General features: G+C 39.9%; 2 protein-coding genes and 3 long non-coding RNA genes across 5 annotated transcripts; 4 read left to right on the top strand and 1 right to left on the bottom strand.

Moving 5' to 3' along the window:
- The first annotated feature begins 2,958 nt into the window (after positions 1 to 2,958).
- On the top strand, positions 2,959 to 3,640 carry LOC119883517. Its single transcript, XR_005440674.1, has 4 exons — positions 2,959 to 3,174; positions 3,259 to 3,309; positions 3,403 to 3,486; positions 3,590 to 3,640. It is a non-coding gene; the product is annotated as an uncharacterized LOC119883517 (long non-coding RNA).
- A 64-nt stretch (positions 3,641 to 3,704) lies between these two features.
- On the top strand, positions 3,705 to 6,187 carry LOC119883509. Its single transcript, XR_005440670.1, has 3 exons — positions 3,705 to 3,988; positions 4,442 to 4,576; positions 5,958 to 6,187. It is a non-coding gene; the product is annotated as an uncharacterized LOC119883509 (long non-coding RNA).
- Positions 6,188 to 24,693: 18,506 nt separating this feature from the next.
- LOC119883514 (vegetative cell wall protein gp1-like) lies at positions 24,694 to 33,044 on the top strand. Its single transcript, XM_038694201.1, has 2 exons — positions 24,694 to 24,969; positions 30,803 to 33,044. The coding sequence occupies exons 1-2, from the start codon at positions 24,730 to 24,732 to the stop codon at positions 31,310 to 31,312; spliced, it is 750 nt and encodes a 249-aa protein (XP_038550129.1). The 5' UTR covers positions 24,694 to 24,729; the 3' UTR covers positions 31,313 to 33,044.
- A 2,472-nt stretch (positions 33,045 to 35,516) lies between these two features.
- Positions 35,517 to 38,838, top strand: si:ch211-229d2.5. The gene is made up of 4 exons (XM_038694202.1): positions 35,517 to 35,935; positions 36,112 to 36,265; positions 36,342 to 36,457; positions 38,021 to 38,838. Exons 2-4 carry the CDS (start codon positions 36,147 to 36,149, stop codon positions 38,134 to 38,136), a joined length of 351 nt encoding a protein of 116 aa, XP_038550130.1. The 5' UTR covers positions 35,517 to 35,935; positions 36,112 to 36,146; the 3' UTR covers positions 38,137 to 38,838.
- Positions 38,839 to 55,634: 16,796 nt separating this feature from the next.
- Positions 55,635 to 57,313, bottom strand: LOC119883164. The gene is made up of 2 exons (XR_005440597.1): positions 56,878 to 57,313; positions 55,635 to 56,005 (listed from the first exon to the last, which is right to left on the bottom strand). It is a non-coding gene; the product is annotated as an uncharacterized LOC119883164 (long non-coding RNA).
- Between the last annotated feature and the right edge of the window lie 401 nt (positions 57,314 to 57,714).

Below are 57,714 nucleotides of genomic sequence, written 5' to 3'. Positions count from 1 at the left end.
TCAGGTTGCACTTCCCCATAGCTGAAGATAAATCCGTTTTATATCTGTGGTACAATCCGAAAGATTTGCAGCAATAACACGAAAGCTGCCTGTTGGTCTTTGTAGTCGTAATACAGCAAATTATATTTGGACCAGCGATAGAAAGAACTACCACCACCACGGAGGAAAAACCATTCCGAGCACTGCGGGGCCATTTCAATGAGCATTAGAGGTAGCATTACAGGCGCTGGGAAATAAATACCCGTTAAAATTATTTAAGACCTAGAACACAAACTTTTCAATGTAAGACTTTAGGCCTGGAGGTGGGGCTACGTACAGAGGCCCTGCTGGAGGCACTCTCCTCCTGTTGTTGGGCGGAGCCGCTCCTTCCCGGGAGCGAGGCTGGAGGCCGGAGCCTTACGGCAGGACTTGGGAGGTTAGGTCTAGGAGTCTTTGTACTCCTGCAGGAGGAGGAAGTGACATCAGCCGCCACAGTGATATCACCGTCATTGTGTGCGCGCATCTCATCTTGTGGACCTCGTCACAGCTGCTGAACGTGCTGCAGAGCCTGAAGGATTGGGGTCTGAGTGTCATATCTCCTGAAGCGATCAATAAGCCTGTGGTTACTGACAGCTGTTCTTGGTGTTGCTCAGGCTCAGCCTAGGTTGTCCATGAGCTCCAGGATCTGTTCCAGGGTTACTGCTGTAACTGAGAACTGAGGAGGACACACAACCGCTGTTCATCAGGTACCCAGACAGAGTCTTCACCTCTGTGCTATCTGTCCTCATTCATTTGTCTTCACCTCTGTCCTCATCAATCTGTCCTCATCGTCCATCTCGGTCTGTTCTCACCTCTGTCTCAGTCTGTCCGTCCTCACCTCTCTTGCGGCGCTGGTTGTTCTTGATCAGCTGGGCCTTGATTTTCCAGCGTGTTGTCGTGATTGGGTCTCAGGTGGTGGTGAACTGGTGACAGGGACAACTCAGCACTCTCGTCACCATCTTCTCACTAGCCTGGGAAACAGACGTTAACGGGACCCAGGAGTCTCTAAGACGATGTCCAGGTGTGTTCCTGTCATACCTCTCGCAGAGCAGCAGCAGCAGACAGGACATGGCCTCCGGGTGTTCTAGGAACACAAAGACAAGAGTCGAGGACTGATCAGACTGAAGTCAAGGACCCTTTCCTGGACACCACTCACCTTATTTAAGGTGCTGCGGATGGGATGATGGTCTCCAGGGGGACGCTGTGAGCCAGAACAGCTGCCGGTTGTTTTACTGCTCGAAGCTCTCCCAGTCTAGAGACTAAACTGTGGAAAAAAAAAAGAAGACACAGGACAGGTGGACACATGAAGAAGACGCGGATGTTGAGCCACAAAGTCCTTTCTGAACATCCCAGGCTCCCCATCATCATGTGACACATCACCTCCTTCAGCTGCAACACCGAGAGACCTGCTTACTGAACACAACCTGTATCAGAACCAGAGTCAAGGTCCTGCAGAGGTGAGTCCTGATCAGCTGTACCTGTGTGAGAGCAGGCGGTGATGGTGGGATGAGGTTTCATGGAGTGATGCATCACAAGGACGGCCGTTTTTAACGATACCACTATCGATACATTATTTGGTGACGGTTATTGGAAAGACCGACCCACGGAGAGAGAGAAGTATCCAATACATTCCATCAAACTCATTTTTGACAGCTATTTCCGGTCCCCCCACCCCACCGGATGTCTGTATGTAACTGATAAGAGGGGGGCATCCGGTCCCGCCCCAACCGGAAATATGGCTGTATGTAACTGATAAGAGGGGGTTCATCCTGTCCCACCCCAGCCGGAAATATGTCTGTATGTAACTGTAAGAGGGGGTGCATCCTGTCCCGCCCCAACCGGAAATATGTCTGTATGTAACTGATAAGAGGGTTGCGTACATCCTTCCATTGTGTGTTTTTCATTGATTTAAAGACTTTATTAAGTAATACAACTTGAATGAATTAACTAGGAGGTGTTTGTGACAATAAATTTATCATTAAAAAAGTATAGCAGTGAGTTATAAGTAAAAGGAGGAATCTCCGGGGCCAGCAAAGGATCAGTAGGAGGTTTCTTTGGAATCAAGTCAGTCTTTATTATTAAACAAGTGAAGAATAAATTGAAATAATGACAGCAAAGCAGTAAAATGGTATAACGGTGAGTAAAAATTACCTTCAACAGCATGCAGCAAAATAAGAGTGAGTTCCAAAATTAAACTTTGTAAAATCTTTGCTAAAGCTTTGTGTGACAAACTTACCATCATTTAAGAACTAAAGAATAAGATGAAATAATTACAGTAAAATAGTATAACAGTGAGTTAAAATTAAACAGCATTTTTTAATTACCTTCAAAATCTTTGCTAAAGCTTTGTGTGACAAACTTACCATCAGTAAACAAGTGAAGAATAAATTGAAATAATGACAGTAAAGCAGTAAAATGGTATAACGGTGAGTAAAAATTAAACAGCATTACAAATTACCTTCAACAGCATGCAGCAAAATAAGAGAGTGTTCCAAATTACTTTGCTATTGCTTTGTCTTACAAACTTGCCATCATTATCACTCCAAAGCTGTAGCCTAGTCTTAAACTTGTGAGTCTTAAAACTTTAATCCTTCTAGAGTCTGTGTCTCCTCTTCTCTGTCCTCTCTCATTCTGGTGTAGCATAGGGTGGGGTGAATTGAGGAATGTGCTCCACCCCCGCACCTCCCTCTGTTTTCTCAACGAGTCGTGTTGGGGAGTCCTGGAACACCTCCCTCTGTTTTCTCAACGAGTCGTGTTGGGGAGTCTGGAACACCTCCCTCTGTTTTCTCAATGAGGCGTGTTGTGTGTTTAGCTGCCATCCTCAGGTAATCTTGTAGACCAGTTATTAACTTTGGTTATCTATAACCCAGACTCCGGATGTTAAAAAACGGTCTGGTTTTATCAGACAGAGTTCGTGAGTTCGTTTTTGAAACAGGAAGCTATTTTTATCAGCCGGAGACAAGAGTTTGGAACTAAATAATAATCTGGTTGTACCAGAAGTAACGGCCCCAACCCCTCATCAGTTATCTCCCACATGCAGAGCAGCACTCGTGTGTTTTTTTTGTTTTCTTACTTCTATAAGTACCCTACCAGAAATCCAGAGGTCTTCACACTAGTGACTTGAAACCAGAGCGATGACCCTTCAAAGAGAACACGGTACGCATTCAGCCTTTCCTCCAACTAAGAAATAGCAAAAATCGACACTTTGTATTTTCATTCCTGCGTGTTTTCAATTAACAGTTTTTGACTTGATCGACAATGGGCTTCATTCAACCGAATATCAACTTGAAGGTAAGAGGGCCTTCTATGTACTAGAGTGAAATAGAAATGTTCTAAATTTAAAGTGTACTATCCTGATGTGTATTTTGTATATTGTTTTTACAGATTTGTACTCAGGCGAGGAAATAGGTTCTACAAGGGAGAATGGCATTCCATCAGCGCAGGTTGTAGATCTCACAGGAGAAGTCGGTAAGTAAGGTTACCTTAACTTTTAATCAGTGTGTAGGTTTTATTTATTTATTTACAAACTTTTAAGATGTGGTAACAGTACTTTTCTTTCATTACACCACAGATGGTGCGAGCGATTGTGAACGGTACTTTATGCAGGGTCTCTCCCCTACCATTACGAGGAGAACGGTCCGGTTCCGGAATCGGATCAGCCCTCGGCTTCGGTACCGCAAGTACATAACACCGGGCTCCCCGGAACACGTTGAGCCGGATTTGTCCCCGGAATCACCCGTCGATGATGTAGAGCGCTCCAGTCAGGCCGCAGATGGGAGGTCACGTAACGGATCACCGGTAGAAGCGCGGGGACTGATAGCGGAGGAAATCATTCATCCGGACCCAGCAGAACCGTGTACGCCGCTGAATCAGACTGAGCCTATACCGAACAACGGACCTCGGAAAAGGGAACACCGTAGAAGGCTCATTTCAACCAGCAGCAGCAGCAGGAGCAGTAGTAGGAGCAGCAGTAAGTAAATTGTTATAACGCTCTAAAACCATTAACCTAGCAAATATGCAGTCATAAAAAAAGTATAGCCTATATACACAGTTTCCCGTGATACCATGTTGCTGATTATTAGGCTATACAATTAATGAGTTAAAAGTATTCCACACTATTTTCTCAAATACAACAGCATGTCAAATGTTCTATGCAGAAAGTAGTCTTATGAGTTAACCTGACTCTAAAAGCTATTTTGCTTCTTTTTCATAAAGTAGGCTATTACTGTGGTGTTTGTTCGTTTGTTTTGCACTTCTACAGTGTTTTGGTACTGATGTCTGACATTCAGGGTATTTAGTTAAAAAACTAGTTTGCTTGTTTGCTATAAAGTATTAATGTAGTGATTTGTAGGGGTGATGCCTGACTTTCTGTATTAAAATACACAAAAGAGGTTAAAGTGTCTTTGTTTTTGTGTCCCTCCAGCAAACAGACCCCGACGATCCGTGAGAGGCTGTCAGAATTGCTGTCGGACTGCCCATGAACAACTAGTTCTAATGAGTAATGCTTTCCGACTAATGGGTGAAATGCTGGCTGTCTACAGTGATCATAATTAGTAAGGTGATTTATCTGAATTTGTTTTAAATGATTTTTTTTTGTTTGTTTCATTTGGTAATTGTTTTTATTGTTGATTTTCACTTGCAATAGTTAGATAAACGTGTTTATCCTGTTTTTTATAGTGTCTGTTTTAAGGTTTAAGTGTGTTTTGATTTTATGATAATGGATGAAAACAAACCGTTAGGGCTTAGGCAGAGTTTATCAGACGAGGTAGATCGACATTATCAGAATGAGTCAAACTTTCAAAATGGTATAACTGAAAATAGTGTAATTGAAAACGAGACCTCCTCCAGTCAGTTCTTAGATCCGTTACACGCTATAAATCAAGCTCTCGTTGATCTGGAACGCTTAGAAAATGAAATACCAACTGCTTTATTAGATGAAATCAACCAAATGAATGAACCCTTTCACCAAAACAACATCCCCTCTTTACCCGAACCCGAGCATATTCCTGTCTTAAACTCATCTGTGTCTCCAGACCTGTTGATTCAAATACAAAATGCTCTCTCCGAGCTTGAAAATAATGCAATCCCTGCCTTAAACCCCTCTACATCCTCGACCTATCAGACCCCCATTAACTCCCCCTCATGGAGCAGGTAGCCAACACTCCTCCCTTGCAACAGCAAGGGGGCAGCGTGTCTCAAAATAATGACCCTGTGGCACCTCAAGCAAGAGTCATATCACGACATAGATTCTGTAATTATGAAATACGTCAGGTGTTGCGCTTTCCTTCTCCAACCAATTCAGAGGGTGTTGTGGATTATGCTCAGTTTTACAATGGTACACTGGAGCAGGTAGATGCGATTTTACAACAAGCCTTGTCACACAGGAGACCCCAAGATGTGGTGCAGTTGGAGCTAAGAGGTGAAAATCTCCGTAATAATGTATCAGTTATCTTACAGGATGGTGATGTTGACAATTTAGCGGGTTTTGAAAGACTTTTGCTTCGCATAGTACAATCCAATTGGACCATTATGACAGATGGTGATCTAGAACTGGTTCTCCAAGTGATCACCTGCCCTACAGGCGCGGGTAAAAGAGCAATGGTGGATAAAATGTTACAAGCGAAATCTTAAAAAAAAAACAACGCTTTCTGTACATTGTAGAAAACGAGGGGAATCACTTGTGTTTCGCCGTCTGTCTGGCTCATCTTCTACATCCCCTCCTCAACGATAGACAGGCTCTTGAATGCGGCAGAGAGATTCAAAACAAAGTGGGAATGGATGAACAGACACCTGTAGCCTTAAGCGACATCACGCGATTTGAACGTGCTTTGGACTGCAAAATTGTAGTGTTTTATAGAGGAGACGACGATAGGGCCCTCTGTAAATTCATGACCAAAAGCCCAAGACAGAGTAAAACCCTATTTTTGTTTCTCTTTCAGAACCACTACTATGGTATAAAAAATCTAAAGGCCTTTCTGGGTTCCCCATATCTGTGTGAGTACTGTTACACAGGGTACAACGGTGTGCTGAGTCACCGATGCCCTGCTCATTGTTCCGTTTGCTTTGACCCTACCTGTAATCAGAAGGGGTTCCAGCCTATTGTGTGTAAAGAGTGTAACAGGACATGTCGTTCAGAATTCTGTCTGACAAAGCACAAAGAGCCTACAGAGAGGCCCAGACCAAAAAATTAGCCAGCACGTGCTCGTTGTACAAAAAATGTAACAAATGTGCACAGCTTTACTACTCAGCGATGAGTGGTGAAGGTAAACCACACACATGTCCTGCGGTGAAGTGTAAAATCTGTGGTGAGAAGTTGACCTCTGACGTTACAGATAAGAGGGAGATGCACCAATGCTACATCCAGACACTACCACCTGAAACAAAACACACAGAAAAATTGGTGTTTTATGATTTTGAAACATACGTCAATGAAAATGGCGTTCACATACCCTTTTTGGTGTGTACAAAAACGTTAGATGGCAAAACATGGAGCTCTCAAGGCAGAAATTGTGCCAACGAGTTTCTCACGCATTTCAGACGCCCTCTGTACAAAAATGCTGTGTTTATTGCTCACAATGCTCGAGGTTTTGACTCCTACCTACTCCTCAACGCCATGCTTGAACAAGCATTAAAACCCTCTTTGATTTTGCAAGGTTCAAAAGTCATCTGTATGACAGATCCTGATTTTAATCAAAAATACATTGACTCACTGTCCTTTCTTTCCATGCGTTTAGCCGATATGCCAAAAGCTCTCGGTTTTGATGACAGAATTAAAGGCTATTTTCCCCATAATTTTAGCTCACCTGCCCATTTGACCTACACAGGTCCCTACCCGGAGCCAAAAATGTACGGTACAGAACGCATGACTACGGTACAGCTGAAAGACTTTAACACCTGGTACGAGACGGCGCGCGCGGTACATTTGATTTCATGAGAGAGGCCCGCCTCTATTGTGAAAACGATGTTGAGATTCTCGCAGAGGGATGCAAGCTGTTCAGAAAACAGTATATTGATGAAACAGCGGTTGACCCTTTTAGCCGCGCGACTATAGCATCTGCATGCATGAAAGTGTTTGTGACCAACTTCCTTCCTCCTAAAAGTTTGGCCATCCCCGATCCCAATAACTACACACGCCAGTTCAAAACGTATTCGAACGCAGGCATACAGTGGCTGCATTGGGTGGCTAGCACCGAAAACATCTTCATTCAACATGCTTTAAATGAGGGGGAAAAACAACTAGGAAAATACTTTGTAGATGGTTTTGCAGAGATCCAAGGTGTGAAATATGTATGGGAGTTTCTGGGATGTTTTTTCCATGGCTGTCCGAGTTGTTTCAAAGCTCATGAGACCAATCCTTTGACCGGCTACCCTTTTGAGGAGATGCATGCGAGGAGCGAGGAGAAATTACGTGAGTTACAGGCCATCCACAATGCTAAAGTGATTGTCATGAGAGAGCACACATGGACCGAGATGAAAAAATCACATCAGGGGTTAAAAGATTTTCTCAAACAGTATAAAGCTCCTCAACCTCTCTCACCCCGCGAAGCTTTGTATGGGGGTCGAACCTGTGCAGTAAAGTTGAGACACACTGCGGGTGCTAATGAAACGGTAGACTACTTTGATGTGACATCGCTGTATCCCTATGTCAACTGTAACTTTCCCTATCCTTTGGGGCACCCAAAATAATCTACAAAGATTTCAAAGAACCCCAAAGCTACTTTGGAATAATCAGAGCCAAAATCTGTCCACCACAGGGTTTATTTTTTCCTGTTTTGCCTATAGAACTGCAGCTGGTAAACTTGTCTTCACACTCTGCCGAACGTGCGCTGAACTTAATTTTCAGGAGGGTCCATGTCAACACAGTGATGAGGACAGAGCGATGACAGGGGTCTGGGTCACTCCTGAATTTAACAAGGCCTTGGAGATGGGGTATCGGGTAGCTGAGATCACAGAGGTATGGCAATTTGATAGACAGAGCGACTCGATTTTTGTTCAGTACATGCACACTTTTCTGAAGGGTAAACAGGAAGCTTCAGGTTACCCCCCTGAAGCCAAAGATCAGGCAGCCCGAGAAAAGTACATCAAAGACTATCAGACCAATCAGGGTGTTTTGCTGGATGCGTCTAAAATTCATCCGAATCCTGCAAAAAGACAAGTCTCCAAATTATGTCTCAACACATTCTGGGGGAAATTTGCACAACGCTCGAATCAGACACAGACTAAACTAATCACTGACCCTGAAGAGTTTTTTAACTTTATGTTTTCTGGAAAATATAAAGTTAAATACTTTTCCTTTGTCAACGACAAAACAGCATTGTTGCAGTGGAGTTATGGTGAGCAATGTATTGCCCCTCCAAACAAGGTAGACAACGTCTTTATAGCTGCTTTCACCACAGCTTATGGGCGTCTAAAGTTGTACAGTTATTTGGAGCAGCTGCAGGAGAGGGTCTTGTATTATGATACAGACAGTATTATCTATGTCACAAAAGAGGGGGAGAGACGGCTTGACCTGGGTAATTACATGGGAGATTTGACTGATGAGTTAGATGGTGATAGCATAAAAGAATTCGCGGCCGCGGGTCCTAAAAGTTATGCGTACCAGACTCGTAACAACAAAGTAGTACTTCGTGTAAAGGGTATCACTCAAACGCATGATTGTTGTGAACAAGTTAACTTTAACAGTGTCAAACAGTTGGTGGAGAATTATGTGCTAAACTCTGATGATGGGGGTGTAATTGAAACACCTCAGCACAATATTGTACGAGATAAAAGGGGGTTTTTCCTTAGAAACTCATCATTCCAGAAAAAGTTTAGAGTGGTGTATGACAAGAGACGGTTACTGAGCCAAGGTCAAACCCTGCCTTTTGGCTATTGAAGAAAAAAATGTTTTCATCCAATGAAATTGAGTTTGACCCTAGACTAAGAACACCTTTCTCCTGTCAAATTGTGGGGCCAAGCGGGTCCGGTAAAACTTATTTTGTAAAGTCTGTGTTGGAATCCTGTAATCATGTCATCGACAACATGCCTAGTAATATTGTTTGGATTTTTACTTCTTATCAACCGATGTACACTGAACTGCAGCAGAAGAATAAAAAGATCAAATTTGTTGAAGGATTGCCTGATTCTTTTGACGATGAAATTCTATTCCCACCTGATCAAGATCATCTTATAATTTTGGATGATGTCATTTTCCAGGCCTCTGATCACCCTGAAGTTGTGAAAATTTTCACACAGTACAGGCACCACAAAAAAATGAGTGTCATCATGTTGACTCAAAATGTATTTCACCGTGGAAAGCACAGTAGGACAATTAGTTTAAATAGTAACTATTTGGTTTTGTTTAAAAACCCTCGAGATAGATTACAGATGAGTATATTAGCTCAACAAATATTTCCTGGACGAAAAGCCTTTTTCTTAGAAAGTTTTGAAGATGCTACCAAAGATCCTCACGGGTATTTAATCTTGGACCTCACACCTAGTTGCCCAGAAACTTACAGACTAAGATCAGGAGTGCTACCCCACCAGTGGCCCGTTGTCTATCTTCCCAAATCAAAGTCCTGAGCCAACATGTCAGCACGTTTAAAAAGGAATGCGCCTTTACTGAGGGCTTTATGTCACGCCACGCCTCAAAAGCGTAAAGATATTCTCAACAATTGCTCATCGGACTTTCTTCAGTCTTTGTGTGAACTCTCTTTGAATCTTTTAAAAGGAAACATTCCTATGACCTCAGCTCAATATAACAAACTCAAAAAACAAAAGAAAATTATAAGGTTGCTGGCTAATAAAAAAACAAGTCTTAAAACCAAACATAAGGCTCTGACAAAACAGTCTGGAGGCTTTCTGTTACCTCTTCTTTCAACAATCCTTCCTGTCATTTTGGGAGGGCTAATTAATAGATAAATCATGAGTCAGAAAATGTTTTTGGTGACGCCTCAGCAACTAAACCGGCTGAATCATTCTGTACCATCTGCATCCAACGCTGAAATAATGAGACATACGGTAGAAAATGATTTGGATGAAAAAATGAGGGCAATACTAAACGAGGATGGTATGAACGCTTATGAAAAAATTAAGAAATACAATGCCCTGCTGCAAAGATACCTAGCTCTGGTCAAACAAGGAGAGAAGGAAGAACGCCACATTACTCTGACAGTAGCTAAAGATTCTGAGGCACTGAAGCAGCGCGTAGAAGGAGGAGAAGAAGAAGAAGAAGAAGAAGAAGACAAGAAACTGGATGAAACAGCAAGGGAGGTTGTACAAAACTTGCCGGCTCGCTATCGTAACAATGCACAGTACATCATAAAGAAATTAACCAAGAGCCGAGGTGGGTGGACTCCCAGGGGAGAGTTTGTGTATAACGGAGATGTTGTGAAAGGTTCACACCTGCTTGACTTGTTTAAAAGTCTGACCGTCTCCCTTAAAAAATCCCAGCCTCCTAAGGGATGGACAGGTTTTTTGAATACTTTGTCAGAACTCAACATCCCTTTATCAATGATGAGCAACCCTCAAGCTCGAGAGCAATATAGGCAACTTCAAACGGTAGGACCCCGGGAAGATGAGGAGGAGGTGATGTCCCTGCCGATAAAGAGGGGAAGAAGGAAAAAGCAGACACCCCGTGCCCCTCGCAGGGATGGAGAGGATGATGAGACACAGCCCTTACTATTTAAGAAGGGAAGAAAACACAGACGAGCATCTTTAACCCCCCAGTGGGAAGAGGTGGACGCCTCGCCACCCTCAAGAAGAGAAAAAAGAAAGAAACTCACCCCCCTTGCTCCACGATGGCTTAATTTTAACCCATAATAAAAACAATTCAAGCTAAAGTTATTTGTCTCAAGATTCATCTTTATTTATAACTTATAACAGTCTTTGAACATTTGTAAAGAACAAACTGTGTGGTGAAAAGATGCGGCTCTTTGTTGCCTCATACAACGTTGATATTTTTTCACAAAATTGGATACCATAGAATCATTTCTTGTAAAATCATCATGATACAAAGACAGCACATTCTCAAAAGATAGACCGCAGGCTCGATGACACAAATAGAACACACAATGCTGACCACATGTGGTAGACAGTGTATGCTGAAACTGATGTGTATGATATGAAATGGTTTCACAGCGTTTTTTAAAAATTCCAAGATACTTTTGGGGTAATGTGAAAACTCTGGTGAGAATCCAAAAGAATCAAAAAAGCTAGCTTTCTGACCTTCCTCAAGAGTGAGCGCCAGCCAGTGCTCCCCAGGCTCGTGTGCAGGGTGGGTGTTAACTATCATAAGCAGGTAGTCTAAAGGACTGTCTCAGTAAAGGTAACTGATCCGAAGCCCACACGCCACAAAAGGAATCTCCAAGTAAATGTCGCAATATTCCTTCCAATTCATGGTTGTTCATATTGCTTTAGTAATAGTCCACCAACACTTGTCGTTTTGAATTTATTTCCAGAATAGATTCGTAACACGCGTAAACAATGAGAGTTGTGGTATGAGGTAAGGGCACTCGGAATCTCATTTCAAGTCTTAAACTCCCGTTGGAAATGGTTGACAAAGCGTCGCTGTCTTCACTGGCATTGAGGTTGAAAACAAACAAAGAGTAACCTTGCTGAAATTCTTCCCGGTTGATGCTCAGAGGTAAATCTTTTAGATGTCTCCCTGTGGCGGTAAACATATTATAAAATTCTCGGACAGACAACCCGTGGTTAAATTGAGGCTGGAAAGCTTTGGCTGGGACTTGTCTCCCGTCCTGACACAATGCCATGTATTCTACATCATTGTGTATAAAATTGAAAGGTGACAGGTCTCTCTTTCCTGTGAAGGCTTCGTGGTTTACCATGGCAATAACTAGATATTTAGGTAACGTTCCTAGGAAGAGATTTTCTTGGTTGCATATCCGTGAATTCGCGGGTATAGAATAGGTTTTGACATTCACACGGGATAAGGGGTAGAGGGCGTTCCCCTCATTAAGGCCGATGCATGACCTATCGCACTGCTGGGGATACAGTGACTTTCTTAACAAACAGAGAAGCCCCCAGTATTTTTAATCTGTAAGTACTGGCTGCCCCAGCCATGAGAGAAAAGGCATCGCTAGCCCTGGTTAGCTTAATTCTTAAATCCACAGAGTTCAGGAGAAGCCTCTCGCTGAAAAAAATGTCACTATGAAGAGGGCCCAACAGGTGTACCTCCTTCGATTCTTCACTGAATTGAGCTCTCTGTACTAATCCTTTGTTTGGCCCATCATCTATCACCACTGAGTCCATAGACCCCGCTGTGTCTTTGTAAAATAATCCGGCGGTGAACTGGCTTTTTAGAGTATCTTCAGAATAGTTGAGCAGGGTTTCGATCATTGCTCTGTAGGGGTGTGTAGCGCTGGACTGTGAAATCAGTCTATCTCCCAAAATAACGTCGCATTGGCTGAAGATTGTATTTAGGGGATAATTGATGAGACCCACAGAGGCATCATCAGCCAGGTCTGATCCATCCGCATTCGTAATTTTCAAACGCAGGTGTAACAGGGTGTCGTTCAAATCCAAATATTTTTCCCCGTCACCGGGGATAAAGAATTCAACGGGACCTCCATCAGTAATGGCTGACAGAGGCATGACTTCTGTGTAAATCTTTTCATCGATAGAGAGCTGTGTCATAGGAGCTGAAAATAAATCCAATTCCCCCATAGTGCATTCGGCCGATTTGTGATGTAAAAGAGCCATCTTTTCTAAAATATATCAGAGGCCCTTCTGCTAGTGTGCTTCCTCTTGGTCTTACTTTTTTCAACTGATCTTTTTCTTTTTATATGCCCTGCTTTTACACGCCGCCCTGGCGGTCTCTTCCTTGCTCTTCGAGCCAACACCATCATGCTGCCTGACCCTTCTTGAACACCTTGGGCCGAGCGATCACCTAATTTACCAACGGCGTGGGTTATCACCTCTGAGGCTATGTTTTTAGCGGCTGATTTAAGATGAGGCTTAGCAATGGCAAAACCTCTTTTCATCAGCGGTGCAACAAAACGAAATAATTTTGAGAATATAGACCCTATGCCTCTCCCGTACATCACGGGAGCCCCGCTAAAACCAGGGAGAGCACCCCCTACTTGATTTTCATAATAGCTCACAAAACGGTGAGGATCGCGGGTATGATGTATCATTTTGTCACAGAAGTTGCAAAGTTTTTTGAAGGTCTAAAATGGAGTTTCACAATAGTCTTTCCAAAAGTAAACTTCACCGGTGTATTTTGATCCGTTTTAATCTCTATGTGAATGTTTTCAATGTGATTCTTGATCACTGGAAGGTAGCAGGGGGGATTAAAATATTGTGTGATGACGTCCCCGTATGTTCCTTGTATATCGATCGTTCTCAAGAGCGGAGCGTATGTATCGCCAACCAGCTGATGTCGAACCAGATCACTGTAGACATATAGATGGGACATACCAGCTTTTATATCTGCTGGGTAGGGTGCCATCCTCTGATTGAACTGTAACCATTTCCCCGGTTCAAACCCCAACATGTAAGCAACAGGAGGATAAAAACGGAGGTGAAATTGCCCCCCTGCCTGAAATTCAAATCTCTTTTGAATGGTACTAAAGACAAAATAAATATCGGAGCCAATTTTTCTAAGAAATGCATGCAGCTCGAGCCTGAGCTGCTCTATGTTGTGATAATATCCTCCCCTAAACCTCTGACGGTGGACCTCACTGTCTGACTCTCCTTCTGAGGGTTTATTCCTCCAATCAAAGTAGGCATCCCCATTAGATATGTTAAACCAGGTATGCGGATATGAAATCTCTGTCAAGGCCACTTGCCACCGTCCCTCTAAATTAAGATGCTGCGCTAAATCTACATGGTAGCTAGAGCTCGTATTATTTTTAAATACTTCGAGACTGGCGTTGGAAGGTAAAGTCACGTAAAACCCCTCTCCGGAGGCTTGATCCATGTTGTAATGACTACAAATCAAATGTATCTGTTTTTTATATATTTTTAGGTCTCTTGCTTTGACCCAGCTGTTAAACTTCTCAGGCCAGTTTTTCCAGCGCACCAGCATTTCTTTTCTCCCCTGATACTACGTTCCTCTAAGATTTCTGCAACCGGAAATGCTTTGTCCTTAGAAATCAAAACTTTCTGCAATTCCGCTTCATAGAATGTACCCTGTATAGGCTCTCCGTCATAATCATTCAGTTTATAAACGGGGGGTTGACGAGGAATGCATTCTGTCACTGTAAAAAGTTCATCTGTATAACTCTGTTGATATTTTTTATCAAACACTCCTCTCAGTTTTGATATTCTTACCAAATCCCCTACATTAAATTTCATCTTTAAATCATTTTTGCGCCTAATAGGAAATGTACCGTACAGGTTTTCAAACACTTGAGAGGTATTTTCTGACGTGACCTGCATAGGCGTCATTTTTATACTTTTATGAAGCTATTATTGTAGCTTTCAAGCAATTTCTGTAAGACATCCAAGTATCTACGGGTGTTTGTAGCTGTAAAAAACCTCCACATTCGCGTTTTTAGCGTACGGTTAAACCTTTCAACCACTGACGCTTTTAAGTCACTGGCCGTTGCAAAATGATTAATACCTTGTTTTGTCATTAATCTTTCAAAAGTCTTGTTAAAGAATTCTTTACCCGCATCCGTTTGTAACTTTTCAGGGTTCCGGCTGTCTTTTAAAATAGACTCAAATGCCTTAGAGACCTCCACCCCTGTTTTTTTCTTCAAGGGTCTAGCATATGCCCGTTTGGAAAAAACATCAATTACTGTTAATAAATAATTAAAGCCATCATTGTGTTCAGCCAAAGCCTGCATATCGCAAAGATCCGCCTGAAACTGATTTAGGGGTCGTGGTACAAAAACTCTATTTCTTACAAAATGTATCCTGGCAGGTTTATGCAAAGTATATGAATCCTGCTCAGATAAAAAATCTTTGACGCATTCTACATTTACTTTTTTTCCCATTTCATCCTGTAACGCTCTATGGAGTCTGTCTACTCCGCCAAAACTAGCCGGATGTGATGGATTATAATACACTTTTTTCATAATTCGTTTTTCAGACATGTTTCCTGCTGCTCTCTTTGAGGGTATTTGAAAACAACAACGGGATACAAGAGTCTTTATGATTTTTTTTATTATTAGTTTTCACAAACATCATCCTCTAACACAGTCAATGTTAATTTCAATACACTCCCTCCTACAATATGGTAAATATATATGCAATCTTATCACTTCAGTCAAGGTAATTTTTATTTATTTTTAAATTTTTTTTTTACACAATAACTCACAAAATCAACAATATGTAACATATTTTCTACAATAATCACCCATTATCAATTAATTTTTCCCTTCCAAAAGTCCGCAACTTCATTCATCTCCTTGATCTTGGCCTCATCTTCTCCGATCAACATGTCGTACAATTTGTCAATTTTCTCACCGATGCGTCGTGTCATTTTGAGGTTGTGAAGAAAGGCCTCGGTAGCACCATGGACCCTGTATACAGACACTTGGATGTTTCGCGCATGAAGCGCCCGTTGAATGGTAGCAATGAAACGATCCGTCCAGAGCCGCTTTAACACCTCATCATAATGCCGCCTGAGGAAGTAGTCAGGCATGTCAAACAGACACTCGTGTTGCATCTGGCTCGGGTGGCCGTTATACAACCGTTACAAATAGAACTTCTATATCTAAATAGAACTTTCTTCAGCAGTCGAAGCACCACAGTTTTCACTGTGTTCACAAACACGGCGGAGAGCACCCCGTCAGGCTCATCTGTTCTTTTGGGAGAGTCTGGTGGTGAGACGCTCGGAACCGACGATGTTGAAGAAGGAGAAGAAGGCCAGAAGGGTGATGGAGGTGGTGAAAGAGGGGAGATGCAACCAGAGTCCGTGTCTAGCATGAAAGGGGTCCCTGGCAGCCCTGCTAGTGGTGGTGGTGAAGCAGAGGGCTGGAAGTGGCGCTGCGCCTGCTGTGTTGCTGCTGCTGATGCAGGATTAGTATCGAGGCTCTCATGCTCTCGATCCGTACACCACCAAGTAGGCATATTGCTCATGCTAAAATGGGTCATCACCAGATGTGTTGTAGAAGGGGTAGCTGTCCTCTGACCCTGGATGTGGTAGAAGAGGTAGAGAGTTGCTTTTTCTATGAGTCTGCTGGCTCGAAGACATGGTATTTCAGATTTAGGCCTCCTTTAAATTGTGTTTCTTAGGGGCAGGCTTAGGGGGCGTTGTTGGAGGAGGAGTCTTCTGTGAACGTTAGAGTCTTTTTCATTTGCAGAATCTCCCAGGAGGTCTGACTTTTTTTGAAGAGATCTTTTAGCTTTTCTGCTTTTTCAAACATCATTTCCATCCAAACCTCGACAGGTATCCTTAATGAAGTCTGAAACACGCCACATTCAGTATTGAAATACTGCAAGACAAATTCATCCAAGGCTTCATCTCCTTCACTCTTCTGATGGCTTGCACGGTAGAACCATCTACCAGAAGCTGAGCTTTTTGTCTCCCAAACACTACAGGAAACAATTTTTTTAGGAACAAACACGGGTGGAACTTCCTGCTTGATTCTCACAGTTGTTTGAGTCTCCTTGTCTTTTGTAGCAGGTTCCTCGGACGTCGCGGCTTTCAGATTGTTTAAAACCAACAGAGTCAGCACAGCCCAGTCCGTTGATGTGAGCGTTGCTTTTGCTGTGAGGGGTCCAAATGTTTCACCTTTCTCCAACTGGTAAAAACAAAGTTCGTTTACATCATAATTGAATGCATACCCCCAGACACGTCCTGAATCTAAATTCCATTCCTCATGAAGTGTATCGGGTGGCGGCGTCTGGATCCGACTCAAGTACAACACTCGTTTCTTCGGGGCTCCTCCTGGGGTTGAGTTTTGATAACTCGTTACAGGTGTCTGGCTGATCATCTTCGAATTGACTGCTCTCTTGCTCATGTTTAGGTTGTTTTGGAATAGTTTCGTTATATGATTCTGAATGACTAAATGGACTCCTTTTATTTTCACAGACTCCCATCATTGGCCTATGGTAACCCCTCCTAGTCTCTTGTCATTGGCTCATGGAAACTCTAGGCTACAGCTTTGGAGTGATAATGATGGCAAGTTTGTAAGACAAAGCAATAGCAAAGTAATTTGGAACACTCTCTTATTTTGCATGCTGTTGAAGGTAATTTGTAATGCTGTTTAATTTTTACTCACCGTTATACCATTTTACTGCTTTACTGTCATTATTTCAATTTATTCTTCACTTGTTTACTGATGGTAAGTTTGTCACACAAAGCTTTAGCAAAGATTTTGAAGGTAATTAAAAAATGCTGTTTAATTTTAACTCACTGTTATACTATTTTACTGTAATTATTTCATCTTATTCTTTAGTTCTTAAATGATGGTAAGTTTGTCACACAAAGCTTTAGCAAAGATTTTACAAAGTTTAATTTTGGAACTCACTCTTATTTTGCTGCATGCTGTTGAAGGTAATTTTTACTCACCGTTATACCATTTTACTGCTTTGCTGTCATTATTTCAATTTATTCTTCACTTGTTTAATAATAAAGACTGACTTGATTCCAAAGAAACCTCCTACTGATCCTTTGCTGGCCCCGGAGATTCCTCCTTTTACTTATAACTCACTGCTATACTTTTTTAATGATAAATTTATTGTCACAAACACCTCCTAGTTAATTCATTCAAGTTGTATTACTTAATAAAGTCTTTAAATCAATGAAAAACACACAATGGAAGGATGTACGCAACCCTCTTATCAGTTACATACAGACATATTTCCGGTTGGGGCGGGACAGGATGCACCCCTCTTACCAGTTACATACAGACATATTTCCGGCGGGGGGGACAGGATGAACCCCCTCTTATCAGTTACATACAGCCATATTTCCGGTTGGGGCGGGACCGGATGCCCCCCTCTTATCAGTTACATACAGACATCCGGTGGGGTGGGGGGACCGGAAATAGCTGTCAAAAATGAGTTTGATGGAATGTATTGGATATTCTCTCTAACGGGCATGAGGTAGGACTGCACGGCATGAGGAAAAATATTCAATGTGCGATAACATTGTTATATAGAGATGATATATGACTTCCAATAAATAAACATGTTGAAGTGTCCATAGTAACTGCGGGTTGTTTTAAATTATTATAGGGATTAGACTTTAATATTTTAAATACAACTAAAAATGTAATTTTCCAGTAAAGAAATATGCAATTCCACATAATTTTGGAACATTATTACCACATCTGTGAAACAACAATTAGAGTAAGATGTTAATGGAACTACACCCAAAACCTACACTTGCTAAATAAGTCTACATACAGTAATGAGCATTGGATAAGAACATGCCTTTGGTGAGACCTGCATTCGATTTCAATTTGACACATGCATCAATGTGTCCCTGAGCAGACACCTAACTTATAGTTGTTCCAGAGGCGTGCCTCCTTTAGCATATTAGCAATTGTAAGTTACTTTGGATAAGAGTATGAGTTAATGACTAAATGTATTTAGTATACAAGTGGAATACACTCCACCGGATTCATTTTACTGGCCCCACCTCCATTTCAGCGCTAAGGCCTGCTGACTTTGCTTGGTGTGTATAAGGCAAATGCTGCAGCATTACATTAAACTAACTTACACCAAAACTCGAGAAGCAGAGATAAAAGAACCAGTAAAGTTGCAGCTTATCAATAACAGTTACCAACATTACAATCTTTAATAATTTAGCCCTGGGGCTCATTTAATACCAATCCCTAAACATAAGTTTGTCAATACCACCACCTATAGCAATGTTTCTTTAACTTAACATTACTGAGACAAGACTGTCAATTTTACATTTACTCATTTGGCAGACGCTTTTATCCAAAACAACTTAATGTTAGCTTCTCAATTAATGGCACATTTAAGCTAGCCATCAACTCGGTCACTTTAGCCCTTCGGGAATTCTGTTTAAAGATAAAAACCAGCCAGCTGGAGTTTATGGTGAACATCAATATCAAGTTATTCTACAACACTGTTTCTGTTAAAATACAAAACAGTGGATTAATAAGCAGGAGAGACTTACCACAGTCCAAATAAATGACGGGACATTCCATATGCGACGTCGACTCTCGTTTTACTTTCACAAAGCGCGTGTTGCCGCTTATATATAGATATATGACAATCCACGTGACCGATGACGTCAGAACTTTCCACGTCATTAAATCTTGGCGCCAACTGATGCTGAAATATGAAGGGGGCGTGGCGTGAGCGAGGGTGCGACCATAGGGCGCGACTGGAGGACCTTGACGTCACCATTGGATCTAGGCTGAATTCAGCGACAAAATGTAGCAGAACATATATTTTAAAGGGAAACGGTAGTTCCTTGTACACACAGTTGTGTATGCAAGCACGCTGATTTTTACTGCATTTTTAACCGCAGCTGTGTTAACAAATGTGTTGCTGCTGATTCGGTAACACCTCTGACATGCCCACCAAACGGGAAGCCCGTTGCCCAATGTTGATTGAAAAACTGTTAATTATACTAATTACAAAGTTAGAGAGAACCCAGCTTTCTTTGCAGTGCTCTGAAAATGTTTTTTTCTGTTCTGTGACTTATTTTATAACCATACACTGGGATAACCGGAGGCAGTATGTGCAGGCAGTTTGCCGCATTCCTGTTATGCTAACGTTAACTAATGTAACATATCACCAGTGGCTGAAACCTTTCCAGACAGTCGTCAACACACAAAAGTTCTGTTTTCAGGCGCAGTAATGTTAACAGAAAGGCTAACGTTAATGTTACTTGAAGTTAGCTTGCTAACACAATGAGGTAGCGTTCATGTTCACTTTGCACTGAAATGCTGTAACTTATTCTTACTTTAGTCCTGAAACGTTACTGTGGAGACAGTCAAGCTCTGCCTTCATATAAGTTAACAAGCGGTTTCTGAACGCAGTGTTTGTAGTAAGATGTATGGTCCTTAAAAAAGTAAAAGTAAAAAATATTCATAATGTGGAACATAGAGCCCAGTTTCACTGATATAGTTTAAATATGATATGAAACACCTCCAGTTGGGAGATTTTCAAGTCAGATCAGTGGAACTGTGTAATTATTAAGTAATGATAATAATAATAATCTTTATTGTAGAGCACTTTTCAAAAACAAGTTACAAAGTGCTTTAACAAGTGTAAAGACAATAATACCCAAGAGACAATAATACAAAACAATACAAGATGAAAGCAAGAAAACATTGAAAAGACTGAAATACAGATAAATATAAAATTAGTAAAATACAATAAAAATAAAAGGGATAAAATAAAATCAAATAAGATCGGGAAAGGCTCTCCTATAAAAGTATGTTTTAAGAAGGGACTTAAAAGAGTTCACTGACTCAGCCGACCTGATTTCCTCGGGCAGGCTGTTCCAGAGCCTCGGGGCCCTGACAGCAAACGCTTTAGTCCCCTTTAGTCCCCTTTAGTTTTCAGTCGAGACTTGGAACAGATAGCAGACCTCTGCCCGAGGATCTCAAGGTACGTGCTGGTGTGTATGGGACTAAAAGGTCAGAAATATAACAAGGCGATGCGAGAGGCCATGAAGAGCTTTAAAAGTGATCAATAGAATTTTAAAGTCAATTCTAAAACATACTGGGAGCCAGTGTAATGAAGCTAAAATAGGAGTATGTGGTCATATTTCTTTGTTCTGGTTAAAAGCCTGGCAGCTGAGTTCTGGACAGTCTGGAGTCGCAATAGATTTTGGGTTAAACAGGTGAAAAGGCTGTTGCAATACAGGCATGATGAGATGAAGGCGTGTAAAATGGTCTCGGTGTCTTTAAAAGTTAACATAAATCAAATTTTGCTATATTTCTAAGTTGATAAAAACATGATTGAACAAGCTTTGTGGGTGCTGCCGAAATTTAAATTACTATCAAACCAAACACCAAGGTTCTTTGCCACAGGCTTAATGTGATTTACTAGGGAACCAGCAGATGGCAGTATTTGATTTGCCATCTGCTGGGACCCGATGACCAGGATTTCTGTTTTGTCTGAGTTCAGCTGGAGGAAATTATTTGACATCCATTTTTTAACTTCACAAAGGCAGTTTGTTAAGTGAACTCAGCATTCCAGGGTCTGTGGATCTGACGGGCAAGTACATTGTGTGTCATCATCAGCATAAATATGAAAAGAAATGCCATGTTTATGGAGAATATGTCCAAGGGGAAGCAGATACAAGGAAAACAAAATGGGTCCTAAGACCGACCCCGAGGCACACCATATTTAACTGGACGACAAGGAGACATAGTTGTACAGACCGCAAAACTCCTATTGACAGGTAGGATGAAACCATCTAGGTCAAAAGCTGCGCTAAGGTCCAGGAGTACCAGGACTGAGACATACCTTCATCAGCAGACATTAAAAGGTCACTGGTGACTTTAAGCAGGGCAGTCTCAGTGCTGTGGGTACTTCCTGAACCAGACTGAAACTTTTCAAATATTTTGTTATTTCCAGCACAGTGAGCAGCTGTTTGGACACAATTCTTTCTAGAATTTGCAAAAGGCAGTTTTGAAATTGGTCTAAACTTATGTGGGGGAGGGATCTAAACCAGGTTTCTTTAAAGGGGTTCACGCAGCGTTTTAAAATAATCAGGGACACAACCAGTAGATAGGGAGCTGTTGAAAACAGAGATCAATGGGGCCCAAACAGAATCTATTACTTTCAGTAAAAACTTTGTAGGTATTACATCAAGGGCTGGAGGACACTCTCATTTGTGATACTGTTTTTAAAAGCTCAGACAAGTCGATGTGATAAAACTCATTAAAACTCTCTTGTTGCTGGTGAGAAACCTCTGAGTAAGAGGCCGCGGGGGTAATAGAGGCTCTGATTGACACCACCTTATTGGTAAAATAAGATAAAAACAATTCACAGTCATCATTACTTCCAGCTGAGGCACAAGGAGGGGTTGGGTTTACCAGCTGATCCACAGTCTTAAACAGAAACCTGGGATGTGTTTATGTAGTAAATGAGTTCAGAAAAAATAGTGTGTTCTCGCATCCTTAACCAAGTTATTGTATTAATTGATAAATCCTTCAGACTGAGGTGGACTTGGAGACTGGATTTTTTCCATCTGCGCTCTGCTTTCCTGCATTCCCTTTTTAGGCTGCGAATGCTGTCATTTATCCAGGGTTGCTTACTAGCTTTAGACGTAGGCCTAACCTTTAGAGGAGCAGTAATTTAGTGACGACAAGCAGAATGATTGATGTGATCGACCAGATTGTTGGTTTGGAATCAGACAGGTGTGGCTTTGGCTCTAAAAGAATGCGCAAAACTTTGAAACACTTTGTTCATTAAAGAAGCGGAACACACGGAGCTTGGTGAGGCGGCATGAGTAACAGGCGAATCACAGCTAAAAACAATACATCTGTGGTCAGACTGGTCATGTCCACTATTAACAGAGGAAATGCTGACACCCAGGGTAAAAAACCAAGTCCAGTGTATGACCACGGTTATGTGTTTGCCCTTGACATGTTGTTTGAAGTTAAAAGAAGTGGTTATATTTAAAAAGTCAGTTGCATTAACATTGGGGGGTCATCAACATGAATATAAAATCGCCCCAAAGAACAATTCTGTCATAAACAATTCTATTATAAGTTAGTATGATAAGATTTAATATGTTATAATTAAACTTATATCTGTTGTAATCTGTCCTATCAAGTGTACTGAGTGCTGTTTCCCGAGCTTCAAAGACATTTTGGTAGGATGTATCCTGAAATAGTGTTGATGCATGGCTGAATGTTTCATTTATATTACATCACATATAATATTCAATTTATCACTGAACATATCATTTTATGATGGGAGGATTTATTGCAGAAATGTTGGCTAGACTCCATTAAATTAGCTAGATGTACCAAATAAACTGGTAACTAAGTCTTAAAGACTAAATATCACAACATACTCTGCCATATCACATGTTTGTGAGACGTGTTTACATGGCTTTATTTTGTAAACTAATAAAAAGTTGGTGTTCATATATGTGTGCCCATTAAGGACTGTAGAGAGTGCTGCTGAAGGAATGTCATCATGCTATAATTACCTGACTTGCGAAAGCAGCTCTGATATTGGTGAGTCAGATAAATTATAAAATATTGTATTTTTTAAGAAAATCAGCATTTGAAAATGTTCTTGTTGACTGGGCTCATGGGAAATCTTTATATTGTTTGTTATATTTGCTCTCGCAGGATCAAACAGAGTATTGAGTGGCACTACAGCTATCCAAGGTGTGTTATGCATTAGCATATTTCTGCATCAAACTGTTGATGCTTGTGCGAATCTCCACATCCCAAAATTGAAAACTGAATACCAACCCAATGAAGGAATAGTCAAATATTTGGGTCCAGCCCTACTGCACTGGCTTCCAAATCTCTTCTATTGTCATGTTTAAGGTTATAGTTAGCTTCTATTTCTCACCCATTGTTTGAGTCACTGTGTGTTTAAATTTGACCTGTCTTTTAGTAGTTGCAGCTGGATGGATTTGTTGTTATTGCTATCAATATTATTATTATTTTAGAATTACATTGGTAGAACTGTTACACTTTATGGCTTGATGTGCTGTAAAATATTTGTATAATAAGGGACACGTGAGATGCCATCCGACCCTCCGTGGCCTCCCAGTGAACCTGCTATCGGATGACTGACGTCTTCAAAACCTGCAATGTAAGTACTCAGTGTACTCACAGAAATGTCAATATCAACGACAAGTAATATGAAATGTAAATGTAATGAAATGTACTATGGAAAACCAACATGAATACCTCATCCAGCAACGGACAGGTTTAAAGAGATGAAAGGATAGGTTTGTGTTTTTTTGTAGTCTCAAAACAATGCTAAAATATGATATGTACAGTGAAAAGGTTATTGTTGGCTATGAGCATCCCCCTTCATAGGCATGGCCAAATTGTTAAAAATTAGGGACAAATCCACTCTTTTCCTTTCATGAAAAAATGTTTCCCAAACCTCCCAAGACCTGGGCTTTGATTCTGTGTGTATTTATATAATAGCATTGTGAACAGGGCATACTTTTAGGGAAAAATTAGTATGTGCACCCAATGTGTAACAAAGAAGAAACCGACATCAGAACATGTCTGGCGAGCGACCCTAGAAGGCACAGGCATGTGCCCACTACTGAGGACAAATTACGACTAAGTTGAGCAGAATCGAGTATATGGTGCATGGACACAGGATTTTAGGAGGCTAAGTTTAGTTGAAGCTAAATAAGGCTTAAGCAGTCTAGTTAAAAAATTAAATGGATATTGTTGTTAGGTCATTGTGTTGGTTTACTGTTGGAAGGAAGTATCCCACTGCTGCAGCTCAGCAAATAAACACAGAAAGACTAACTTCTAAAAAATACTTACGATATTTTTTGTGGCTTGTCTAAGTCAGACTGCTGAAGTATCTTAACTGTTTCTAATAAACTTTAGAATTTTGTCCTCTTACAGTTGAATCAGATTAAGAAAGCGTTATAGAGTCAGTATAGACAGAAGGAATCATAACAGCCACCAGTAACTCTTCTGGTGCATGCTCATCTCTAACCGATGAGCATGCAGTGCTAACTTTCTTTTATAATAGCAGGACACTTTACCCCTAGTTGCTCTAGGGGCGTACGACCTCTGACATATATAGCTATAGCTAACTCATGTACAAACTCCTGAAAGCACTTTTGAACTGGCCAATCAGGCCAGCTGTGACGAGGTCCACAAGATGAGGTATGCACGCACTCACACACACACACTGACGGGTGACATCATTGCGGCGGCTGATAATATCACTTCCTCCTCCTGCAGGTTCAGCGACCTGTTCGCCCGGGTCGAGGAGTACGAGGATTCCCAGACCAAGCCTCCCAAGTCCCACCGTAAGGCTCCGGCCTCCTCGCCTCGCTCCCGGAAAGGAGCGGTTCTGCCCAACAACAACGAGGAGGAGAGCGCCTCCAGCAGCGTCTCAGTACGTAGCCCCACCTCCACCTGCTCCTCTGTGTGAGGACAACCTGAATCTGCGTCTTGTTCTTTGATTGGTCCATTTCAAATCCACAACGGAAAATTTCATATTTAATGTGTCTGATTTGTGAAACCAGAAAGCAGCTTTGTGTCTTCACCAAGCAGGAACCTCCAGGTTTGAAAAAGGGAAGCCTCAAACCTGCATTCTCTCTAACAGCGAGCACTGGGGCGACTCCACTGGATCGAATAGAAGTGTATGAGAAAATGTGGCTACTTCTCAGCTGATTTATTACCTCAGTAAACACTTTCCTAATAAATTTAGTCTTCTTCAACACAGCATCAGCATCATTTAGTAAATTATGGTCCCATTTAGAGGAAAATAGACCAGAAAGCAGGTGAGGCTTTAGGTCATTACTTTCTATAAATGTAACTAAAAGACGTTCTGTTAGCTTCCTGCTCAGCTTCCAGTCTGAAGGGGAGATGTTTGTTAACCTGCTTCACTTCTCCAGCCGTTTGGGAACAACAGACTTTTTTTGGTCTGGAGAAGCTTAAGCATTTATTACCTGACACACCGACACCGTACTTTTACTGCCAGAATATTTTTCTCCTCTGAGATTCACTGTCACTTTCTGTCACTCGGACAATCAAACACACAGAGACCTCCAGATTAAAGGAGCTACTCTGATAACAGCACCTCAGGTAGACGTCCTGCAGGGTTTCCACGGGGTCTTACATTGAAAAGTTTGTGTTCTAGGTTTTAAATAATTTTAAACGGGTATTTATTTTCCAGCGTCCATGTAACGCCACCTGTAATGCTCATTGAAATGGCCCCGCAGCGCTCAAGAATGTTTTTTCCTCCCATGGTGGTGTAGTTCTTTCTGTCGCTGGTCCAAATATAATTTGCTGTATTACGACTACAAAGACCAGCAGGCAGCTTTCGTGTTATTGCTGCAAATCTTTCGGATTGTACCACAGATATAAAACGGATTTATTTCTTCAGCTATGGGGAAGTGCAAACTGATCGGTTCTTGGATGGAAAAACAGATCTTAGGGCTTAAAGCCAGTTTCTAGCAAAGTATTAGAAGCCTACTGTTGCTGCTTAATGAATGAGCGCCACTATTAAAATTTCACACGATCATTAATGATTAGCAGTTAGCTACGGTAACACTCAACGCATGGCTGCCTCCTTCTCCTCATTCTTCAAATGACGAGCGAATGTAAAAGAGAGAGTGGCAGAAAGTGACGGTGAAAGTTAGCGGAGGATAAGATCAGTGTTAATAGTGTGGTTAAATTAAAAAGAGAGGACGGTGTTTACTACGGAGAAGCTGACGTTAGTAACATTAAAGCAAATTAGGGATGCAAACTAACGTTAGTCCTTTTAAACTAATGAGGAGATTATTCTTTTGTAATAATTTTGTAATAATACAGAAGGGAGGTGGTTCTCATGTTGCCTATTATTTGTTAATTTCTACAAATGTATAAAGCAGTAAATTAAGAAACAAAAGGCAAACATGAGCTGTCCTATCTGTAATGATTCTGAGGTCATGTGTTTTCCTGCCATTATAACAGCTTGTTGCTGCGCAATGAATGTAAAATCATTGTGGAGAGCATCAAAACTAACCAAATGAATTTTTCCAGATCTAATGGTTATAATTCAACCCCAGTAGACTTATTTTAGCAAGTCTAGCTTTTGGGGTGTAGTTTATTCCAAATCTGGTCTACAGTAGATTGTCCTACTTATTCACAGATGTGATAATAACAATGTTCCAAAATTATGTGGAATTGCATATTTCTTTATTGGAAAACATAATTTTCTTGGGGGAGGACCCCCAATCCCCCTCACAAAAATACCATCTTAGTTTTTACATTATACCGCCCTGTGAAAGCATGTTTTGATCTCCATGGACATTATTTCTATTTTTACTTGTAAATGTACCTGCTTTGCACCTGTCTTGACTTCTCCCTGCACTCACTCACACACACACCTTTACCTCTGGTCTCTCACTGCCAACACACCGGCTTTCCCTGCTTCTCTCTGTATCCCTGTCTGCTCCCCTGAGTTCATACATTAGCAGTAGGTTATGTTTTATAAAATCACAGAAAAGACACAGAACTCTTTTATTTATTTTTTTCCTCCCCCACCGCTGATCCATTTTTCACGTCAGCAGGTCCACCACATGCCAGCTTGTTAATTACTTAGCTTATCAATGTCATCGTCCATCCCGGTGTTTCATTGTTGACATTGTCCGATGCAAATTTTGTAGACATCACTCAACCCTAATTTGAATACATTGATTTACTCTGCAAGTTATTTTGTGACTGCATTTCCTTTGTGCGTTTCTTTTTTTTAAGTCGTGATATAGGTCTTAATTTCATTCATAATGGTCTTTAAAAAGTCTTAAGAAGTCTTAAATTTCACCAGGTGAAACCTGCAGAAACCCTGATATTTTTCCATTACCTCGTCTACCTGACTTAACAATTTGCATAGTGTGGGACTAAGTATTTTAAACAATCTTTATTAGCTATCTTTATTTGCTTATGATTCCATAAAACTCCACCTTCAAAGCTTCCTTTTATATTATTTAAGAAAAAGTGCTGCTGATGGAATAAAATTATGCAGTCGCTTTTTCCACATAAGACAGTAAAATAAGTAGTAAAAGGACATTTTATTTAGCTCAAGATTCAAGTTATTATCACTTAAAACCAAAAAAATCTCATTAAGAATCTGGAAATAGAGAATGAAAACAAATTGATTTTCAAAATTGTTGCTGGTTAATTATCTGATCACGCCTTCAGTTACTTTGTCTATTCAGCTTTATGCAAGATGTGTCTGTTAAATGTAGAAATGACGGGAAGATGTTGTGAGAAGATTATACAACTAAAGAGAACTTGAATTGTAATAATGGAGTTGTATTTTTATTTTGGAGGACTACTATCTGAAAATGGGCATTTTGTAAATTTTAAGTTTACTAGTAGTAATTTTGTTGAGTGAGTTTCCATTAGTATTTGAGTCAAGCATAATAAATTTTTTGAGGACATTTCCCTCAGAGTATAAGCTGTGCACAATTACATTTATTGAGTAAAGAATAAGTGGAATTTAATTTTAATAAGCATCAGTGAATCAATGTAATTTAGTATGCCTTAAATGAAAGGTTTATTATTATTACCACTAAAAAAGTTTGAGGTAAACAGTTTGCACAAATATTTTGAGTATTCTGAACTTATTCGGGTTTACAGTGTTATAAAGGAATGTTTCAACTGTGAAGGAATAATTACTATGACACAGGATTCCTCGGGTCATTATAGGGTCAATTGCTGAGCTAAAGTAAGCCAAAGGTGACAACCAGGTACTATCCAAAAAAGAGAAGGTCAGACTTTGTTTCTCCTCTTTGCCTCCTTGTCAACTGATTAATGCTGCTTTCTTGATAATGATGCACTGTTATTCATTTGTTAGGTAACCCATGGCCGATATTATCTATATTTTCATAAGTTTTTTTAAGTTTCATTACAGACAGACTCCATCCACACTAAAACAAATATGATCTCCATCCACACCAGCATTTTAGCTGTGTATCAGAGTTGATCTCCGTCTATATTAAAATGACTGAAAACGCACATGTAGTGGTCGTTCACGTACACTGGGCATGCACATGCCGGTGTAAACATGAAGCAGATGGTCTATTCCGTAGTTACAGAAGATTTGGCAAAAGAATAAAGTAATGGAGACTAAGAATCACACCAGATTTTATTTTGCATGGACGAATAACGAGCTGAAACGGTTACTGAATGTAACATAGGAGTTTAAAGCGACGCAAAATAGACTGGGAGTTGTTGCAAAGTAAACAACGGCATGCACAGTACAAGTGTAGGATATGTGTGTTATTTGCATGGTACAAAATATTTTAATAAAAATACCAAATCAAAAACTTGGCAGTAGCGTCAGCTGTTTCTGCTTTGACTTATAAGACCCAATCACAGAGCCAAACGTGAGTGTCTGCGTCATCGTTTTAAATGTACTCTGTTTTTGCCCGTGTGCACTAAAACTACCCAGTTTTAAAACGAAAAACGGGGTCAACAGCGTTTATAAACTTCTCCGTTTTAGATCTTCATTTTCGCCGTTTTAGTCTTGACGGGAGGTTCAAACATAGCAAAAGGTCTCTGTTTTGACGCACGATGTGTCTTGATTTGAACCAATAACTAATGCTCTTCACACACATAGATGTGAACGATGAACTTATCTGGACACATTTTTGTAGGTGTAAGAAGGATAAATATCCCAGATACGAAGTATTCTTCAGATTTGATGTTGGCATTCCATGTGTTCACACATTGTATACTGGCACTGTATCTCCTCGCCCGCTCAGTAAACCATCCAAGTCTTCATCAGTCTCCAAAACATTTTCATTTCACCTGAACCTGGCTCAGTGTATGGTTCGTTCTTTGATTATTTCGTTTCAAAACTAAATCAGAAAAAACAAAAAACTCTTTTTTGGTTTTTCCATTTTAAAACCAAAATGCTCCAGGGGCGTGCAATCTCTGACCATCTGTTTTGTTTTTCTGTTTTAAACAAAGGAGCTGTGTGAAACAAAAAGTCAATATTACATATTTAAGCTATTTATTTTATTTTAGAGACTATAGTCTAAGGCTGTTTCTTTTCAAGTCGCATCTCCTATCAACTATGGCAAATATGATTGTAGAAGTGAGCACTATAGGCCTATTATAGCCACATACGAAAAACTAAATGAGAATATACTTGTTTTGCAAGATTGCGTCAAGCTGGAGGAGCCGCTCAAAATTCTCCAATTTCTAGATTAAGTACGTCAGCATCAAGGAAGCATTTTGTTTTGGGCTGATCTGACGCAGCTGGTAACCTCTACGATCTAATCCTTAATCACTTTCTAACCATCTCCAATGGTTAGCTTAGCATAAAGACTGAAAACATAAGGAAGCAGCTGGCCTTGCTTTGTCCAAACTGTCAAAATCTGCTTAAGCTCACTAATCAACATGTTACATGATGTGTTTAATTTGTACAAAAACCAAAGTGAAAAAACAAGCACTTATGTTTGTGGTATTAGAGCTTTGAAGATCTGAATACCCTGACATACGATTTTAAGCTCAGGAACAAGCAAGTATAAGTAGACCTTTAGTTGAGATTGTTTGGTCAGCTGCTGTTTCCAAGGTCAAGAATATGAACTGCCCAGTTCCCATATTAAGATCAGAGCTAGATTCAAAAGTGGCAGAATTTTTTTAATCAACACATTAGGCTATACATTTGTTTGATATATTGTTGCCACTGAACACAAAGCATCATCAAATGTGCTGATTTTGAATTTTCTCAGATAAACAGAAGGATTAGTTGTTACTTTATGGGTTGAGAAAATTCGCCTAGCTCTGAATCTAAATACACTTTTTACAAACCCGGAGGATTGTCTGAAAAAATGCACATTCACAAAGCGCTCATAAAAACTTGACGTTCTGTTGTGGTGGCAGCCCGGCTGATGCTGAGTGTCCTGTTTATTTCTCCTTTTTTCTTGTGATTCTGTTTCCCCTTGTGTTTTGGCCTGCCTCTCTGTGTCTCCCTCTCTCTCTCGCTGCTCCTGAGCCCAGCTGACGATCCACACCTGCACCTCGTCAGCCACCTCCTCTGCCTGCCACACCTGCCCGCAATCAACTCCATCCCTGCCAGTATTTCAACCACATTTATTTAATCCACACAATCTCTGCTTGATCGTCGTTGCACCTGACCTGGTGCCACTACTTGCCTCAAGCCTTTTTTGCTACATTTCTGTTCCCTGTTCTGTTTTCCCTGCTACTAACCCTGTCTGTCTGCCTTTCCCCAGGTCCACTCACCTCCGTCAAGTCAGCAGCTTCCACGGTACTCTCTCAGCTCCCCCTCGTGCCTCTCAGTCAGCCTGCCACCACACTCCTCCACCAACCACCTGGTCAGTTCTCCTGTGCCTCCTCGGCCCCCGGTGCCTTCCAGTTCCCTCGCCCCAGCCTTCTGGGTCCCACCTGCTCCTCGGCTCCCTTGCCTCAGACTCTTCTGCCCTACTTGCTCCTCGGTCCCCTGTGCCTGTATTCCCCCGGCATCCACCTCTCCCTCACCTCCACTTCCTCAACCCCTTTTTCCCTCAAAACCAACTTCACCTGAGCGTTGCTTTTGGGTCCTCTCTGTCCAACATGCACAACACGTTCTGGAGATACATGGTTTTTATACAGTACTATTTAATATCAATAACTGTTTTGTATTTGTTTATATGTACACCTTATCAAAATCAGTAAACGCAACCTGCCATTTGCTAATGGTTGACTGCATAATGACACATAATTGTATTGTAGATAACGAATAATGGTTTCATGCCAGTTCCTCCAGCATGTGGGAGAGGTTTGCATTCAGGGAGAGAGGCTTTCTGCCTTTCTATTTTCCTAAACCTAGATAACTAGTTTTGATGCCTAAACACAACCAGGTAGTAAGGCTTTCTGGTAAGAGGCCCTGAGGGCAAACTTTTTCCATGTGCATGATTTATCAGACTCCAATCAGTGAAGTTGAATTATCCCTCTTTAATATTGGCACATATCTGTAAAAGTTTTCGAAATGTCATAGCCTTGTGGGTGTCTAATCTCCAGCAAAATGAACAAAATACCAGGCACTGCCAGAGCTCATTTGATGACTGCTAGAATTAATCTTTCATTTTTTGTTGTATTGATTTTCTTTTCTGATGACCTATATAAATGTCTGTCGGCGGTAGCTGCGTCGCACATGTCTGACTCTGCGGCTGTTGCTGTGACCCACACGGCTCTGCTGCTTTCACTGCTCTTTATCACTCTAATCCCTCATTTCAACAGTTATTTTGTGATGTATTCAGCGTCCACAATGACCACAGATAACTGAAATGAGAGGAATAAATGCTATCATTCCCCCCTCTCAGTTTACTATCAGCGATAATTGATTAAACCCTCTTACCAAAATTGAAATGCGGCTGGGTTTTGGCATTGCACGTTGAAGCCAAGTTCAGGCAAGTCAAGACCAAAGAAAACTTAATTTTTAAAGACCTGAGAAATTTGTATGAGGGAGTGTGTGTGGGCATGAGAAAAGGAGGACTTGGTTGAACATGTCATAATTATAATGTGTGCTGTGTTTGACAGAGTGGTGTCATATGTTTGACATGTGTTAAAGTTTGTGGCTCACCTGACAAGATCAGGTTTCAACAGTCCTTTAATCCTTTTTGTCAGTCAAATCAGTTAAACCCCAACATTAACCTAATTTTAAATGACGCTCTAAATAATTTGTACTTTGGCTCACAGGCACTCACTGTGCATGAAAATGTGCTTTGGAGGGAGGCCTGAAGGGGTGTTACTTTTTTGGTTGGATACTTTCATATTCTTGCTAGTTTCTCCAACGTTGCCTTCTCCAGCTTTAAAGTTGATGATACATGGAGCAACTTTTAGAGCAATGGTGCTGGGCAATGTTGCCGTCAATGGTAATGAGTAAAGATTACTATAAAAGGGTGCATTTCACTCACAAAGCCATATGGACATTGTTTCAGCATGTAACTCTGTGTTAGGTTTCATCATTTGCCTCCAGGAAATAACCACACCACAAAAAGTTTGTTCAGCCCCGCCAAAGTGACACTGATCCTGTTTTCATTCAATCCTAAAACAGTGTTGTGACCACACCACGGTCATGTTCACCATATATACCAACCCACTGCCCTATAATCACAAACCAGCAACGACACTGAGGAAGTAAAATCCAGGCTGAGAAGCAAACAAAGTCTCCTCAACTGATCGCTCTGGATTAAGCATCTAAATTTGGACCTTTATTGTTCACTGGATTTACATTTGTTTTCTTATGCGCTGTGTTGGATTTATTATGATTTTCTGTGTTTGATGTGAGGTTGTTTGCCTCAGCTTGTTCACAAAAGGCAGAGCGGCAAGATGGCTTTATTCAGCTTCCTCATCCTGACCTCCTTGTGTATTGCGGCCGAGAGGCCCTAAGCAAATCTGATTGTAAAGCATATGCCAAATGACCTTGACCTTCAAGCTCACATTTCTGTATTGGATAATAAAAGGGTCATATTATTTGTTAGTTCAGATGTGGACCTTTAGGGATGCCATATTTTAGTTAACTTCAGATACTTAATTAACACACTTGAAAGAGTGTTTATTGCACTGGTAAGTATGTGTTTACACAACCTGTTCCCATTCAATAGTCAACGCTGATTATTTATACTAACATACTAATTTTTACACAAAACATGGACTTTTCCTAAACCTAACAAAGTAGTTTTGGTGCCTAAACTAAACTGCCAAATTTCACAACATTAGCAGGTGTTTAGTCTAACCAGCATTAAATATTTAATATTGCTAAATTGGTCGCAGTTTTTCTGCAACCAATTCAATTCATTTTAAATGTATTTTTGATATGGAATTTCAGCTTTTCTATTATATTGTTCCTTACATACAGAATCATTTTCAGCATTTTGTTTCACACAATTCCTCCATCTGAATATGCTGAATAGTAGTTTGGATTATTCCATAAAGTGAATGAATATCACTTCAGAATCTTTTCTAATATAATGACGTCTTTTCACCATCAGAATACACTGATATCGCTGTGGTGTGTGGCACGTCATACATTGATCTGGCAATTCAAATCTGCCCGGCTATCTACAGCGGATACAACAAAAGCTTACTGATCCTCAACTACAACGCAGACATTGTGGACTGTCAGGGAAAGGTGGACACCTCATTGACACCTCCTGTGTTGAGATTCAGCATCCAAATCAAACAGACAAAAGCCTGTGGGAGTGACTTCTTGGTGAGTATTGTATCAGTGAATGTCCTGATGTAAAGTCATGAGGAACGGTGATCACCGGACTTGTTAACCTTCAGCTGAGAAGAGTTGGAGCAGATTTAGAAAAGTGAAAGGAGATAAAAGTACTGTTTTTTGGCCAAGAAGTAGTGAAAAAGAAAGCACTTAGACCAGAAATCCTATAATTTCAGCCAGACATAGGCTAGATGAGGTGAATCAGTCTGCTCTTGACTTGATGTAACAGACACACGCAATCCTATCGGTCTCTTTTTCGGAGAAGAAAGTTGTTCCACTTTCTGGGTGTGATTTCATCACTACTGCCTGCTGTGCCAGAGACATTGGCCAAAATTTATTTTTAACCATTTCTTAATTAATCATGTTATCATTAAATAATTCTTCAGACCACCAGTGCACTAGGGACCAGTATATTTCCAGACTTCTCCAACCTCACCCTCACCTACAACACAGAGCTCAAGTATTACTATTCATGTCCTTATCCACTGGAGTACCTCATTAACAACACTAAGGTGGCTATGTAAGTTGTAATTTGTAGGTTAAAAAGACATTAACACCTAAAATTTCACTTGTGTGAAGTGTGATCTTGTTCCTTTCTTCCTTGTAGGTCATCCTTCATTGTTTTGAAGGACAACAATGGGAGCTTCATCAGTACCCTCAGCATGTCCTTATACCAGGTGCTACCTTACACCTTTCTCACATATAGTACTATACATACACTTTTTTCCTCTTGGCATCAATGTAAACTGTATCTCCAAAAGATTCATCTTGTGTAAGAGCTTATAATGTTTTTCTTTTAACTTCTCTTCCTTTGACCCAGATGTTCCCATTATTTTTGTGGCCCTTTACAAAAAAGTAATTTTAGTTAAGGAACTTGTCATGTTTTAGATGTCTATGGTGGTCAAGTTCCACCAAAGAGCACCTCTAAACTTAGCCCAAAGAGGTAAAATTATCCAATATTTTATCAAAATAAAGAACACAGAAAAGTCCAATCAAAATCTGTGAAGCAGAACGTTGTTTTTTCTTGTTTCATATTTGTTTTGCGACCCACTGGAGGGCCCCATCAGTCATTAGTCACAGAGGGTTTTTATACAGAATGAGTACTTTTACTTTTGATACTTTATTTTCATTTTGCTGATAATACTTATAAACTTTCACTTCAGTCCGATTTTTAATGCAGGATTATTACTTTTAATTTAGTGTTATAGTTTTTAAGTAGTTTTTAGTTTTTTACATTGTTGTACTAGTATTTTTACTTAAGTAAAGGAAATTTATACTTCTTCCACCACTGCAAGTTATTTGCTTAGTGACACATTTATTAAGTAACTCACCCCTACTTACAGCAAAGTGTAAGAGTAGTTGTCAAGTGATCACATGATAAATCTTATGTATACTCTGAGCAGAAAGAGGACCTACAATATTGTTGTTGCCACATCCAAAGCAATGTATTTTATTCTGTGATATGTTGTGCCAAGGTCGCGGGTTCAAATCCCGGTTGCCCCGGCCTTTCTGTGTGGAGTTTGCATGTTCTCCCTGTGTCTGCGTCGGTTCTCTGCGGGTGCTCCGGCTTCCTCCCACTGTCCAAAGACATGCGGCCTAGGTTGAGTGGTGACTCTAAATTGTCCTTAGGTGTGAGTGTGACTGGTTGTTTGTCTGTGTGGCCCTGCAATGGACTGGCGACCAGTCCAGGGTGTACCCCGCCTTTTGCCCGATGTCAGCTGGGATTGGCTCCAGCCCCCATGATCCTGTACACAGGATAAGCGGGTGACGATGGATGGATGGATATGTTGTTCTGCAAAACAAGATTAATAAAAAAAAGTTAGTGTAACAGATTTTATTCTTATGTTTGTGAATAGGAGTAAAAGTGAAGATTAAAATTTTTCTTTTAGCATTTTGATAACTACAGATCCTCAATGTCAGTAAAGGCTACATGCATGGAAACCAGAGTCAATGTCTAGATCTCTCCTAGTATCCAACCACAGGACTGTGTTTAGATAGAATGTAAATCTTAGGACCTGTGACCTGGAGTCTGACTGGCTGCTGGGCACCTCATTCTTTCTCCACAGGTACTCTTTTGGACCAGTGCTACGCCTCGGTGAATCCACAGCCCTCAAACTCTACCATCTATAATCTGTTTTTTCTCGTAAGTCACAAAAACACCTGAAAATATTCTGTGAAAGAGCTGCCCACTAATTGTAACGTGAATTTCCTCCAGTTCTTCAAGGCTTGATAGGAAGCCCTGCCTTTCTATTATTAATACACTTCCTGCATGTATCCCTGTGATGTGAAAATGGGACACTTGTTTGCCTTTTCTGAAAGGTGCTCCGTAGATAAGCTCACCACCATGCTGGAGAATGGAAATAGCCAAAAGGCCCGCTTCTACTTCCTGGTGTTCCGCTTCATTGAGCAGCAGAATCAGACCATCTCCACTTACTATCTGCACTGCATCACCCGCACCTGCAGAACCTTCAAGGTAGGAAGGCACTACATGCATTTCAAGCAGGAGTCTCCAATTCCAGCCAGATCATCAACGCATGTCTCTTCTACAGGTTTGACCCACAGCAATGCAACAGGAAGAGGAGGAGTGTGGGGACCACGGTTCTCCAAGCGGGCATCACTGATCCATCTGTGCTCACAGTGGCTATAAGGGCCGAGGCAGAAAACTGTACGTCCCCAATGTGTCTTTCTTTTTGTGCAAACGAGTCAGATCAAAGATATGCACACTGTAATGATAGCACCCAGTAGATTTAATCAAGTCAAATCCATTTTTTATATAGCCCAATATCACAAATTTACATGCATAATTAAAGGAACAGCTTGACATTTTGGGAAATATGCTTATTCACTTTAATTTTGAGAGTTAGATAAGAAGGTTGATACCACTCACATGGCTGAAAGCTAATTATGAAGCTACAGCCAGTAGCAAATTGCAAAGGCAACAGAACCCAACTACCTAAACTCCAACTATAAAGCTCACTAATGTCCTCATACCTAAACGACTAAATAGGTCACTTGTCAAGTGTCCCAAAATGATATATAACACCGTTTTCCAAAACAACAGTTTTTTTCTTCTTCACACTTGAGTTTTTTTGAGAGTTTCAAAAATTTCTTTGGGTGTATTATTATTATTGTCATTCAATTATTTATTATTCTGTTATTTAATTATTTTGTTTTGTTTTACAGATATTCAAAAGTAATACTTAAATATAAAAAAAATAAATAACTTGACTGTTCTCCTAAACAACATGTACGAGCGTTGACAAGTACCAGTCGAGTGGCAGGTGTATCAGACTTTTTATTAATCGCCCGTGGGAGAAATTTAGGTCAACATAGCAGCTCAAAGGGATATAAAAGAACAGGTGCAGTTTTGTAGAACTATCAACACACTATTTACACTATAAGGTACCTTACAGAAGTCACGTGATGTAAGTCACAAAATATTTAACACGTGGCAAATGTAAAAAAAATGTCAACTTTCAGACGGGACTTAAACCAGTTTATATGACACATCCATCGCCCCCACTACCATCTTTATAAGGGCTTTGCTGATCTTTAGACCACGTCACAGGACTTCTTCAGCCACAAGAGGTTGCGGCCTAACAACAAACTTTAATTATGTGTTGTAAAAAGTCTCAACCTGTACAGCCATTTTTCTGGTGAGGACGAGCTGTTAAAACATTACATTTAGTATAAAACTAATTCCTTGCCTGGCGCCTGATTTCCTGGAGTTTGGTTGTTACCCTGGGGTAGCCAGGCAGTTACTGATCCCAGAAAATATACATTCATATTATACAACAATATGTTGCATGTAGCACTAACCTTCATTAAAATGTAATACATAAAATCACATAAATCATCTGTGTTTTTTGATCCAGAGCCTGTAAAGGTCTTTGTTTTCGCCAAACGTGTAATGTTTCTCCTTTTACTCTGTGTATCTCTGTAGTTGTCTATTTTCAAATATTATGGCAAATACAATATTTTGGATATAATCGCCCTCATAATGAAATACTGACACTTTCTTTCTTTCTTGCAGCCATTCTCTCCAAAGAAGAGAGTAAATGTGTTATTTATTAACTTGACTGCCATGAGAACAGCCATTCACAAAGTTTTTACTAATTAGATTCCTCTAGAAATGAAAAGCATTTCTTATCTGCAGGAAGTCATAATGTCTTCTGTTGTGTGCTGGAATTGAGCATCCCATAATGGTTCCACTCTCATTTGTGCACAGCGCTGTCTGGTGGTGAGTCTGATGACAACGGCATGTGCATTGGTCTGGGAATTGCTGTAGCTGTCCTCTTTGTGATAGGGGTGACAGCCGTGATGATGGCGGCATTTGTTGGTTGAAAACTGAAGCAGCTAAACTACCAGCAGCCCATAACGGTGACGAATGGAGGTCACCGCAGGCTTAAATAAAATAATGAGTTTGACAAGTTGACATTCAGATACTGGTGGAGGTGCATAATGTATGTATGTAGGACTCTGCTGCATTGAATCACACTATTGACTGTTAGAAGTTGTGGAAGGTGAATTCTGAATAATGCACCTTGCAATCATGATGCACTGCATGATAAAAAAGAAAAAATAAGAAAGAAAGAAAGACACTTATTTGCTTTCTCCAGGAAAGTACTGGTCCCGGGCAAGAAATAGTCTGACAAATTCCTGGTATTGCATGAAACGCAGTGATAGCAAAACAAATGAGCGGGTATATTGTTGGGTTTCTGTAAATATCATCACAGAGTACGGTCTAGACCTGCTCCTTTATGAAAAGCGCTCTGAGATAACTGTTGTTGTGATTTGGCGCTATATAAATAAAATTGAAAATTGAATTGAATATTTAGGTTTTTATTTGCATTATTTACTTGTTTTAATGATGTATTCATGCCTGATTATATCAGTAATACTTGTAATAATGTATAATCTATTGTGGCTGTTCTGAGAAAGTTTGTATATTTCCACGAAGTGAATGATTGCTTCTGTGTACTTTGTGCCACTTTCTTTATGTCACACATGCATTATTATTGCTATTAAAGCTTGCAAGACATGAAACAAGAGGTTGGGTCTTTCAACAGCAGACACTCAGTCCTATGTTAGAGTGCATTTTATGGTCCACTTGAAACAATTCCTGACATACAAGAAGTCTTTGGTTATCTTCAGTACAGTCTGTGAATTTAAAGGAAATGAAAAGGATTAATTCATCAAACTCAGTATAACTGGCACACACACGTCCATGCTGTTTTATAACTGGAGGAATGAAGATTATACAAAAAAGTAGAGCTGTTAAATATGAATATCAGTATTTCAAATTCATACTTTCGGGACTTTCCTTCAGTTTGAGGTTTGATGTGCTTTGCTTTGGAGGCACAGAGGATGAAATAAAGTTTGTTCTGAGATTGGTGGAGCCATGTTTTTGTAATGATCCTCCACTAGAGGGTGTCTAATCACCATTTTCTTAATGTTGTTTTTTGAAGGCTTGTACTGCATCCTTTACCAGCCTGCAGTGCAGCAAGTAATGCATTTTGTGGATAGTTTAGCACCCAGAAATGTCCAAAATACAGATATTATAATATTTTTAATTAAAACAAACTCCATGAATCAGTCAGGATTATATTTGTCACAAGCTTATTTCTCTTCAGCTTCCTTTGGGCCCGGAAAGTTCACAAGTTGCCTTTGCAGTTTATGTGGTCATGGGAAGGTAAGATCAATGATTTTCTGAAAAGCCATATGTCTTCCCCAGTAAACTGTAAAAGAACAAGTGAAGTAATCATCTGGCTTGACAAATGATCTAATTACAAGTTGCTGTGTTGTTAAGTAGGCCATGAAAAACTCCATGACAAGACGACCCACTTTGAAATGTGAGGGGGGATAAATAAGCTGAGCTGAAAGGTAGTGCTCCATTAGGACTGCAGTTACTGTATGTTTGGGATAAGTCCCACTTTTATGAGTTCCCTGTAATTTAATTAAACCAACAGGGATAAACGCATGCTCTGTCAATCTCTAATGGTGTGGACATTAACCTTTGCTTTGCCCTTTATAATGTTAATAGCTGTGGGGGAAAGAGCATTGTGAAATTTGTGGTGCACTTGCTGCTTATGTTGCTCTTGACAGTGCATATTTTAATGTATCTGCCCATATTTAAAGTCAACTCATGTTGTGATGCATCTTTGTAAGGGACATGTGTATTGCTGCCATTAAAAATCTGTTTAGGATGCAGATGAAATTGTGCTCTTTTTTTTATACTGGCCTTAACATTTTGGTCTGTTTTGTCCTCAGCTGAAAGAAAAATTGTCCTGTCACTTCCATTCTAATTAATATGCATATGAGTCTGTCTGTAGGCTGTACATTAAGTTTAGTAGACAGCACAGTCGATGGACCATTTGTAATTTAGGGCAGGCATATGAACATGATGTCTTTTAATAAACAGTGTCAGTGCTGTGCTAATAGGCTGATGTGATGTGCTAAAAAAATAAAGGTGGGGATGGGTTCAAGATAGATAAATGTGAAAAAGCCTTACAAAGGTAGGTCTCTGCTACACTGCTGAGCTGGAAGGTCCAGCTGTTCCATTAACCTTTTGTAATGAGACAGTGAAGCTGTGAATCTGTGGGCAAAATATAAAATAATGTTCACGTCATATCAAAGGAAGCAGGAGAAGAACAAGCCAGACACCCCACATTGTATCCTGCAGATGTTTAAGGGAATAGTTCAACATTTTAGGAAATCCAATGATTTGGTTTCTTGCAGAGAGTTATGTAGATGAGAAGATTGACACTACTGTCATATCTATTAGCTGAAGTAACAGCTAAGCTGGAACCACTGTTAGCTTAAGCTTAGCATAAAGAGTGGCAACAGTGGAAACAAGAAGGAAAGCAAATAAGTTAATTACTGAGCATTAGAGATGCAGGTAGACAGATTTTGTTACCTTTGGAAAGGTCCGGCCTAGTTGTGTCCCCCTTATTACATTTCCATTATGCTAAGCTTAGCTAACAGTCTCCTGGTTTCAGCTTAGCAGTTAGCTCCAGCGAATAGACAGATATGAGAGAGGTGTTGATCTTCTCATGTAACTCTGAGCAAGAAAGCAAATAGTTAAGTGTATTTCCCAAAATGTCCAACCATTGACATTAACATCCAAGTCGTAATTACAACTGGGAAACTGACTTTTCTGAAAGCTCTAACTTAATTGCCAATTAATAACATATAATGCCTCTAAATCAAGCAAACATGGATGTTTGTTTAATTTAAAATTTAAATTTAATGGATCCAGTGTTGTTACTGATATTCTGTGCTATATTGTTTCAGTCTCATATGACCATCTCTTAAACACCTCTTCCACAGTAAGCCCTGCTAAGCTAATCGTCTCGTATCTCTCTACATTTCACTAAAGTATACCTACTGGAGCCTGCAGGACAATAAAATCCAAAATATCCAACAAAGACTTGCCAAGGTATCCCCAGCCAGCAGCTGGTGTTTATGTGATACAATATGAATGCAGCATATGCCCAAGTGTAGGTACAGCATCAGTGCAGTCGGTGTGGAATGTGTAAGTTAGTGTTGGTCCAATTAGTGTTGAGAGCGGAGTGGGCAAGGGTGAATGTAGAACACCAAACACACTGTTGAGCCTTCAGGGGGTTTTGTGGGATAAATTGAACAAACTTCAAACAATCTATGCTGGTGCCCACTTGACCATAATTGTCTTACAAGGGAAGAATAATTCCACTCATTGATAACAGCAAAATGTAAGACTAAAAGAGAAATCAAAGGAAGGGAAGAACGTCTGAGCCTATGATGAAGACAGTTTGATTGGCATGTAGCCTGAAGCATTATGTGTGATGTGTGAATATGAGATCTTGAACCTCTGATTATCATTCATTTTCAAAAGTAAATGGAGGCTGTGGAGTTTCAGTCAGACTTATAATTCTAGAAAGAAAAACTTGACTCGTTTATTGTGAGATACCAGTGAGTTCAGCTAAATGTGGGCTATGAAATAATAAAACAATTTTACATAAGTTAGTTAAATTAAAAGTCTTTGGATACATTTTAAACAAAAAATAAAAAGACACTAAAATACTGCGTAGAAGCGAGGGAAACTGCAGAGTCGGTTTCACATGACACACAAAGTCATCCTTTCACATGACACAGTCATTTGATCCACTCAACTTTAAATACTGTTGTCTAGGTGTTCAGCACCTGATTACACAACTCAACAGGTAAAATTACAAGTGGGTGCAAGTCTTAGGCATGCTGACTGAGGACAAACAGATTTGAGGTTTTGGTATACTTGCAAACTTCTGTCAGAATAAAGACAGCTAAAATGTCAAATCCCTCCAAAAGGGAGAATAATCCTATTCTGGATGAACGGCTCCAGTTGCTCTCTGTACATGCAGTTAAAATCCTCTTAAATGTTTTTTTTTTTTTTTTTTCAGCGCTTTTAGATTATCAGAGTGTGCATCCCTTACACCTGGGTGAGGACGAAAAAAAAAAAAAACACTGGAATTTCTCTAAGGAGAGTTGGCCACCCATGAGAGAAGTATTAAGTGTCGTCTGTGCCAGAGTAATTCAGACTCCCTGAAAGCGTCTGCAAATTCACTCTGCAAGTTCAGTTTAGTCGAGTTTAAAGCTCTCTGAGAGAGAATCCATTATCCATTATTTTTTTCCTCTTAGAATTATGTCAATTTCTATTCAGGATCATTTCATTGCCTGCATTTGGATATTCCATTGTTGTGTCTTGAATAAATCGCCTGAAAAGTGAAAAAGGCTAGCATCACCTTGTCCCACTTCATCTTAACTTATTTGTCAAGCTGTCTATCATCCTTTCAACAGGGAGCTACGTGTTAATGATTGATGCGGCACCTCGTGATGTGATGGATGAATCGCCCTGCTGTATGATGGGACGGGGGTGAGTCACACACCCCTGCTCCATCCCCCACCACTCACCACTACTCTCCATGTAGGGGAGACTCACGCCTTGTGTCCATCGATGGAGGAACAAAGGCACATTCAATTTAAGCCCCATCAATAATGTACAGCTGAGGAGGCCTTTTGCTAAAGGAGCCCTGTAAAAGCTGTGGCATTGTTGTGGTGTAGCAGTGGGTTCTGACTGGTTTATTACCTCCGGATCTGTACACTGAGTCATGTATGGTATCATCGTTTTATTTATCATTGCATGACAGTGTCACTGTGATGTCTGAGAGCCCTCTTGAGCTGCTTTGTTTCTCTGGACGCTGGAGAATATGTCAAAAGCAAGATAAGAAGAACGTCATCGTTTTTGATTTATCGTCCATGTCATACATTTGAACACACTGTCTATAAAAAAGGAAATACTTTTGCTTTAAGTAGAAGCTGGACTGTGAATAAAATCTGACATTTTGAGAGTTTGTTTTTTTATATATTTATATAAAAACACTTGAAAGACAACGTGTGATAAGACAGAGGAAGGGATCATAAAGGTAGCAAAGAAATAGAAAATGCAGAAATCACAAAATTATCTAAGTAATAGAATAAATTCACAGAAACACAAAGCATTAAAAATATAACCTACTTGTCAGAGTAAAGAAATGTAAAAGCACAACCGACTTTGGTCTTTATCAAAGATTTATACACAGTATTTAATGGGTAGTTTAAAGGTCAGTGTCATAGCTTGGGGATAAACTCAGATGTGCTTTAAAAGTAATCAATATCTATCCTAAAATGGAAAGTTGGGCATGATATGTATCAGTTAAAATCCTTACACAAACCTTTTGTTCAACAGAAAGAGAACAGAAAGCTGCTGTGATGGAAGCAGGACTTTCCAAAGTCTTTTCAGATAGAAATGTTTCTAAATTGGGAAGAAGCGTGACTCTATAGATGTTTGCACATACAAAGAAAGCTGTCAGAGATTTTAACAAGACTAACTGTCTACAGCCATGCTAGAGGCTCTGCAAGGCTAGCATGCGGTGCTTTGATCTAAATGCTAACATCAGCATGCTAACAATGACAATACTAACATACGGATGTTTAGTGGGTATAATGTTAAAGTACAACTGAGGAATAGGTATCAGTTCCAAATGTCATGGGCATCCTCCCAATAGTTGTTGAGATATTTCATTCTGAAGCACTAATGTCAACATCATGGTGGCACAAGAGGAATGTCAGTGTTTTTTCTCTGTGGACCAAGAATGTCTAAACCAAATTTCATGGCAATCTTATATTGTTGAGATATTTCAGTCTGGACCAAAATAGTGGACCAACCAACCAATATAGCCATCCCTACTATGTGTGACTAAAAGTGGGAGACAATATTATGTAACAGTGGTTCAAACCATCTGGCATTTGTGACAATCAAAATGTTGGGTCTTACAGTGAGGAGCTCACGTTTGTCTGTATTAAGTTGTGACATTCAATTTTGAAGGTAGACAGTGAAGGAGAGTTTCAACTGCGTCTCTGTTACTTGGATCAGAAGATACAGCTGTTTCATCTGCGTAAGAGTCGAAGATGACGTAATGTCTTAGATTCAACTTGCCCAAGGGTAACATATTACAGGAACACAGAACTGGACCTAAAGGGGAAGCTACTATTTCCAGTTCCAATAGAGAAAATCACATTTCTTTAAAGCGGTTTCATGGCAGTGCAGTGTTTGAGCCTGTAAAAGTGTCAAAGAGTGTCAAAAGCAACAGAAAATCTGGAAAGGATCAAAACATATGTTTTTCTTCCATTGGCTGCGGGAAAAAAAGCCATTTGGCACTTTCGTAACGGTGGGTTTAAAAGCCAGACTGAAACATCTCAAAAAGATGATTTCTATTCCTACTAAGCTGATTAGCAATAAACTTTTCAAGGACCATACGTGAAGTTCAGTATCTGTCTCCCTAAAGGCTGGATGGAGAGCTTAACACTGGCGGGAGATTTGAGTATTGACCTGGAATAAACCTTTTATAGGCATCCTGGTGGCCAAATGCCGCTGGATGTCGTTGCAAATCACTCCACCACTTCTTTCTCTTTCCGTATTTGCTGTGCCACAATCAAAAGGCCATGACATATTTAAAAGAAATCCCCAGATCGTTATACTGTTACCAGTTAGGGACAAACAGCAGTCACACCTGTTCACATGTAGGAATCTTTGGCCCATTTAACCTTTCTTTTAATCCGACACCAACGTGGTGCACAGAGGGTAAGGGGATACAGCACTTTACACAAACAACTGCAGCCACTCATACAATACAAATGCCCTTAGACACCACTGGATGAGATGGGCAGCTTAGCCCCCAATCCATCTGTGGCCACCTGAGAGCCTTTAGGGATCACGGTTCATAATTCATAGAAGGAGCCAGACATCCGAAGAGAGACAACCCCAGACAGGGGGTGGGGTTGGTGGGCTTGCCAAAATGAACAAGCCCTTTTCATTATGCATTGGATCTCTGACTCCAAGACTCAGACGGCAAACGCTGGATGCCCTGTGATTTTCAGATCTATGAATGGGTGTTATTAGCTTAGTCAGATGTGCACACACATTCTCACATTCTCCGAGCTGACAGTATATACAGGATATACAGTAATTTCATAAATTCCAATATGAAGTAGACTCCACTCTGTGTTTGCATAGGTCAGTGATTAATCTGGATGAGCTAGAGAGCTCCTGGGATGTAAAGCATTGACAAACAGAACGGCACTAGGTTTTGATAAATAAATCCTCTTATTGAAGTCACACTCCCACTTCTCAGTTCAATCCTGCAGAGCTGAATTCTCAAGAGCTCAGAGAGATGAGAAACGCTAATAGGAGGCTGAAGGCAGAATTAAATTATTCTGTTTTCACCTAAGTCATGACTTAGGTGATGGCATTATTGTCTTTCATGTTGTTATTGTCTCTAATGTCCCATGTCTTATTGTTGTCATGTTTTAAACTGCTGAGGTGCAGTCAAAGACAAATTTCTACTACAGTGGACAATAGAGTTTTATGAAATTGTTTTGCACTTTCTTTCTTCAACTATATAGCACAGTCTGGGTGGTAGAATAACAAAGGAGAACAGGTCCAGAGCTCTGCAACCCAAACAGATCCTGATGGGTCCTGACAAAGTATTGAGCCCCTTTTAAGTTTCAGGCCAAGCTTCAGGCTCAGGTCGGTTCAGTTTGGTCATTTTCAAATTTAATTCATTAAGAAATTGATGGCGCAATCCCAATGTCCCCCCTAAGCCCTGAACCCTCACAGACTTTACTGACATCACTTGGAAAGTGACTGAGCGCAAGAGGCTGCAAGGGCTCAAAATGCTGTAAACAAGAACGGGACAGAACTTTGCCACATTATCACATTACCTTGACGACACTGAAACATGTTGCACACGTTTTATTTTATGCTTTTGCCTGATTTTTTAAGTCCTGCAGGCTCTTGCCCTACAGAGTGGAGGATAATCATATAATCAATAACCTATTGTTGGTCAAAACAGCATCATTAAGCAAAAACTAAATAAGGTGATTGCAATCCTCTGACTTCATGTGTTCTATGTAGCCTACCATCTTAAATTGAGAAAAATTCTAACAATGTTAACATCAGCGTTGGTGTCCATGCTTGTTTGTTTACCGCTTTCTTCTTCTTCCCCTGGTAACCCTGGTAACCCCTGTGTTTTTATCTATGTTTTTTATCTACAGGCTATGGTTTCACGTCATACCACTATGAATTGTGGGCAATTCCCTCAGTATGAACTGTGGGCAATTCCCTCAATTCTGCATTTCTGCAGACTTACGAAAAGCCCTCGGGCACTTGACGATTTGACAGTGGGACAGCCCTAAGCCCTCACGGACTTCCCAGGAACGCGCCTGTCTGTGAGTCTGTGAGGGTGGACATTAGGATTGGGCCCATGTCTTTCCAGTTCTCTGTCTATGTGTATTGTGTGGTGGAAGTGGATACACAATGCCTAGTGGGAACAGAAAAAGAGGCAGAGCGTAGCCAATGTGTTGCATTAGCTGAGTGTGCTAACAGTCAATTATGGTTGAAGTAAAGTAAAAATAACAACTTTGGATCTCAGGTTGTATTCTGGTCTTAAATTTGGCAGTACCAGTTGGCTTTGGTTGGGACAGGTCTTAAAGCTGCCTAATCAATATTTTTATATTCACAATGGATCAAATGATTTTGTAGATGAAGAGTCGCTCGGTGTATAAATAAAGAAGCTACTGTTTCCTAACACATTTTCCATGTCAACTTAATGATGTGATTATATTTCAATGTTGTCTTTACAACTTACTGCACTACCTACAAACAAAATCAGTTATTGCAGGTTTAAAGACACAGATTTATCTCACTTTTAGGCCTGTGCTGCAAAATCAACCTCACAACCACCTAATGTTAGCATTTGAGTATTGACCTGAAACAAACTTTACACTAGGCATCCTGGAGGCCAAAAGCCATCCCCATATTTCTTGTGATCCACCCTGCTGGAGTGTCTCTGAGTAAGACACTGACTCTGGGGCGCCACTCTGCATTTTGCCCTCCATGTGCTCAAAGCGAAACACAAATGTTCTAGTGGAACCAATGAGATATCACATTATTATTAACCTGCTTTAAATTAAGTGTAATGTAAAGCTGTTTGTATCCGGTTGGCATTTCCTCTAAGCTTTCAATTTAGATTTTTTAATTGATTGATCGATTGAAATTTATTTGATAATTTTGTCTGGATAAAGACTCATACTATATTAGGAAGGACAGAAACAATAAAGTTTATTATGTATTGTGTATATCAATGATGACAATGATGTTAAAATCAGCAGACATAATAGATAATATTTCCATTACAGTCCATAGATTGACAAAGTATGAATTGCTGGACAAGCACACTCGACAACTCTCTCACACATTCAAATATTTGATTCCACCTCTGGTTAAGCAGAATGATGAATGTGTCTCTTCTGTCTTCATCAGCATTTTTTTAAAACATTCATTTTTCTCTCTGATAGAGTGAGAGGAATTTCTCCATTTAAGTTGCAAACATTCAATGACTTCTCTCCTTCCTTTTCTCACTCCATCTACAGCATCAGTCTCCCTTTGTCTCTGTCTGACTGTCTCTTTCTGTATAGTTTGACATAAGACTTTTGAATTAACTATGCATACTAATACTGATGCAACCTCTGTTGTTTTTCTTCTCCATCCATCCATCCATCCATCCATCATCAACCGCTTATCCTGCGTACATGGTCGCGGGGGGGCTGGAGCCACTCCCAGCTGACATCGGGCGCAAGGCAGGGTACACCCTGGACAGGTCACCAGTGTTTTTCTTCTCCTATTACAGTAAAATCAACTGCAAGCAGTTGCTGATTGGATTGGACCATGTATGTATGACTTCTACCTCTCTTATCATACTGTATATGTGCATTGCAATTGTGCACACATTCATATGCATGTATGCCTTTGTTTGCTATTAATTTTTTCTTTTCATCTCTCTTATACGTACGCGTCTGCTCCTGTGGGTGCATATGCATATTTTGCGAAAGCAAACACTCGGAGTGAGTAAAATGTGACCTCTTTGAAGTCATTGTTCACTTCATGGAGGGAAATTATGACATGCAGGGTACACATGAGTGTGTGGCAGAACATCTGGCAGAAAAGCTTTCTATTAGTAGGTTAAAATTTTGAGAATGGCACCGACAGTTACATCAACCTGAAAAGAGTTTGCCTTTCAGTGTGTATAGTTTATAATCTTTGTGTGCTTCAGAGCTACACAAAACCTCCATAATGTGACTAAGTGCCTCTGCTTGGCTAAAATACTTTTTCATGATGAACGCATTGGGAGTGTATTATAACACGTTACATAAATAAAGTAATACAAATAGCACTTCCTGATGCACTGATTGTAGCAATAGCATATGAAACCACGTCTAATGCACCACATGGTTACCTCCCTGAAATTTCCATCTCTTGCTGCCATTAATCTGTTTCATTCATAAATAATCACTTCCTCTTTTTACTACAGCTGTAATGCAAGGCTTGCAAGCAGCACTTATCATAAAATCTATATACTTTCAAGACGCCTGTAATGTAAAATACTGAAGAAGAAAGACTCTTGTGGTTACCACTCCAGGAAGTAATCAATGAGCAACATAGATTTATTACGATAAAATATGTGAAAATTGCATTTTAAAATAGCAGATCTGTATAAAATAGGACTATTTGCAAAACAAAACTTGACTCAGTGAAAAAAAAATCCACATTTAATGAATCCTACATAGACTTCTGGTGTCATTTTCTTATTCAGCTCATCCACAATCTCCTGTAAACTTAATAAACAATCTCACTTTTGCATGTTTATAGGAGGCCTGTTTTAGATCTTTAACTGGAGGCATAATGATTTAGTATCTGCTTCACTACCTCCTGTTCCTCGCCCTTTTAAAAATGCTGAAATAGTGCAGGGTCCCCGTGGGAGTTTCTGAGGAGGGAACCCAAAACACAGCAGCTTCAGTGCACAGAGAGCCGCTCCCATGACACATTTGTACTGGAGAAGGGGATTTATCCTGTTTTGGGGGAAGCAAGATCTGAGATTTCAGCATCTGCTCTCCAGCTTGGCACTGTGAGTGCTGGAGGCAAGGCACATCACCACCGTTTGATTAAAGATTTATACCCTTTCAGACATGTTTTCTCTCATTTTTAGCAAACCTTATCTCCAGCATTTTGCTGAGAGCTGTTTAAAGTGTGGGAGTGGCTCCTGTCTCAATTGTTTTTCTACTGTTTTTCCATCGTCTTGTATCTCAAACAACAAAGGTGTGGATTTTTAATAAACGTATTCAATTTGGTTGGGTTAAATATGCAGTAATAAAGGGTGTAATGGGGTAATAGTACAGGTATTTACATTGAAACGGAGGATAAATCATTAAATTTGTAAAATTCTATTGATTTTCAGATTTGGATTATCTCCATATAAATGCATGACTGGAGTTGAACTCCATTCACTCTCTATTCAAAATAACAGTTTAAAAGCCTCCATTCAGCAGATTTGCATTTGAATTGGGGATGGCTTTGCACTGTCTCTAAATCATGGTCCACTGTTGTAGCTGTTGTCCATGTGGATTTTCTCCCCTCAAATCCATTCCATAAATATTCACCTTTAATCAAGCCATATTTATGTGCAAAACATCCTGCACCACAATATTGTATTCTGCTAGTGGCAGTGGGCAGTAAAAATCCCAAACATTAAAGTTACATTTGAGGATGCACCTTGCATTCCTGGCTCTATTTCGTTGTTTATTCTCTGATTGCCTCAGATAACAGAGGAAAGGCCTATTCAGCGGATCTTACATCCACATAATTCAGTTGTGATACAGTTTAATGGGACAGCAAGGTAACTGTCAAATGTTTTAGAGTTAGTTTTCCAGGCTTCTTCCCTAATACAATAAACAAAAGTACATAGATATGTGTACAGCCTACAATTTACACTGTAAATATTTTGCAAATATGGTGTGCCAATGAAATATGTACTAAGTGCCAAACACTAGATACAAGGTAAGAAGTACAGGCAATAGTCTGCATGTAGGAGTGGCCAAGAAATAAATTACAGCATAAGTACTTTTTTTAATTACCCAGCACATATTAAATAATTATAGTGTACACAGGGGTCCAACAGGCTTAGGCTATATGTTGTTTTCAGAGTAGACATTTTGACTTCTCATATAGGAAAAGTACTAATTATAGTGTCCCAGAAAGCCATGACAGTGTGACAGTGAGCCAACATAAACAATACAAAGACCCTGATACAGAAGCAGCTAAATGGAATTCAGCTATCATTAATGTTATGATTATTATTAACTCCTGTACTTACTCTGCCATATCAAAATTTCTATCTATAGCTACATCTATGGCACAGCTGTGGCAGTAAAGGCACATGCTTCTTCCCAGGCTTAGCCTACTGTTTTGTGTACCCCAGTAACAACAATAATGCACGCTATTAATAACAATAATAATAATAATAATTTAATAAAGTGCTGTTAATCATTCTGAAATAAATTGTACCATATCTAGTTTTACTACAATATCTGCAAGGTAACATGCAATGTCGGTTGGTCCACCGTTTACTCCAGACTGAAATATCTTAACAACTACTGGTTGCACTGCCGTGACGTTTGGCGAACATATTCATGCTGGAAGCAATATTTTGGAAAGGGGGGCGCTGAGCTGCTTTTGGGGGGCGTTTGTTGAGGTGAAAGTTTTATGGCGAGTTTACACCAAAGATTCACAACAATATGAGTTTAAACTTTCAAGTACTTGCAAAAAACTGTTGTCCGCAACATTAAAACCTGCCAGTTTACTCCACTGCGACTGGATGAGACTGTGTGAATCGTAACTACTCTAAATTTCAGCCACATGGCGTTTACTGTGTAAATTCTGGAAAATGGACACTCTCTTTCTTGATATAACCATGGAAAAATGTCTTTCTCCTAAAAGAGTTAATTTCTCTGAGGAATATTCTACACTGTGTATGCCTATCTATCTCCGTGTTTACACATTCACATTCAGGGGGATATTCCGCTGTCGGAATCGCATTGAGTTTGTTTCCAAGCGGTAACGTCACATGTAGAGTTTCAATTTTAAAAAATATAACATTAAAAACTGAGTTGCCTTCTTTCTCTGTTTGGGACTGTGCGCTGCATTTTATCCAAGCTGCTGAAGTTAACATGTGTGGAGTTGTGGTGAGATCTCTGCCTGTGTTGCTTAGGCTACCTGTCAACCATTTACCATTTCATCCTGCAGTTATCTTGTTGAAATACATGAAAAACTTGTTAAAACAGACAATCTAGCCTATTAAAGTCCAGGAGTTGAATTAAAATGATTTAATTTATCATTAAGGTAAAAAGGTGCCCAATCACATTTAAAGAGGTTACTTCCCCAAACAAAAGACACAAAGAGGAGGGAAGACTAAATCATATACAGTCTATGGTGTTGAATCAGCAGGGATGATATTTAGTAAGTTGATCTACAGGAGATACATATTATAAAGCAATAAAGAATACCTGAGAGTCTTACTGCTTTATATTCTGATATATTTTCAGTGTCAACGTCCTGAATTTTGTGTTTCCTTTCATATAATAAAACATTTCCACCATAAACTGATGCTGAAATTTGTTTCCAGTCTTTAATGCTCAAAATCTTCTGGGGGAGGACCCCCTGACCCCTACTTATTAAGTGCACCATCCAAGAAAACGGTGTCTGTGTTTACAAAAAGTTTCCGAGAGCAACATTCACTTATTAATTAAATATAATTACTATTGACATGGCTTTTTTGTTCCCTGGGAAAGTCATAAAAGCGTTGTTTGTTATTCACTTGTGTGTTGTGTGTTTTTAATAACAATGGTAACAACAACAACAACAATAATAATCAACAATATTCAGGGCAAATAGCCAACATCTTTTTTGATGGGGGGAGGTAAGGGCCCTGGATAATGGACAGGGGGGCAGGCCGAAAAAAGGTTGAGAACCACAGCTGTAGATTCAGTCTTGGTAAATGACTTAAAACACAGTGGATGAATGTAACTGTACATTTACTCAAGTACTGTACTTACATACAAATTTTAGGTGCTTGTACTTCACTAGTACGAGTGAAGTAAGAGTATTTTCTTCTCATGCCACTTTTTACTTCTACTCCACTACAATTCAGAGGGAACTTGTGATTTTTGCACACAAACCATATAAAAATTAAGAACAGCTGAAACAATTTAGCCGATTAATCACTTGACAGAAAATTACCTGGAAAATATTTTGATAATCGTTGATTGATTTTTCATGCAAAAACATTTCAACTTCTCAAAAGTGAGGATTTGCTGATTTTCCTTTTTAATAATTTAAAGGTTTAGACTGTTAGTTGGACGAAGCAAACATTGTTAAGGTGTTGCGCTGGGATCTGGGTGATTGTGACAACATTTATCACTACTTTCTGAATTTCTGAACAGTCCATTGATTAATGGAGAAAATAATAGGCAGATTAATCCATAATGAAAATGATCATCAGTTGCAGTTCTATAAAAATGGTTAAAAATGAGCTGTTTTAACATTAATGCATGAGTAATAATAATCTTATGATTTATGATCATTTAAGATAATATTTTCTTCATTGAGTAGTTTTACTTTTAATACTCTAAGTAGATTTTCCTGATAATACGTACATACTTTTAATTAATTAACATTTTCAATGGACTTTTAATAGTAATGGAATTTTTTTTACAGTGTGGTATTATTAATTTTACTTTAGTAAAGGATCTGAATACTTCCTCCACCTCTGCTTAACAACTGGTGCTTTCAGACAGCAAGTGGTTGCCTCCAATGCTGCAGCCAGCACTAACTGTCACGCAGCTAAAGAGAGCGGGTTGTATTTTAAAATATAGGAAATGGATAATATGACGCAATTAATATAACTCAGCAAGTTCTGCAAACTAGCATAACTGTTGTTATTGTCCTGGCCCGGATAATCACAGCTGATGTTGTTTCAGTTCTTCTTGGTATGTCTGTCACTGCTGGTGAAGAGGTAAATCATTTAGGGAACTCAGACACCTAAAAAACCTGTATTATTTCCATTCACTGTAGTTTCTGTGGTTGCCATGGTCACACAGTGAACTGCATGGGCAAAAAGTTGAACCATCATAAACTAGGAATGCAGCGACAAACAGCCAAACAATCAGATACACTCTGTAGCCTAGACATGTTTTCATCTTCTAACCCAGTAACAATGTGCTCTGTAATTATAAAATAGGTAGAATTTTTATACTATTTTATGTGTACTATTTATTTAGTAAGTCCCTCTTAAAAACAGAATTGTTACCTACTTATTCCCTAACTTGCCGTCATGTCCTGTTCTACATACATATTTGTCCTGTAAAACATACACCAGGATATACAAAATATTGACACTGTAATTTGCAGGCTGTATTCTTTGTAACTGGATACACCGCAGCCACAAGCCGTAATGTGTTTTGTAAAAGGATGGCTGACTTGTGTTTTTTTCTCAACTGGAAAAACTAGTTCTCCTGCTGTTGTTATTGTTCGCAGTCGACATAATGTGAGTGTGCGTGCAACAAGTCAGGGCAACTACTGTGGGGAATGTTGAAAATAATTCTGAAAATGGAAAAACATTAACTGAGGCTAAAATAGGAGAGGGAGGCAGAGGTTAGAGGAAAACAGCAAACATAAATTATAGCTCTGGATCACAAATGACCTCCTAGAAAGCATTAAACATCACAGACTGATTATACATGAGAGGAGTAATTTTGCTATAAAGGCTGTTGCTTTATATCCACCTGAGTGGGCTGTTTCTAGTGAGGGTGTCAGTCTGTCTGTGCCCTGCAGCCTTGGACAACACCAGTGATTTTAATTGGGCTCTCTGTCAGAGAATCAAAATGCAAAGCCAGCTCTCAGCCCTTTAATTCTCGGCTGATTTGCAGGAGCAAATGCTTAAAGAAGTTCCACTTTTTTTATAAAGTCATAAGATGTAAATGAGCAAGAACAGGATGAATGTGTCATCGCAGACATTTCCTTATTAGATGAAAAATTGGTTTCGGTGCATGTTTTGCTGAGCAACGTCAGGGTTCGGGTGGAAACAAATCAGCCCTTTAATTGTTGTTGTTTTTTTTATTTGTTCATTAATATTTCCTCAAAGAGCAAGACAAAAAACATCAGATCACCTCAATAAAGTAAAAGAAATAAGATTAAATATTAAATACAATAGTTTCAGTATGCTTGAAGGTTAACCTCGGGCTGATAGTGTTCATTTTTTATAAGATGTGTTGTTTGCAGTTGACTCATCACAAGTGAGTGAGTGAGTGAGAGATGAATGTGGAAGCAGTGGATGGTGATTCATTACTCAGGAAATTTGATGGACTTGCTCACAATCACATCATTGTTGCTCTAAAGTCTCTGGAAATAGAGGTCTCCTCACTGAATTGGAGAGGGTACTGGCTGTCAGGATTCAGGGAAGGCTGGGGAGCCGACCTCTGACCTCTGTAAGAGGAATGTGGCCGGTGTCTGCAAGTTTGTTTGGAGGAAAAAAAAGTGCCAGAAGGCCATGTGAGGGCTTCAGTAGTTAAACCGCCCCTCCAAGTAGAAATACTACCCTGGGGATTGTTTACTGGAGATAATATCACATCAAGGAACTTGTGTTTTGTTTGTCTTGTCCATGATTCTTACAAGGTCACAATAACATTTCACTCAGTAACGTGTTATTGGCAGACAGCGTTAACACTACAATAAGGTCAGGTGGGACAAGAAACACTAATCATGACATTCTGACAACATTTGTCACTACAACCCAGACTTTTGCAAAAAGCAAAATTACTAAAAATGAAGGTAAGCCCACCGGGAGCGTCTGTTTCAACCGTGTATTACATTCAAAAAATACGTTTAAGATAATAAGTCAGATTTCATGCATCATTTTTCCAACCAACTTTACACGAAACCACACCCACTTCTGTGTGATAAAAGCCTCTCAAAACATATATGCTCTTGCAAATGAGTTGAATATAAAAGTAATTTCTTGGAGAGATTTAGTCTGGCACTTCCATAAAGTTGGGGCATAGATGGTCAAAAATGGTAAGAATTTATAGCCGAGATAAACTGACTTTTAGTTCCTAGTACAGGTCAGGTTCCAAAAACAGTTAATGCAATGTAGCATCTTTCATTAGACTCTTTAGAAAGCTGTTCAAAGCTCTCTCTAATAATTCAAGGGTTGTATTCTGCCCATGATAAGTAAACTGATCTTGATGTGTAAAATTGGAGCCCCTTTAAGCATAATATAAGACTGGGGATGGGTTTTCAACTTGTCTAATCTTCTATAGTGATGTTACACACCCTCCGATCAGCAATAAAGCTGGTGTGAAATGTTTCGCTCATAACCAACGTCACTGATAGCCAAAACTCTGAAAACAATTATGCATTTCTAATGAGTGATACGATGTTGAGCGAGTAGAAAGCAGATTTAAGAAAAAAGGAAATTGCTCTAAGCTATGTTTGATGTTTAAACCTGCTGCAGGAACTGTAGTACATAACATACATTTACACAGTATATATCAAGTACTATTTTCACTCTATGAGTGAAAGGACATATAATACAGATTGAGGATTCCCGTTGGTATTTTGCAAAAGACCACACACAAGAGGCATCCACAGGTGTTTTTTAGGAATGTGAACAGGCCATTATGCTGTCCACGTATCAGAGAAGATTTATGGTTTGTTGTCCTCATGGCAGTTGCTAAGGCTGCTGGAAGATGAATGAAATGTGACTTGTTTCTGTAGAAAAGGGACACCGGGATACACAGAGAAGGAGATTTTAAGAGGTTGTCTAATTAGAGATGGATCAAGGCAGCCCTACTCATTATCAATACATACACACACCCGACGTGAAAACAGGGTTGACATCGGAGAGTAATTGCATTACCTCTCACCTGTATCCCCTATGCACTGCAATACAAAGAAAACAAAATGCAATAGTGGGGACCACTTCAGTGTGACACGCATTTAAAGGAAAATACTTGTATTATTGAATTTTAAAGGTCACTTATTGTGGTGTGTAGTTTGGATTACTACTGACCATTTTCCAAAGCGTGTTTTGGATGTCTGAATTTGTTTTTACTAATTTTCAGGAAATTTTTGTTTTCCATTTATCCTAAAATGGGAACTGATAGTCTCAGTCTGAGAGTTTATGTCTGATAATCATCTGCAGGGAAAAACTGCAATGATAAGCTATGTGCTGTTCAAATCAATTCTGAATATGACTAGAATATGATGTGAATTTGTTCAGCATATATGATATTCAGCATAGGTCTGCAACCAATGATTAGGGCTATTTTACATAGGAATTAATCTACTGAAGTCAAAAGTGATGATCTTAAAATGCTTGTTTGTCCAACCAACAGTCCAAACCCCAAAAAATCAGTGTACACTCACATAAGACAGGCTGTAAATCAGCTTGAGCTAAACAGGCTGCTACTGCTAGCATGCTAACATGCTTACAATGACATGGATATGTTTTGATTATATTACTAGACATTACATTACAAAAACTAGAAAGTCAACCCAAACATCAAGCAAGTGCGACAACACAAGACATAGCAGTATTACTTACTAGTTCAACTGTGTACACAGAAAGAATGCCAGCTCACCGTCTGTCTTGCAGCCTTTTATTACACGAAGCTCTCGCCAACTTCCAGAGCCTCTTGCTTGGTCTTTCTCTTTTTTCTCTTCTTAGCTACCTCCATAAACGTCCTCTTTGGTTTCTTCACCTCTGCCAGTAGCTAACATTATGTCTACAGAGGCTGCTGGGCCCGCTCGGCCTGCATGACACCAGCGCCGCTTTCCACCAGCAGCAGTATAATGTTGCATGAAACTTGTCTGGCTGCATTACCGATGTCTGAGTGCGTTATGTAGTAAGTTTATGATTTATAGCTGGTGGCTAAACCTCTGTCTGTGAATCCTGATTTTGCTCAAGTCGACAACTTTGCTAACACTGGCAAACATCAAGCAAGCTCAACAACACAAGACATAACAAGCCAGCTAAAAAGTAATTTACTTGTCCAACAGCAAGAAGGCCAGTTTAGAATCTGTCCTGCATCCTTTCAGCTCTTTTAGCTCACACCAAGTAAATATTTACTCTTGTCCCATCTCTTGCTTGGTCACTCTCTTTTTCTCTTCCTCGCTTCCTCCGACATCTTCTTCATTCCTCTCGCCATAGATGTTACATAGTGCCAACACAAGGACATTTCATGGCAAGTTATCCAATAGTTGTTGAAATATTTTAGTCTAGACCAAAGTGATGGACCCACCGACTGACTGACAATGCTATCTCTAAACCCACCAAGCACGGCTAAAAAGCTTTAAATCCTCACACTGAAAACGCTGGACAGCAAATGTCTGGCTTTTCTGCTTGAAAAATGAACGAGATTAATTGATTATCAAAATGGTGGTCAACTGATTTTCGATCTACTAACCAATTAATTCAC

Source organism: Micropterus salmoides, unplaced genomic scaffold (genome assembly GCF_014851395.1).
Source record: "Micropterus salmoides isolate LMB-PRFRI ecotype aquatic unplaced genomic scaffold, ASM1485139v1 Ms_hic_scaffold_3, whole genome shotgun sequence".
Lineage (NCBI taxonomy): Eukaryota > Metazoa > Chordata > Actinopteri > Centrarchiformes > Centrarchidae > Micropterus > Micropterus salmoides.
Note: the sequence above shows the minus strand (reverse complement) of the source record. Positions and strands in the feature narration are given on the sequence as shown.

What these genes read in the sequence shown, in the direction of transcription:
- LOC119883514 (XM_038694201.1), top strand. Translation starts at nt 24,730, where the DNA reads ATGAGGTATGCACGCACTCACACACACACACTGACGGGTGACATCATT. An exon ending in GCGCCTCCAGCAGCGTCTCA is followed by an intron (nt 24,970 to 30,802) that starts GTACGTAGCCCC and finishes GCCTTTCCCCAG; the next exon opens with GTCCACTCACCTCCGTCAAG.
- si:ch211-229d2.5 (XM_038694202.1), top strand. Translation starts at nt 36,147, where the DNA reads ATGGAAATAGCCAAAAGGCCCGCTTCTACTTCCTGGTGTTCCGCTTCA. An exon ending in GCACCTGCAGAACCTTCAAG is followed by an intron (nt 36,266 to 36,341) that starts GTAGGAAGGCAC and finishes TCTCTTCTACAG; the next exon opens with GTTTGACCCACAGCAATGCA. An exon ending in AAGGGCCGAGGCAGAAAACT is followed by an intron (nt 36,458 to 38,020) that starts GTACGTCCCCAA and finishes ATTTGTGCACAG; the next exon opens with CGCTGTCTGGTGGTGAGTCT.